This window comes from Dromiciops gliroides, chromosome 1, assembly GCF_019393635.1.
Source record: "Dromiciops gliroides isolate mDroGli1 chromosome 1, mDroGli1.pri, whole genome shotgun sequence".
Lineage (NCBI taxonomy): Eukaryota > Metazoa > Chordata > Mammalia > Microbiotheria > Microbiotheriidae > Dromiciops > Dromiciops gliroides.
Window position 1 is genome coordinate 713,849,228 of NC_057861.1, and position 72,089 is coordinate 713,921,316.

The window sequence follows — 72,089 nt, forward strand, 5'->3', positions numbered from 1 at the left end:
GAATTATTCCACTTAACTTCAGTTGCTGTCTATGGTCCACTTCATCATGATATTTATAGACTTTCCATTGAATGTTTATTCATTTGTGGAGCCAAAAAGTTAACATGATATAACTTAATTTTTCAAACCTAGAGATTACTTTTATCTTGGACAGAATGTTTTCTGAAAATTCCCCAAACCACTTTTATTTATGATATTTTATAAAACAAAGCTTATGAAAAATTTCTATTATTCCAAATATTTCTACCTGAACTTAATGACTCACCCTTTCATTGTTATTCGCTTTCCCTTGACACTCCACAATACCTGGCATAACAATCCTTAATTCATTCTAGATTATTACCAGCCCCATTGAAGCTACTGATTTTGACAGAAGAAAATGTGTTATAGTGGAACAAAAAGATTCAGACAGTGAATTTACTAGGGAGAGTGAAACTAGATATGGGAAGCGTGGTGAAATAATGGAATTTGGCAGATGCCCAGGGGTCTGACTTGATTGTCTTAGTAGTGTTTGAATTGGGTGTGAATGAGAAACTACTAAGTTCCCACTTAAAGGTTATTAGATTTTAGCCACACCTGGACTGTCCTATTAAGCTTAGTCTAACTTGGCCAACCCTGAGAAGGAGTGTCCTCACAGGCTGTGGACTGCATCATCAACAGGGAACAGATCTCAGCCACACTACTTGAAGGACCTCCCCTTTGGGGGAGGGAGAAAAAGGTAGAAGTGGTCCTCAACAGGAAGTAGGACTCCCACACTCTCACCTGCTCTCTGGCCTTGAAGGAGCCTTGGAGCAGACTGACTACCATAGAAATTACAGACCCCTGGTGGTGAGTTAAATCCAGCCCTTTGAATTAGCTGAGCTGTAAGTGAGTTTGGGGATTGTATAGGTTTTTGTTAGAGCCAGGGAGATTATCCATTTTCCTTTTTCCCTATTCCCTTGACATTGGATTAATTAATTTCTCCTTTGCTGTGTATTTTATTCCCATTAAATAAAACCTGATTTGTTTGTGGAGAAGAGGTTATTAAGCTCCTTTCTTATTGGCCTGGGAGAAATACCTTGAAAAGGCAGTTTGGAGCAGAGGAAATTTTGAACCTAGAGGTCCCTCATTATTTTCTGAACCCCAATATTATGGTGAGCCACCCAATTAACTCTCCCCATATTAAATTTGACCCCTACAGTTGGCTCTAGATTCACATAGTAATATGAACGGAATGACTTCAGAAGAGGCCTTTAGTGGAATACCTCAGGGAACAGTCTTTGGACTTTTGCCTTCATTATTTTCTTAAATGTTATAAATGAAAATGTGGTTAGAATGCTCATCAAAATTTCTAATTACATGAGATTTAATTGACTAACTAATCCATTGGATGAGTCATGATAAAGAAATATCTCAGCAGAATATAATGATGAGACATTGAGTATAACACTTAATAGAGATAAATGAAAAAGTTCTACCTATTGATGAAAAGAATTTCTTTACAAATATAGAATGGATGGTGTATGGCTAAGAAAAGAAAAAAAAACAGTTCTTTGGAAAAAAAATCTTGGGGGTTTTAGTGAAATAAAAGCTTCAAATAAGTCAGTAGAATGACATGACATTAAAAAATAACAATGCACTCCTAGGTTATATTAATAGAGATAAAATTTACAAAGTGGAGTAAAATATCTATGTCCTAGTCATAACACATCTGGATTATGGTCTTCAATTTTGTGTACCTTTTTAAAAATAAACATGTAATTTGAAACATATATAAGAGGAGACCAACAGGAAGATATCCATGGAGAAAATGCCATGAAAGGATCAGCTAAAGAAACCAAAGATGTCTAGCATGGAGAAGAGAAGAATGGGATATGATAGATATCAGCAAACATTTGATACACTGTTACATTGAAGGAAATTTTGATTTTTTTCTGCTTGTACCTAGAGAACAGAGTTGGAACAGTGGGTGGAAATCACAGAGCATTCATCATCTTTGTCAGGAGGAAAACAATGATAATAACTAGAACTATCTCAAAGTGGACCTGGGTTTCCTAGACACATAATAAGTTCTCCCTCACTGGAGTATCCTGTTGAGAGGCTGGGTGATAATCTGTTGCAGGATGTTGTAGAAGAGATAATTGGTCAGTTACAGGTTGGAACATATGGCTTCTGAGATATTTTGCAAATCTTAGATTCTGTATGATTTTGAGAAGGGAGGAAATGAAGAGGATGATGAAACTTGGCAGAAGAGACTCCCAATGAGAAGAAGAAAAAAACAAGATGATGCAGAGACTGGAATGGTCTGGATCAAGGGAATAAAGGCCAGACTGACCCTTTCCTCCATTTCTTTGATTATAGAGAACTGATAAAAGGTGTAAGTATTTAATAAATGCTTATTGTCTTGCCTTGCATTTGGAGGCCTGGTGCCATGGGAGGGAAAGCAGTGTATTAGAACAAAATGATGTAGAGAAAAACAAAGGTTATCCTATGATGCAACAAGGACTCTTCAAGGCACAGTAGGAAGGAGAAGAGGACACTGTGAGAAAATTGGAATGATGAAAATGGGATCAAACGATATTGAAATTGGCACTGTGAAGGGCATTGCAAAGGGAGAATTCTTTGTTTCTGGAAAGGTGTTTGCTATGAAATAGAATGAATAAAACAGTATTTTGGAAGGGAAGATTAGAAGCCTGTGTTAGTTTCAGAAAGAGAAATGTATCGATGAGGTCAGCTTTTGTTAACCAAAAAGCCTACTTCCACCAAGAGCTATCTATAAAATAAAGGAAACAGATACAATTTTTCTTAATTCCAAGATTGGTTCTAAGTGCTGGTAGTGAGGCAAGGACTTAGGGTAGCATCCTTTGAGATTTGGCTCTACTATTGCTAAAAATAAACTTGGAAATTAATAAATAGAATTACCTCATCAATTTTCTCAGTTAAAATGGAAAATACTAAATTTGCCTTACTTCATAATTCCTTTCAGGCTGTTCATTTATGGCCACTGTCATATAGCAGATTACAGTGGTGAGGTTGGAGCAAGGAAGACTTAGATTTTACCCACGTCACTTCTTGACTGTGTAGACAATCAAAGGGACTGACATTGAGTCCTCAAACTAGAAAACGTCATTATAGAGACTGTGGGACAACTGTCTCAAATTCTAGGCAAGTCTCCTAAATTCTCATCTTCACTTTTTTTATCTGTAAAATTGGGAGCAGAGGAAAATAGATTTCAACCTAGTAGTGACTTTAGAAGTCATAGAATCTACAACTTTCATTTTATGCTTGAGGAAACTGAGGCCAGTATAAGTTAAATGACTTGTCCAGGGTTACATGGTTAATAATTGTCTATAGAACCCAGGTCTTTCTCATTTCAAGTTCAAAACCCTTTCTTCCATTCTTTAAATTGAAGAAACACCTAAAAACGTACTATTTATAATGCACTGTTTAAATCGGCAAGCAAGATACAAAGACAAATTATGCAGAGTCCATATTGTGAAGAAACTACCAGTTTAGTAGGGGGGAGGATGTAATCTAACACATCTAGCTTCAAAATATGCAAGCAAATATGCCAACATAGAACATGATGATTGCATTAAATAGGGACAGGGGATACATTTTGGGAAGATGGCAGAGTAGGTCAGAAATTTCAAGGCTCTCCACAAATAGACAGAACATTGTATTAAATAGGGACAATGGTGTTGCTTTAATGAGGGTGAACACATGTGTTCTTCCTCCTGAGATACTTTGACAAGTTCTTCCTTTGGTGTTTTGGTCCTTGGGAGCCAAGGTCAAATAATATCAAGCAGGATGTGGTTTACTAACGTGATAAAAAAAAATCAGCCACAATATTTCAAGATGGGACAAAGAGCAATGATGTAGGAAAATGTTTCCCCCGATGTAATAAAGACATATATTGCTTGGCTTTCCTAGGTAGTCGGTACTGGTATAAAATATTATTATGGTATTCATTGATCATCCTTTATATAGAAAAACTTACTCTTTAAGTCCCCACAATTAAGCATGCTTTTAAAATTTTAAGGCTATGAGATTAAATTTCATTCCTAAATTTTCCTAAATGAAATTACCACCTTAATTCCATGAATCCCAATATAAAAAATACATAAGTATCATTATACCACAGCAAACATTTAACTTACTGAAAAAATACGAAAGCTTATATGTGTTCCTCAGAGTACACACATTTTTCCCAGGCTAATTCGGGTTTTTATGTCTTCACTCTTATTGATCACAAGTCAGCCATACATGTTGCCTGTTCACAGAGAACAATTAGAAAAATCTAAATTTATTAAAGAGATTACTTGCTGAGTAAATGGCAAAGGTTATAAAAGACAACTTCTTTCAATTAAGTCATTGTGTTACTCTAATTTATCCTAAACTAGATACTATGTAGATTTTTTAACACTACATTCACATAAAATGGTGCTATTGAACTATATTAACAACACAATTTTTAAAAAGCAAAACAATGTTTAGAAGTTATAAGTCTGGTGACTTAAAATACTTACAAGAACCAGGAAAATGATGTACACAACTATGACATAAATGGAAACAATGACATTGACTTACTTGAAACAGAATGTTGCAAAATTATACAGAACAAACTTGTTACCAAAGAATAGATATATGCAAGCACCTCTGCCCTGGGAGATTATAGATGTCTAACATTCATGTTATGTCAGGAAAATTTTGTGAATTTGGTTTTGTGGGATGAGTTTCATGATTCCACAGAGGTTGCTCTAAGTGCTATGGATATCTTCTTCTTTACATCTTTTTATTTTAAGGATATCAGTGGAGCACAGTGGCTATCCATTGGTTGTCTCTCATAATGATCAGCTTTTCATCTTCTAGGTCATATTTATATTTGATAATACAGATTATTCCATTTTACTTGAACATTTCTTCACTGGTAATGTAGAGTTTGCTTTTTGGTATATTCATACTTGCCATGAACTTCTCTCTTGTCAATTGGGTAGGAAACAAGATATCTGAAAGAATATGTGAAAATCAGAAAACATTTCTTAAATGAAATAAATGATGGAGGTAATCTTGTTTAAGGATCATCTTATAACTTGTACCAAATGAAGTATAAAACATGTAGACACATGCTCAAAAATGTATTTCAACTATCCTAAAGGATGGTAGATTAGGTAGAAGTAAATAATATAACATGCTGGATTCTATTCAATGAGGTGAGTATTCATACTGAACAAAAGAGTGTGGAAATAATTTGTTTTCCACTGACTTCCTTAACATACAAAGTTGCATGTTTCAAGCCAGGAAAGCAAGGTCAATATATAATAGAAAAATACTGGTTAATGTTGTTGGAGGGATGGATAAAGGCATTACACTCATATTTCCACCATCACTCATATCATAAATCATCTCAACTAACTTGTCAAGAGGTATTTGTAGGCAAAATGTTTGCTTTCCCCAACCCCATTTCCAGAAAGATATTGCTTTAGATGCAACTATTATAAAAAGACATTGTCTCATTTCATTAGCATCAATAAGTTTATTAAAAACATATTTGCATGAATGGGGGAAGACAGAAAACAGTTTAATAGGAATTGCATTGGATAAATGGAAAATGCCAGTAGACCAGACACATAGCTCCTTTCTAATGTCTATGGAAGGATAAAATTTGTTTTATAAGCCATTTAAGGCAATAGTGATGGATAGCTTATGAGAGTTTTGCAAGCCGATCCAAATCTATTTATTTGCACATCATTTTTAATTGTTCTTCTTCAATGCAAGTTTACATGTATTCTATCTGCACATATGGAGGAAATAAGGATAATAGGGGTGGGTATCTTAGAAGGCAATTCTCAAGTTTAAGTGGAATTTAATTTTATTAAATAACTCAACCTCTCAATTTCATAATGATATATACATTGGAGAAAGTGTGTTCATCTTCTTAGCTTGAAAGAGTTGCTTAGGGACTACATATTTTATCCTAATTATTTTTGACAGGAATTAGGTCAGATTAATTAGTTTAAAATTCAGCTGAACAACAACGTCTCTGCTAATTACTTTGGGGTGTATACATAATTCACTTACAACATCAAAAAGAAAAATGGTAGGGCCAAAGTAATGTAACTGAGTTCTGACCCTTGGGTAAGTCAACTCACCCAAAGTAGAGAACACCTTAATACCTGAATTGAAAAGAAGATAGAAAAAGGCTAATTTGAGTTAGTATAGTGGAAATTTAAGGACTTAAAACTAAAGGTAGCATAAGATGATGACATGTTTATTAATGCATATGCTGAGTAGTAGATTCTTGTGTTCTTGAAGAGCTTAAGAAAGTAAATACCAATTTGTCACAAATTTGTCACAAATTTGTCACAAATGGATAAATTTCTCTCTTCTTAAAAAATCCACATAATAAGCAAAATGCAATATTTTACATTTTGGTTTGGACTGAACCAGACCAAATGAGATCACCAATATTGAGGTGATTCTTCAACATGACATTCAGGGTCACATTGACATTAATACAAGATTTCATCCGTGAAGGTGAACTTCTCCACTAATACAAGATATGACTGCTCCAATCCTTAGCAGGTAGTCTTCTTGAGTTATCATAGCTAGATATAGCTAGCTAGTTAGATGATATATACATATGTATATACACACAAACATGTGTATACACATATGCACATATTTACATACACATATATGCTTATATAAACATACACATTGTATGTTTATGCACACAGTATCCTAATTTCTGTTGATGTGCTTCTTCAAATTTGTCTTGGTTGCTACCCAGGAGACAGGTGCATATTGGGCACTGGGTGTTCAGACATGAAAACATAATAGTTTGTTAGTCCCTTGCAGAGTCTTGTCTCTATTATCTTAGGTTTTTAAAAACAACTGTCATATCCACAACACAATCAAATTTCACAAGGACAGGAATTTTATGGAATAAATACAAACACACACATATATGTATATGCATGTATATACACACACACAAACACACACACATATATATAATTTTTCAAAATAACATAAAAATGATATTGGGAGGTAGTAGAGTTAGGTGTCCAGATATATTGACCTTCTAGATAGCTAAATTAATGGGTAAAGTTTGAGACTCTAATGGTTCCTCTATTGAAATAAACAAAGTATGAACATTCTAATCATCTTTCTGTTCTGGTCATAAAGGAACTAATTATGTATTGAAACAAAACATTCTGGAAAACTTATGCAAGTAATTTATAGCTTCAAGCTTAAGGGTCAGTTGGATTTTAAAAATCAAATATTTTGATATATTTACAAGTTTAAAATTAAAAGTAAATAAATCATTAAAATCTTTAACACTAAATGAAGTGAAATATTTTTTAGAGAGAATATTGAAGTTGAAAATCAAACTTGCAATAGTTTGGGCTGGGGTAATCTAAGTTGTATTGATTACACAAGTTAAATTTATTTTTTAATCACTTAATTTATATATCACAGTTTCATGATTAATTAAATAATGAAGACTACAGATAGTTTCCTGTTATTACTATAATTGAATTGTGTAGCTCTGGTAAATAGGAATTTTCACTATTTCCATGAAAGAAAAGTGATTTTGAAAGTAAGAGGGGACTGTCTAAACTGTTTTATTAGATCCTCTCTCTCTCTCTCTCTCTCTCTCTCTCTCTCTCTCTCTCTCTCTCTCTCTCTCTCTCTCTCTCTCCTCTCTCCTTTATACTCTGAAGGCTAATTTTCATATAAAACATGCTCTTTATTCTGTATAAAATTTATTTTTTTAAAGTTCAAAGATACTCCATGGAAACAAACTTAATAAATAATCAAATGGAAGAGACCTAAAATAAACATAATCTTAATGTTTATGCTGATATGTTTTGGTGTGAGAGAGAGAGAAGACAAAAATAAGGCAATAGAATTTTGGGAGTACAGATCTATATTCATTTCCTCCATTTCTTCACAATGCCCTACTTCTGATTGTGTGACAATATAACAATGAGTTTTGTAAACTTGGAATTAACCTAAATTCTTTCTCATCTCATTCCCATATTCAGTTGCTGAGTTCTTGATGCTATGTTTACAATAGCTCTCATACATGCTTTCTTCCTTCTTCATGACAATCACATGGTTATCATGCTCTTTGAAGTCCATATTACCTCCCAAGTGGACAGTCATGAAATTCTCCTAATACATAATCTTGATTCCATCATCTCATTTCTCCAATCTGTCCTCCTCCACATAGTTGATAAAATATTCATACTAAGAAGTGTATATTATCACACCAGGATCCAATTGAAAATCCTACCTTTATTCATTATTGCCTATAGCATACAATGTAAACACCTTAAAGGTTAAGCATCACTTTGATCCAACCAATCTTTCTAGCATTATTTCATGTTGTTTCTCCTTAGACACTCTCTGTTTATATCAATTTCTGTAATAGGAAACTCACTATTCTTCAAATTGCCATTTTTAAAACTTCTTTTCATTGTTTTCCATGCCTTGAATATGCTCACTTCTCATCTCTACCTTTCAATATATTTATCATACTATAACTCTCAACTCAGGTGTCCCTTTCTTTGTGAAGTCTTCCTCTATTGTTATTGTTAGTAATTTATTCTTCTTTCAATTACATTGTACTAATGTTTTATATTTAGATATTTTTTCCCACCATCTTCCCCATGGATGGAGTGTTAATAGCATTAGTATAGAGCTTGTTTCCCATTTATTGTTTTATATTCTTGGCCTATCATTGACTATGAACATAGTAGGATGTTAGCAGAAATTGGTTGAATTGGACTTCAGGTTTTATAAAGCAATTTTACAGATGTTATTTCATTTTATCCTCAAAACAACCATGGGAGATAAATGTTCATCATCATCATCATCATCATCATCATTAGTGAGTTAATTGGGGTTAAGTGACTTGCCTAGGGTCACACATCTAGTAAGTGTCAAGTGTCTGAGGCTGGATTTGAACTCAGGTCCTCCTGAATCCAGGGTCGGTGCTCTATCTGCTGTGCCACCTAGCTGCCCCATTATTATGATTATGATTATGATTATGATTATGATTATCCATATTTTACAGATGAACCTGAGGCAGATAGAAATCAAGGAACTTGCCAGAGCTTATTAGCATCTGAGACTTAATTTGATCTCAAAACTTCCTGAATTCATATCTACTGCACCCCCTGTCTTGTGTATTTCCTCATTTTGCTTTGAATAATTGTAGTTTATTTGTATTAAAATCCCTGCCCTTCATAGAACAGAACATGACCATGGATCCAGATGATTCTGAGTAAAAGGAACCTTATACCTAGCTTTATACTTTAAACTAAATTTAGTTTCTGGATATAAAACTCAAAAGATCATGGCCTCTATCATTAGACACAAGCCATGAGAACTATTGGATATAAATGTTGCCCCTTAGCAAGGAATTCAGGATCTATCATTTAAGATCTAAAAGGACCAACTATACGAATGGCACCTGCCAAATAAGACTTATGTGATAGGTTTTAAAAGAAATAGTTACCTTTACTCTTCTCTTTAAAGAAACTTTGGGTAACTTTCCGTGGTTCTAAGACCTCTTAAACCTTCCTTATTTTGATTAAGGAACCCTGGTTCTTGAGATCTGAATCTTGTCTATTTGAAAAAGACTCTCACAAGAGTTTAAACTATAACTTTTGGAAAGTCATGTTCCAACCCAAACCCTAGGTTATCACTGTAATTCATGAAGTTTTTACCCCTTAAACGATATTATGTATATGTAACCATGCAAGTGTATTATTTATCATTATGTGAATTACTAAATGAAGGAAATAAACTACTCAACCAATGTTATATGTAACATCTTCAGAAATGTTAATATGCAGAAGCAATTGACTATTAGGAATTTCTGAGTTAGGAAAATTGGTGAAAAAAAATTAAAAAAATAAAAAGTAAAGGTTTCCACAGATTAAATGTTGTTTATATTTTATTTGTCAATATCTCAATTTAAAAACCTGGCTTGGGTTTTTCAAACATTTTTTTTCACAGACACAAAATGGAAATGGCCAAAGGAATGCTGACATTTACAATGTCCTCATGCAAAAAAAAAAAAAAGTAAAATGCCAGGAATATGGATGGCAGGAGGACACTTAAAGGAAGATTTGTGGCTTCATACTATTGCTTTGAATTTTCCTTGAGAGAAATGAGAAGGAAGGAATTATAATTTTATCCTTTTGTACTTTGCATGGTCTCCTGACATAAAATTTTACCTAGCTTGTTTAGTACAATGTCATCTTCTACCAAATAGCCCATATGATTAAATTTCACTATAAAATATGTCCCCCCAAGTGGCCTGATAAACGTTATTTGCAAAAAGTCAATGTAGATTTTCCACTGAGACATAAAAAAACGTGTGACTACCAAGTCTGTACATAGAAGCATTATTTGAGTTTTGATCTGTTTCAAAATAGACGGTGTGCAGAAGTGTGGGCCACCACCAGGGAGCAGGCTGAAACTATTTCCTGTAATATACTCAACTGTTTTTAGCTTCACTAGCATCAAAAACAATAATTTAAGCAGCACATAAATATCCATAACACTGTGCAAAGAGAACTGTATAGTCCCAGCTCTTTATATAAAATGGAACAAATACATATATATATATACATATACATATATATGTGTGTATATATATATATAAAACTACATTGGTAAAAAGTAATTTAAATAGTAGAAGAAATTATTAAAACAATGATGGAGTGAGTAGTAATGCATTGTAATATTATAGTGCCCTTCAGGGGTAGGGGGCAAGATGACTGCAAGGTGTGATTCCATAAACTCTATGTGATAATCAGTCTCCTAGCTTTTGTTTTTATCATGCTTCATTTAAAAGTGAGGTTGAAATTGGATCTATTAAAGGAACAGATAAACTTGAAGTTTAAAAATCTGAAAATTCCACAAGTCTATCAATCTATTAAGTTGTTAGGGTGATTGAATAGAAAGTACATCTAAATTACAAGGGGAAGTTTGAAGTAATTTATTCAGATACAATCATGCTAGCAAAAAGCATCATAAATAGTGTTGGAAACACATTCGCATATTTAAAAACAAGGAATTCCACTTTAAAATTTAAAGTTTATCTTGAATAGTTCTTCATGAATTTCCTCAAATTTTAATTGGTGGGAATTAATTGAAAGAGACACAGTCTTTATAGAAAATGATTCTCCTTCTCTGGCCAAATGGCATTTAAATATATGAGTTTAAACTGAGATTTTCTTTATTTGGAAGCATATTTGCTTTGCCAGTCACTAGGGTTGTTTACTAGGTGATTTTTAGGGTAGTCTGTTCGTTTGCATTTTCAAACTAATTCTGTTCTTTTTGCATGAGCACATTGTAAATAAATCAGCATCCCTTTGGACATTTCTATTTGGTGTCCATGAAACAAACTGTTCTGGAAACCCAGCCCAGACTTTTAGATCGGGATATTGGCCTAGTCAAAATATGCATAACATTTAATCTGTGGAAGCTGTTAGCCTGGCCTTATTCTACGCCCAAGGTTTTCTAAGGCAATTTTAGCAATGGTCAATTCCCCATCAGGTTGGACAACATTGCACAGTACTCATTGTGACCTATGTTAAATGTATTTCAAGCTGATTTATTCCCTTCAACTTAAACTAAACAATGGAAAGGCAAATCTTCTAATAGTTTCAACTTATTCCTATACACAGTCTTACTACAAATATTTCACATATCTTTTACAAGATTCTATATTTGATTAAATTTAACTTTCATTCATTTATCAAACCAGAGTCAATTATGGCTGAATAAACAGACTTTTCCCCAGTTATACTTCAATAACTGATGGATTTATTTTGTAGGGCACAGTAATTTTTGTTTTTTTGTTTTGTTTTGTTTTGTTTTTGCAGGCAATGGGGGTTAAGTGACTTGCCCAGGGTCACACAGCTAGTAAGTGTCAAGTGTCTGAGGCCGGATTTGAACTCAGGTACTCCTGAATCCAGGGCCGGTGCTTTAACCACTGTGCCATGTAGCTGCCCCAGGGCACAGTAATTTTTGATAGCAATACTTTAAAATACAAAGAAAGAAAAAAATGATATATAGCAAATGTGATGAACAATATGTTAATAGCACAATTCTAAGTGTGTTCTTAGAACACTTTGGATTCCAATTTATTAAGTATTGACTTTTAAGACTGCACTCAACAAAGTCTCATATTATCTTTGAAGAGAAACAAATATGAAAATCAATGGATTACATGATAGTCTAGTTGAATAGATTTAACTATCTTAAAGATTGGACCCAAATAATAATCATTAATTAGTAAATGTTATCATAGAAAGGTCTCTAGTAGTGTATCACAAGGATCCATCCATGGTTCTGCCCAGTCCAACACTGTCATCAATGACTTGAACACAACTCTTCACAGATTAGAATGTTTATACCATTGGAAAATGGCACAAAGATAGGAGGGAAATAAACATATTGGATATTAGAATATTGGAACCATAAAAACTTTTAAAGCAAAAACAAATATCAGTGAATAGTAGGATAAATTGGGGTGGTATAACCTTTAAGTGGGTACAATGGTTAGGAATCTGCCACAATATTCTAGGAAAGAGGCATCTAAGGCCTAAAGTAGTCTGCAAGCAATGGGAATAAAAAGAAAGAGGTGATACAAGAGATATTCTGAAGACAGTAATGATAGGACCTGATAAATGATTGTATGTGGAGGATGACATAGACAGAACACTCAGTTAACTTATGTTATAGGTGACTTGGAAAATGTTTATGCCATTAACAGAAGTAAGACCATCTGGAAGAAGAACTTTTTTTTTAATGAGAATATTAATTTGGTGTGACTATATTTATTGTGAGTACCCAGTAGTTCATTAAAATGACATATAGTAAACAGATACATATGTGGGTCTGACATTAGGATAATGGTTGGGGCTGTTATTGTTGTTGTTGTTGTTGATCCTTCATTTTCAAAGGGGCCCAGTGATGCCACAGAGGGATGTCTTGACTTGTTCATGAATTAGATTTAAGTGAGGCAGAATTGCACAAAGTTGTCAGCCTCACTCTCTTTTCCAGAGTCATCATGGTTCAGCATCAAGGCCAAAGTCAATATGACCAGCAGTGACCTGGGATACAGTGGAAGCCCTTGGAATCTTTGATGTCTGAGTAAGTTCTGGGTACGTCACAGCATATGCTTCAGCTCACCTCATGGCCCTTGAAACAAATTCACCAACAGGTTTGAGGCCTGTCGGTTACCCTGAACCTGGCTTAATCCATCGCTAAGATGGTTCTCAGGGTGTGGCTGCTGTGTTTTTACAACTTATTGGAGCTATAGGTGATAGTTGGGTGAATTGTGTGGACACAAAATGTAAATGAGGAGCCTAGAAAAGGTAAATTAGCAAGCCCATATACCAGAGGTATTGGTCCTCTCTGGATACCCCATACACCATATAGATAAAATATCAATCAAATCTCAATCTCTCTCTCTCTCTCCTTCTCTTTCTCTCAAAATAAGCTAGAAATATAGGTGTATGAATTGTCTATATAGAGATAATCATTTAAGCCATAGGAGTAGGAGTGCATAAGAATACCAAAGGGGAGGGTATGGAGAATGAAAATAAAAGAGACCTGGGGATAGAGACTTGGCAAATTCTTACATTTAGGAGATGAAAGGAGGAAAATGACCCAAAAGATAGAAAATTATTAGTAGGAATGGGAGGAAAATGATCAGGAACTCAATTTTACAGATGAAGAAACTGAGACTTAGAGAGGTAGAAAAACTCATCCATGGCCACATTGCTAAGAAGTTTGATGGACAGTATTCAAATTCATGTCTTCCTATAACTCTAAGCAGAAAAGCCTATCAACTATACTTTCCTCCTTCTAAGAGTCTCCTAGAGCAAGGCAAATATCAAAGGGAAAGAGAAGCTATGAAATTGGGACTGGGCTAGGATTTCTGAAATTTTTAATTTTAGTCCTATTTCTGCTATTAACTAGCTTTGTGAACCTGGTGAAATCCCATAAGTTCCCCAGGCTCTTGTTTCTTCATCTACAAAATGAGGAGACAGCTGTCTATGAGTTCTATTATCCCTTTTCGCTGTCATTATTGAAGATATCATTTTTGCCTAAATATGGGAACACTCATAGCAGTAGTAGCAGCAGCAATAATTAAAATAGTAGTGGTAATGCTTGTAAGAATTTACATAGTACTATAGTACTTTTTCTTTTTTTTTTGGTGAGGCAATTGGGGTTAAGTGACTTTCCCAGAGTCACACAGCTAGTGAAGTGTCAAGTGTTTGAGGCTGGATTTGAAATCAGGTCCTCCTGAATCCAGGGCCAGTGCTTTATCCACTATGCCACCTAGCTGCTACATACCATAATAGTTTAAGGTTTGTAAAGTGCTTTACCTATGCTATCTCAATTGATCCTCAAAACAACCTTGTGAAGTAGATGCTATTATTATCTCCATTTTACAGTTGAGGAAACTTAGGCTGAGAGAGAATGATGACTTGTCTGGGGTCATATATCTGTAAGTATCTTCAGCACAAGTTGAGCTCAGGTTTCCTAACTCCAATTCTAGCATTTTATCAACAGTGCAAACTGCATGTCAATAATGAGTGATTTTTTGAGTAAGACTTTATGTATTTTATAAAACCTGTTATTTTGACCACATATACTACATATTAATTAAGAGAAAATTACAAATCTTCATTTTCGATGGCTGTCATATAACTCATATTACAATTATATTGCATGAGTTACAAATATGTAAAGGATCTACGATTTTATCACTGTTGAAAACTCCTGATGTGGAAAACTCAGTGCACTTAAAATACCAACCAAGTATGACTTTAATAATACATCATAGGAAATTAAATGAGGTATACCATGCATAAGAACTTGCTTAGGGTAACACAACCAGGATATTTCAGAGGTAGAGTGGGAACTTAACTCTTTTTTTGCATCTAAGGTCAGGACTCCATCCTTATGCCACATTCCTTCCATATGTGGAGGAGGAAGATAAAAGAAGAAAGATAGAGGAAGAAGTTAAAGATAAAAACGAGAATAATGGAGAAGAATGAGGAGGAGGAAAATATCAGGAAGAGGAGGAGGAGGAAGAGAAGGGGAAGGAGGAGGAGAATGATAATAATAAGAAGAACAACAACAACAAAGTAACAACAACAACAACAACAAAGTTAAAACAACAACAACAATTTTTGATTGGCTCCAATGGCTTCTGATGATAGTTTTACTATTGCCCCAAAAGGAAGAAATCACTCAGCATAATATAATGAAATCCTAAGAAGCAATACTGAACATTTATTTTAAAAAATAAAATTTGGGAAAATAATACTAAATAGTGGCAGATTTCTTAGAAAAAAAGCTGGACAAAATTGTCACTCTTGGGATAGAAAATTTTCTTCAATTTGAAAATTATGTGCTAAGCCATGGATCTTGATTTAATTACAAATTTATAAACTTTTTTTATATCTCCACATTGCACATCATAATAGTTTATTTGCTTATTATCCTGCCCATTGTTACACATTCCGTCTTTGACACTTCCTGAATTGTTTCTAGTTCTCTTTTGGGGGTAAGGTAAAAGGGAGGCACATTAATAAGCACTCTTTTTTCCCCTTCAAAAATTTAATTATGTTTTCCTTTTCTGATTTTTATGTGCTGTCCCTATAACTTTTCAATGAGGGATGCAGGTGCAAAATCAGCAAACTATTAATAAAATTTGTATTTAATAATTAATTTCATGAGAGTTAATGTGCTAGATATTCTGTTTGCACAGTAGACAAAATCAACATGTGATATCCCTCTCATGATTTTTACAAATTTTCAGTAATTATTTGAAATATATTTATTGTTTTTAGAAATAAGATGCCTGAACAGCTCAAATAAAGTGATTGCTTGGAGAATACTGGATTCTGGTTAGTTGACCTTTCTGGTTTTCGTTGACATGAGAAAATTGCTTTTCTGTTGTTGTTGCTGTTTTCACCTTGTTATTGAAAAAAATTCATTCATTGGTTGACTTTACTGTCTAAGTACATTATAGCAAACATAATGGAATCTTATTTTTTTTTCTTTTTTAATAATGTTTCAGTGAGTACTTTGTAGTCCTTATTCTAGACAACAATTCCTTTTTCACACTATTTGATAGAAATCTAGAACAGCAAAGAGGGAGTGGGCTTAATTGGTATAAAATATAGAATATTTACTGGAAACTGATTTTAGACTAATCTTTGATATTAACTTTTTAGACCATCATTTAGCCCTTTCTTTTAAATCCTAATGTGAAAATTATAATTTTTCTGCAAATTTTAATCTCATACCAAGATTTTCTTACTATTACAAACAATACTTGCTTTCACTAAAGTAACACTTCATACATTTTTGGTCCTATATTCATTCATTTTGCTGATAAATATGATAATAGCAATATTAAAGATAGAGTTTTCCCAAAAGACTGAAATTTTAGGAGGGGGAGTTCACCTCAAAATAATGCTCTGATTTTTATATGACTAAGACATTTTCCCAAGTCCCTGAAGAGATAGGCAGTGTAATGCTTCCATTATAAAATAAATACTAAGTATTTATTGAATGGAAGAATAACTCTTTATATGCCTGGCCTTAGATTGTCATATTAATTTCATTGTCACACTCAAACATCATGGAAATGGGGCAGCACAAACACCTCTGATAGAATTTTATTATAGAATACAGAGAGTGAAATAAATTAACTTCATGCACATCTTACATAAGGGGATATAAACTTGGAATTCCTTTCATATCTGGAGGGAAAATAAATCTCATACGCCAAAGAATTATCAACTCAAAGCGAATTATCTTGGGCATGTACCATAATTACCACCTAGTATTTTTCTTATTTTTAGATGTGTAAATTGAAGGTAGACGATAAGTGACTTGCCCAAGTAATATAAGGAATAGTGACAAAACTAGGACTAGAAGTAAGACCTATGGACAATCTAACAAACATTCACTGAGTACACTGTTTATATTGTTAAACATTTCCTGGAAAATTTAAAAAGTATCCACACTTTTCAAGCCACTATGATTGGTGCTGGAGATACAAAGATGAAAAATAAGTTTTTGTCCTCAAGGAGTTTACAATATGTTTGCAGGGGACATATTACTTGTAGCCAGATAACTATAGTACTAGGTAGAATGCAGTTGCAAAATTACAAAGGAGAAAAAAAAAACTCACTTCAGAAAACTTCCCTAACTGTTCCCCTGATATCTCTTTTTTTTCCCTGAGGCAATTTGGGTTAAGTGACTTGCTCGAGTTCACACAGCTAGTAAGTGTCAATTGTCTGAGGCCAGATTTGAACTCAGGTCCTCCTGATTTCAGGGCTGGTACTCTATCCACTGCACCACCTAGCTGCCCTGCCCCTGATATCTCAATAGATCAGTTTTTTTTGGCTGGGCAATGAGGGTTAAGTGACTTGCCCAAGGTCACACATCTATTAAGTATCAAGTGTTTGAAGCTGGATTTGAACTCAGGTTCTCCTGAATCCAGGGCCAGTGCTTTATCCACTGTGCCACCTAGCTACTCCCCTCCACAATAAGGTATTCTTAATCTCGGTATCCATAGACCCCCAAAGAATCTGGAGATATATTTCAGGGGAATCTATGAACTTGGATGGGAAAAATACATTTTCATTTTCACTAACCTTTAATTGATATGCAGAACTTACTTCAATTAAGATTTTTTAAAATAAATTGAATTTGATAAAGGTTTCATAAGATTTTTTGGGATGCCAAAAGGTTCTATAACCTCCAAATAGTAAAAAAAAAAAGTTCTGTACTATAGCCTCCATAAATAATGTGTTCCAGTGTAATAATTTGTTCTCATTGCTGTTTAGGAAGAATTTCCCTCTTCACTTCTTTCAAAAGTTTAGGTAAATACAAGATCCATAGTCATACATTTAAAATAATTGTGGAAAATGAAAAACAACCTTAAACATTCAGCATCATTAAAGATTACTCTGCTTTTTACATTAAAATCATTTATGGATACTTGACTAGATTAGCACTTGCAATTTTTTATCTGGGTGATTCAGATATCAAACTATTTTTGTACATATAAAATTAATTGTATTCTAGTGTGTCTTAGTCATGCCTAAATCCATGTTTCTTGACATCATTATTTATGATTTTAATTAAAATCTGTGACTTCAATGATATAGGGAACTTCCAACAAGAAATTCCTTTACTAATGCATGTTAGAAAGCTGTTTAACAACTTTTAGCCTTAGACCACTGTACTAGGGCACTGGGAATTTAATTGATGTGTCCATAGTCAGAGTCTTCAGTGTATGTCAGAAATGGGATTTGATCCTGGGGCATCTTAATCCTTTGGACACTTCCCTACAAGATGACTGGACTTTTTTTTACTTAACTATTATCAGCATCACCACCAACACTACCATCACACCATGGTGAACTCTGTCCCAGTTATACTGGAGGAAGTTGCAGAGGCTGCTTTCAACTTCCCCAGAACTTTTCAGAAGTCACAAGATTATTCCCTGGACATGTCAATTTACTGGTTAATGCTCAGTCATCCACTCAGAAAATAACACACAGATTAGGCAAAGGCAGTTGTGTGTTCATAGCCACATGTGTTCATAGCAGCCTTTTCATCATTCCACCCAACAAAGTTTAAATGAATCATAAGGGATTTATAACAAGAAAGGCTAGAAACATGTGGAGGGGTTAGTCAATGTCTCTTTTACATCTTCTGCCTTAGTTAAATAGCGGATTAGGGGACATACATGGCTAAAAGCCAGCCCCAAAGATTGCAGATCAGAAGAGGGAATTCTGAGCTCTACAGGTTGATGCTGAAACCCTAATTAGGAAACAAGTAACCAAGTTTTTAATCACTTAAAGTAATAGAAAAATGTTCCAAACTTCTAGAAAATATAAGATCCATTTCCTATTCATGAGTGTTCCAAATCAATAATAGATTTAATTGGTAATATTGACAGAAGCAAACTTTTCAACAAACTTGTGCCTTATGTGGACAGATCATAAATAAATCAAGTAATTATAAGATCGTGGACTCTAATTTCAAATCTGACAATTCAGTGATAGAATCATAGAATGTCTAGATATGGAAGGAAGTATGTCTTAGAGATCATCTAGTTTAATAACCTTATTTTACCAAAGAGGAAATGGGGAACTGGAGAAATAAATGCCTTGAGGATGAAGCTTATAAAGAGTGGTGGAAGAACCATGATGCCCCTTTTGTTGATACTTTGGGGAAGTGGTGAATCAACTCAACAGATGAATCTATGATATGTGGCAGTATTTAATCAAGATATGTGGCAGTAATTAATAGCTAGACTCATGAGCTAAAGAGTAAAAGGAGAGGTATTTGCAGTGATAAAGTATATTGAACAGAGAGCCAGATAGCTAGCATTCTAATAAGTTCTGGGTTGGCATAAGAATTATTTCATAGGCTTACTAGATGTGTGATCAAGAAAAGCCACTTGATTTCTATGAGCCTTAGTTTCCTCGTTGGTAAAAATGCGATAACAAACATTTCCCTCACAAGGGTTTTGTGAGAATGAAATGACAATCAATATACTTGGGAGGTAGGTACTGTTATTATTGCCATTTTATAGATGAGGAAACCGAGTCAGAGATTAAACTACCTAAGGTCATGTGGCTCATAGATGTGTGAGGCAAGATTTGAATTCATATGTTCTTAACTTCAGGTCAGGAACGGAGGAAAAAGTCTTGTAAAACATCTCAAAGGCTTGAGTGTAAATCATTCATCAGGTATTGAAGTGAGTAGGCAATGGGATAAAAGGGAGAAGGAAGAGGTAGGTGCCCAAATATGGAGTCTACTTTCTTTAAGAGTCAAACAAACTAAAGGACAACAGTGCCTTTATGATAGTTGTAAAGGAAATAGATAAGTTATGGGATAATAGCAAAGTATTGAGTTAGTTTTCTTTATAGTTCCTTCTGAGGGTTCCTATTTTATGCCTGGAGTGTGTAGTATGTTAACATTGACCCTCTGCTTAATTCCAAGACCCTCTAAACTACATTTAGCAAAGACACAAGATTTCTCTCTACATACATATTTGTGCATTCAAGAAACATATAAGTGTCTCTCTACATGTTCATGTTTACATGCAATTTAACATGTCGAATTCAATTCACCCAACATTATTAAGCACCTACTTAATAATGCAAGATGTTTGGTTATATGTTAGGAAATAATGAAATATCTGTGGTTTTGTCCACAAATGGTTAATTTGAATATTCTTGTTACCAATGTATATAACAACCAGCCTGTGACTTAGTATCTAGGTATCAGGAATTGGAACAAACAACACAGATTCATTAAATAACCATTTCAAATTTTGCAGAGCTGGTGTCAAGGGTGGAACTAGAACCCATGTCTTATAAGCTTTGAATTCAGCACTTTATTACACTTTTTCTCAATGATGAGAATAGTAGGACATTATTTTGAGAAGCTTATGTATGTATGTGCATATGTATTTATATGGGTATATGTGTCTGTATGTTTATTTGTGCAGATTCTATGCATCCCTGTCTTTGTTGCTCCTTTACAACCTCATTCTTTTCAATTGGGTGTAAAAAGCAGTGAAATGGATTTCTTTTGTATGTAATTTAATAGCAAAATCCAGTAGTGATTTGCTTTGTTCAGTATCCTTTTGGGGGCTAATGATTTGTTTTCATTCAAAGCTAGTATTTTTGAGGGAAGAAATATATTTGGTGACCAAACAGGCTGACAATATAAAAGCTGCTGATCACAAGATCTTTCATTCTGGAAGAGGACCATGACATTGGGTGATGTTATGACTTGCACTGATTTAGATGTAAGTGAGGGAGGGCTGGGCAAGGTCACCAACCTCATTCTCTCACCCAGAGTCATCTGGGTCCAATGGCAAGATATACACCAGGATGACTGGATATGGCCTCATATGTGTAGGGCAATTGGCAAGGGTCACACTGCTAGTAAATGTCTGAGCTGAGAGTTTAACTCTGTTCCTCCTCACTTCAGGACCAGTGCTTTATATGCTGTACCAACTAGTGGCCTCAATTGATAATCTAGATTAGTGCTGGTGGTGGTGGGATAAGGTAGAAGTTTTCTTCCTACAAGCTTCCTGTGCCAGTGACATCAAAGGTAAATACTTAAAATAGAAATACATTTTGAATACAAAAGAGCATATGATTCTAAGTATGACTAAGGAAGACTCATATACTTTAATATATGCCAAAACATTAACATGAACCATAGCACCTTTTTTTGTATATTGCAAAGTTGTAGGAATATACCCAGAGAAAATTGTTTTAAATAAGTGGCATACACACCTTCCAAAGATTATCTGCCATCTTGCAAAGTCATGCCATTGTTTAAGAAAATTAAAGAAATTTTAAAAATTAAAATTAAGAAAAATGTTTGAGAATGTGAATAGTTATCAAAACATAAGTTCTAGCCAAAGCAGGTCAACAGTATCATCTTGGTCCATGAATGACAGTATATCATTAATGAAAGTGAAAACCCATGAGTATTATTTTCAAGGCTAGATAGTTACAGTAGTAAGAGGCTAAATGAAGGAAGTTGATTCTTCCTTCTCTTCCAGAGGTTGCCTGAGGCATGTTATTCTACTGGTCCCCAAAGTCTTTATTAAATTTCAGAGATAATCACTTTGAATAGTTATTGGACCAATTCACTAAGTTGTCACTAAATATGATCCCAGGCATGGAAAGAAAATTTCTTCTCTAAAAGCTATCTGTATAGTTAATTTCAATATTCCCTTTAAAAAAATCAGAAATAAAAAATAAAATAGTTTCTGAATTTTAAAAACAAAATTATTTTATTAAAATAGCTTATATTTAATATGTTAAACATGGAAATGACATGGTTCTATTGGTCTCTGAATCTATGCAAATGATACATTGCTTCATCACCAGTTAAAATATTAATACTTAAATTTAATGTATAAGTGCATCTGAATATATTTGTTTCTAGAAGCACAAGTGTGCCCCCTTCTGAAGAAAATTGTTATTGACATCAATGTTTGCCCTTACATAAACAACTCCCCAATTTTATGTGACTTATTTGCAAAGGTCTATTGGTAAGCTTTAAAGGTTTCCTGTTTGGAGAAATAGCTATATGCAGGCACCTTTTTTTCTGTGGAATTTTTCAAATTCAAATGTATTTTTGGTTGTGTAACTTTTTAATAAATTAATCACTAAAGTATCTTTCAAAGACAGTGATATTTTTTTTCTTTTCTTTTCTTTCTTTTTGATTGGGTTTTTATCAGTTTGGCAAAAAAAGGGGGAAATGATTATTTCTACAAAGTACAAAACACAAAGGAGGAGAAACAACTTTCACCAGAAAACTATGCTGAAAATTTGGACAAAAATACAAGGACTTTTTTCTCTTTAATTTAAAATAGTAGTGAGAAGAGAAAATCCAGTGACATACTACTTAGGGAAGCTCAATTTTATTTTAAGAAATATCAGTAGCTGGTTAGAGTATTTGTGATACTTTAAAATATATTCATAATTGTAAGTATTGAAAAACCATATCCCTGAGCATTCACAATATAATTAGATGTCTGAGATATAAAATTATTGAGTCCTAGAATGTTACCCCCCCTGAAAGGGACTTCAGGGGCATCATGTCCTGCTCGTCATTTTAAATTTAATGAAACTGATGGCTAGAGAGTAAAATTACTTTCTCCAGGTCACATAGGGAGATATTACCAAAAAGGACAAATATCTAGTTTCCTTGTATACTCTTTTTTTTTTTAACAATACTATCATGCCTCAAGTTTTTTTTAACTTATTCTAGTATACTGTTAGCTATCCTTGTTTGTTCTTCATATTTGAAGAAGACCAAATGACATTATTACCATGGGATCAAGGTACAATGAACTTGACTTTGGTTAATCAGTCCAACATGGAAGGCTTCACAATAGGTCAGGAATAAATAGTCTATTTGAATATTTGGCATGGAGATATCTCTAGATTTGCACATCTCAGCTTTCTTCTGTGCTTCTGCAATTCTGTTTTGCTTACAGAGCACAATGCCTTCTCTGATGCAGACAGACCATTCTGGGTGGTCCTGTGCCAGCATCTCCCATATATCCAAATCTATACAAAAATTCTTCAAAGAGACCTTGAGAGTGTCATTGTACTACTTCTTCTGACCTCCAAGTGAACAACTGCATTGTATGAGTACCCCATGAAATAGTCATTTAAGCAAATGTACATTTGACATTTGGAATACATGGCCAGTCCATCTCAGTTGCACTTTCTGTAGTAGAGTTTGAATGCTTGGCAGTTCAGCTCTGGAGAGGATATGAATGTCCAATACATTTTTGCCAGGTGATCTTCAAACTCTACCTAAGATAATTCAAAGAGAAGCGGTTCAATTTTCTTTCATTACACTGGTAGACTGTACAGGTTTCATAAGCATACAACAAGGAAGCCAGAACAACAGCTCTGTAGACCTTCAGTTTGGTATGTAGCCTAATACCTTTTCCTTCCTACTCTTTCATTAGAAGTCTGACAAATACTAAGCTGACTTTAACAATGCATGAATCAACATCATCATGTATATGGACATGCCTAGAAAGTATATTAAGAGGTAAGTGAACTCTATTACATTCAGCTTTTTCCATTTGTTGTAACCAATAGGTTGATGCATGGATGATAAAGTGCTACCTGGTGGAGAACCTCTGTTTTCTTGGTATTAATTGTCAGGCCAAAATACTACAAGTGGCAGAGAATTGATACATACTCTTGAATCTCAGCCTCAGAAGCTACATTGAGTGCACAGTCACCTGTGAAGGAAAAAGTTGCTCACCAACTTTCCCTCCATTTCAGTCTCAGCTTGAGCCTTTTCAATTTAAATAGTTTACCATCAGTATGACAGCTGACCTTAATGCTGTTTTTGTCCTCATCGAAGGCATTTGAAAGCATTGCAGAAAACATCCTGCTAAAAATCATGTGCTTGCACACAACTTTGCTTTACTCCATTGGTGACAGGGAAAGCATAAGAGTATCATCCTTTATCCAGAACCTGTGCAAGCATGACATCATAAAACTGGGATACAATAATGCTGGACTTTTCTAGGCAACCAATTTATACCATGATCTTCCACCAGCCCTCATGACTGACAGTATCAAAGGCCTTGGACAAGTCAATGGATGTTGTGTACTGAGAGCCCTGTTCTACTCCTGGCATTTCTCCTGGAGTTGTGGGGCAGTAAACACTATGCAAAGCATTTCTTGGCCCTTTCTGAAGCCACACTGGCTCTCAGGTAAATGACTATCTATCAGGTGAAGTATCAATCAATTGAAGAGGACTCTGGCCAGAATCTTGTTAGCAATATCTAAAATATAAATATTAATGTGAAAAGGGGCATCTAGATGGCGCAGTGGATAGAGCACCGGCCCTGGAGTCAGAAGTACCTGAATTCAAATCCGGCTTCGGACACTTAACACTTACTAGCTGTGTGACCCTGGGCAAGTCACTTAACCCCAATTGCCTCACTAAAAAAAAATATTAATGTGATTGTAACAGGACTATATAATTCCTTTTCATTTCTACAAATGGACAATGGGAGCATCCTTGAAATCCTGGGGGTGGGGGTGGGGATAACCTCTTGCCATATAACCCAGAAGATTTCAGTCATCTTCTGTATGAGAAGTGGACCCCCTGCCTTGTAGATCTCTTCTGGAGGGAATCAGTTCAAGGTGCTTTGTCACACAAGAAAAGTTTAATGACTTCATTAATACCTCTTCCTCAGTTGGAAGTTTTGCTACAGAGGGAATGAATTCAACCAGAGGTATATGATCAGTAACCTTAGTCTTAGTTGATGATGCTCTGTTGAGAATACTATGGAAGTATTCAGCTCATCTCTCCAGGATCCTGTATTTATCACCAATAAGTGTGGCTCCATCAGTGCTGAGTAGCTAAGATGCATCAGAGGTCTTTGGACTAAAGAGTCTACAGGACATTGAATTGTCATAGTCTTCAGTACTTTGGATTGTTACTATCAGTATAAAACAGAATCTTACCTGCCTTCTCACTGAGGCAAGAATTCTGCAGTTTTCTAAGTTTCACTTTCACTTTCCTTTTGATGTAGTTAAATGCTGCCTTGTTATAGTCAGTTGAGCTGTCCTGCTGGTAACCCCTGTAGAACTCTCATTTTTAGTAAATAGCTTCTTAATTTACCCACCATTTTTACCATCCTGATGTTTGTGAGTCTTCTTTCCCAGATGAACAAATGTGGTACTACACACCAAATCTCTGAAAGCTACCCACTCCATTTCTACTGCACTGTTGCTGCCTGTATGCTGACTCAGCTTTCCTCACGGGACAGCAATAAACTGTTTATGCATAGAGAAACATGAGAGAGGAATCCATCATCACCTTAGAATAAAGATCTCCAACTTTTAAAGTTCTTAAAAATTTAATTTAAGAAGAAAGCTAATTTGCAAAACTTTTCAAGTGGAAAATTATGACAAGCACTGGAATAGTCGATAGGATGCCAGACTTAAAGTGAGGAAAGATCTGGATTAATCACATAGCCACTAGGAAATTCTACAAAACTTTAAGTTTCAGGTGAAATACTTGCCTGTATCAATAAAGAGTTTTCATATGGGGGGCAGCAATGTGGAGCAATGGATAAAGCATCAGCCCTGGATTCAGGAGGACCTGAGTTCGAATCTGTCCTCAGACACTTGACATTTACTATCTGTGTGACCCCGGATAAGTCACTTAACCCTCATTGTCCCACCCCCCCAAAAAAAAAAAACCAAAGAGTTTTCATATGGGGGATTTTCTATGTTGATAAAAATCTTAGGTCTGGCAGAAAATTTTTGAAAAGTAATGGATTGGAGGGGCAGCTTGGTAGCATAATGGATAAAGCACCAGCCCTGGATTCAGGAGGACCTGAGTTCAAATCCAGCCTCAAACACTTGACACTTACTAGCTGTGTGACCCTGGGCAAGTCACTTAACTCTCATTGCCCTGCCAAAAAAAAAGAAAGAAATGAAAGAAAGAATGAAAGAAAGGAAGAAAGAAAGAAAGGAAGAAAGAAAGAAAAAAAGAAGAAAAGTAATGGATCAGAATTGTCCAGGATGGCATGATCCAGAAGTGTTATGATCTGTATCTATTTAAATGGTAACCATATTGATTAGACCATAGAGTTACTTTAAATGCCAAAATCATAATTCCACATATAATTCAATAGTTATTTATCTTAGCTAAGTTAGAAATAGGGACTAAAATTCTTGTTTTATGACTCTCATTTAAGCATTCTTTGTACTATAATACATTGGTTCCAGATGAACTTATGCTTTTAAAGATGTGGAAAGGTCTATTTTCAAAATTGCTTACTTATTTCATTCACTCTACCATAGGCAACGAATCCATGTTTGATGGAAAAATTTAATTTGTGAGCTTCATGTGAACACCAGGACTCTAAAAAGTATAAAGAACTTATATAGAAAGAAGATGGTGATGACACTGACCATTGTGATGAGTTATGCTCTTAAATATGAAAGTCCAATACATTTAGAAGACATTTATTAAACACTTGCTACATGTAAGATACTGTCCTAGGCAATGGCTAAAGGAGGATATAATGAAAAAAAATCTGCTATCAAGGAAATTTTATTTTATTAGATTTCTAGTCCTAATCTTATTGTTTAGGAAGTAGGAATTATATTTCTTTTTTGAAAATTTAGCAAGCTGATAGAGCCTCCTTAAATAACCCAACCTAACCCTGAAGACCATAGTCAGAGGAAGAAGCAAAGAGTAGTAGAAGATCTTTAAAGAATGCTGCAATACTAAATCTCTAGAATTTAAAAGACAAAGACAGATGGTTATGGAAGGATTTTGGAGAAGCATGCAACATTTTCTCCTTAGACAACTTCATGTATATAGTTCTAAAAAAGATGGGTTTTCTATTTTTTGACAAATTTTCAAGGAACTTGAAAGTAAATTGTCAGAATTTTACGCTAAGGTGATAGATACGTAGCTCTTGATACATACTGGCATTCTTGTTGGCCTGAGATCCTTTGCAGCTCTATCACTCTGTAATTTGGTGTCTGCACAGTGTGATCTATCCACATAGTAGATAGCACAGAAGACAGTGGAGAAAGCTTGGGTTCAGGAAGTTATTAAGCAATGGGTCTTTAAATCTTTAAAACCTCACTAGAGAAAACTGACTGACAAAAGCACATTGTAGATGTTGATTGATATATGCCTCACACTTTCTCTGATGAATATAGTCAGGATTAAATCTATCTTTGAAGAAATGTTATTATTTAACTATGAAGTGTGCCCCCTTTAAGGCCCCGATGTCTCCCGGAGATATTATAATCAGTGTTGCAATAATTGTTTAGTTTGCCCTTGTTTTCCACTGCACATGGTACAAGTATATATCTTTCCTTGATGGGGACACCCTAATACTTTACCAACGCATTCATTCCTTTAAAACAGATCACATGTTCAACATATGTAGCTGTTAAAAGCTGAATTCATAGGTACTGCAGAGTCACAGTTATATTCACTGCCAAAATACAGAGTTGACAAAAATATGCACTAGGATCGCCCTCATATACGGTCATTGCTGATTATTTATAATTGTGCAATGAACAATCTTTTATAGTAAACGTTCATAACACTTACTTAGAGAGAGCTTAAAAAACTGCTCAGAATAATAATTATGTTGAATGATGGCATAATTTGGATCATAAAGGACCTCTAGTGGATTGTTTATTTCATTTCCATAGGGTGAGTATTTCATATTGCTATATTACTAAGTATATATAACATGCTTCAATATGAAATGTAAAGAAAATAACGTATTAAGAAAATTAATTTCTTTAAATTTTCATTACTGTACAATCACAGAATGATGGAAATCTACCCAGCTTGGTTTTTATGATTATCCTCCCCCAGGAGGATTTGATTCCTGAAATCCACCCCTCTTGTATGTCTGTCTTTCTGTCAGAGCACCAAAATACATTTTGATCACCCGAATAGTTCTTTAATAGATTTTGATTGCCTGAATAGTTCATCTCAAATTGCATTTTTAAGAAAGAAATTTCTCTGATGAGTCACAGGTATCTGTCACTGATTAATTTGTTCTCCAAGCATGCAATTACATATCTATGCTGTACAAAGCAATGTTCCTTTCTTAAAAAAAACTAGCAGAATTAGGAGTGACCTATAGTATAATGCCTGATAAGATTCATTCTTTCTTTTTTTTTAACTTTGATACATAATTGAATCTCTGATACCATTGATATGGAGACTTCTGCTAATGATGAAGTTTGCAATCTCTCCATGCTTTCTTATTTTTGTGATTCTTATCCATATCTTCTGACCCCATAAATCTACTGCAGAAAATTCAGCAAAATTGCTGAGGTCCCTTCCCTATATTCTTTTAAATTGTATATATGTTAGGGAAGCAAAAGGCTTTATTTTCTTACCTCTTTTCTAGCCTTATGTCTTTCTGATGACATTCTTTTTTTGTCAATATTGTCAAATAAATATTCATTGTTGCTATGTCCCAACTTACTCATGAATATCATGCATACCTCCGTTATGTTTTGTGTGTCCAACTTTTGCAATTCTTTAAAGATGGTATCTAAGGATTGGCAGTCCTTTGGTAATAGAAGAAGAATAATATAAACAAAAATTGGATGGACATTTCTGCTGAGAGCATTACTATTTCTTCTCTGACCTGGAGGCCTATAGCAATTTTTCTTTCCTTTAACTCAAAAGCTAAAGGGAAGTAAATTTGTCCATCTCATCCTTTTGTATACAAACTCCCCTCAGAAACCAATTAAAAGGCTTTTCATCCCTAACCTATATTCCCTTCAGGAAATAGTGAAAGAATATCAGTTCCTGTTCTGAAATGCAGAGAGAAAAGACTACTTGATCACAAGGTTTCAGAAGAAGGCTCAGGAAGGCTTCAAGTAGATTGGCAGCAGGTAGACTATATTGTGCATGTGAACAGGACTAGGATATAATTGGCCAGTTCTTTTGTTAGAGTAGCTTATAGGATCTATCTATATTGATAACATGAAAGGACAGTTGAGAATATCTAGCCCATTTTATAAATGAACAAACTAAGGTCTAGAAAAGTTAAGTGATTAATTTTATATGACACTGGAACCAATCAATGTGTCACAGTGACACAGCCCCAATTCAGTACTAGGCCCTTTGACTATAAATTCACTGCTTTTTTTCATTATACAACAATAAATCATATGTTAAAGGGAGAAATCATAGAAACAATTGATAATTGTGCTAAGGAGGATAACAATATATTAATATGCTAATATTTGTGGGATAAAAATAAAGTTGTCCTTAGAAGAAATGCTATTTCTCTAAATATATATCTATACAATCTCTATATAGATATAGATCCATGTATGTATATATTTGTGTATGTCTATAAAGAAATAGAGTACTGAAAAGTGAAGATATAGAATTAAAATAAATAATCATTTCTAAACAAGTGTGATTTTCTTTTGAAAATCAAAGGGCAAATGGAAAAAAAGGAAAAAGAGAGCTAGATTTTGAAAAATTCTAGCTAAAGCAATAATGTACCTGCAAACTTTATTTTCCCACTTTACATTTTTATTTTTCATATTTATTGATGTCCTTTGTTTTTTTATCACCTCCATTTCCCAGAGCAACTCAACTCTCCCACCAAATGATTCATTCCCTCTAACAAAGGATAGACTGGAGAAAATAATAGTTCATCAATAAAAACTAACTCAACAATCAAGTCTGATGAAGTACTCACACATACAAACACACATACACACATGTGTATGTACACGCATGCATTTACACATATTTATATGTGTATATAGATATGTATGTGTATGCATGTGTATATGTAAATGTGTATAGATAGAGATAGAGATAGTTTCACATTAATAGTCTTTCACTTTTTTAAATTATAAAAGTATTTTATTATTTTCTAATTACATGTAGAGAGATAGTTGTCAACATTTGATTTTATAAGATTTCTAGTTTCACATTTTTCTCCCTCCCTCCCCTCCCCAAGACAGCAAGTAATCTGATATAGTTTATATATGTACAATAACATTAAACATATTTCTGCATTAGTCATGTAATGAGAGAAGAATCAGAGCAAAAAGGAAAAACCTCAAAAAAGAAAAAAAGAGAAATAATATGATTCAATCTGCATCCATATGCCACAGTTATTTTTTTTTCTTTCTGGATTTGGAGAGCATTTTCCATCATGAGTCCTTTGGAACTATTTTGGACCATAGCATTGCTGAGAAGAATCAAGTCTATCACAATTGATCAACACATAATGTTGATGATACTGTGTACAATGTTCTCCTGGTTCTGCTCATCTCACTCATCATCAGTTCATGCAAGTCCTTCCAGGTTTCTCTGCAATCTGCCTGCTCACCGTTTCTTACAGCACAATAGAATTCAATTGATGGGCAGCCCTTCAATTTTCCATTCCTTGCCACCACAAAAATAGCAGCTACAAATATTTTTTTACATGTGGGTCCTTTTCCCTTTTTTATGATCTGTTTGGGGAAAAGACCCAATAGTGGTATTGCTGGGTCAAAGAGTATGCACAGCTTTATAGCCCTTTGGGTTAACATAGGCAAGAACATATTTTTTTCCTATCTCTACTTTTGGTTTTTATATTTTCAGAGCATTCAGTTTTTATTATTTCTTGCTGCTCTATACAGTATATCATTTCTTGTCACTGTATTTTCCATGAAATCACTGATACCTTCCTGTATTTCTCTGTATTCATCATATACTTAATTCCTTAGAGCACAATAATATTTCATTAGATTCATGTGCCACGATTTAACTATTTATGAAACAAAGGGCATCTGCTTTTTGTTTTTTTCTATTGCTTTTAAAGATCATTTCCTCTCTTTGGTTAATATTTTGCCCCTATAATTGGTTTTATTTAAACTGTTTGGTGATAATTTATCACCAAAACTCTCTTCCTCTCCCCTTATCATTTTCCTATACTTTCTATTGTGTTCAACTATTCTCTTTCTTTTGTCCTCTTCCTCCTCCTCCTCCTCCTCCTCCTCCTTCTCCTTCTTCTCCTTCTTCTCCTTCTTCTCCTTCTTCTCCTTCTTCTCCTTCTTCTCCTTCTTCTCCTTCTTCTTCTTCTTCTTCTTCTTCTTCTTCTTCTTCTTCTTCTTCTTCTTCTTCTTCCTCCTCCTCCTCCTCTTCATCTTCTTCACTGAATTAAGTGATTAGTGAAAAATTTTCCTCCTCTCTTTCCTTCTGAATTCTTAGTTTTAGAATTATATTTTGATTTTACCATACTTTGCCTCTAAGAAATTATTTACCTTCTCTTCTAAACATTTTGAACTATCTATAGCCATATGAAAAATGTTCTCAATCACTACTGATTAGAAAAATGCAAATTAAAACTATTCTGTACCACCTCACACATATCCAGTTGGCTAATATGACAAAAAAGGAAAATGATAAATGTTGGAGAAGATGTGAAATTTGGAACGCTAATGGCCTGTTGGTGTAGCTGTGAAATGATCCAACTATTCTGGAGATCAATTTGGAAAGATGCCCAAAAAGATTTAAAACTGTACATACCCTTTGACCCAGCAATACCAGTACTAGATCTATATCCCAAAGAGAACATAAAAAAGGGAACATGACTCACATGTACAAAAATATTCATAGCTGCTCTATTTGTGCTGGCAAAGAAGTGGAAATTGAGGGGTTGTCCATCAACTGTGAAATTACTGAAAAAAGTGGTGGTATATGAATATAATGGAATACTATTGTGCTGTAAGAAATGATATTCAGATATATTTCAGAAAAACCTGGAAACACTTACATGAATTGATGCTGAGTGAAATAAGCAGAACCAGGAGAACACTGTACACAGTATCAGCAACATTTTGTGATGTCAACTGTGATGGACTTAATTCTTCTCAGAAATTCAATTATCCAAGAAAAAGCCAAAAGACTTATGGTGGGAAATGCTCTCCACATTCAGAAAAAAAAGAATTATAGAGTCTAAATGCAAGCTAAAGCATACTATTTTCAGTTTTGTTGTTGCTTTTTTGTTATTGTTTTTTTTTATTCTTTCTTGTGTTTTTTCTCCCTTTTGTTCTGATTAATGTGGAAATAAAATCAACATGATAGTAATGTATAACCTATAACAAATTGTTTGCTGGCATGGGGAGGGCTGAGAGAAGGGAGGGTGGGAGAAAAATGTGGAACTCAAAAATTATCTTTACATATAATTGAGAAAAATTTAAAATTACAATTAAAAAAATAATTATTTTGAATTCTTATTTTGTGGGTCATCATTTATAGCCTATCATGGGTGAAACTTAACAAAAGGTAACCTGAGTAAATTCTTCATGCAAGATAACATTTATTAGCAGGGGTAAGTTTCCTGAAGGTAAAATGGTCAATGGCTTGCCACAATTTATACCAAAGACCTCAAGCAGATGGATAGTTCTCCTTTTTAGGTTTTGGTGAGTATAGAACAATAAATAAACTGAGTAGGTGATATCCTAAGACTGAGGGCAACATGATTTGTTGCAGAGCTGAGGAATAAGGAAGAACATGATTGGTTGGAAGTTTGTTAATAGGGGTTAGGTATGACTCCTTCTTTTCTGAGGCTAAGAAGTTCTCATTATTTGAGTCCAGGTACAAGATAGTGGCCCAGACCTTGGGACAGCAAGCCAGATATCCTTGAAGAACAGGTAGGTGGTGTAAATATATTAGATGGAACTCCCCTGTGTTCATGCTCATCCCCCAATATCAGCTAAATTCCTTGAAGCAAGAATAAACAATTTATTATTAGAAGAACTGGATTTTAAAATTTAACCCATTACAGGCCAGCTGAATTATGAACCAAGTTCAGAGATAGAGAACCATGACTTAAGGAGTTATAGGATAAAAAGAATTAATTGTAAATAGACTCAATAAGACAATTTGATATATATATATACACACACAAAACATATATGTGTATATGTTTATACACGTGTATTTATATATGTGTGTATATATGTATGTGTGCAAATGTGTGTTTATATATGAGTGTGTGTATATATGTGTATATATACACACACACAGAGAAATACACACATATATATGCAGAATCAATCTGAACGTTCTCACTACATTGATTTTTCTCTATATGCCTCTCAGGGATAAAGTTTCTGAAGCACAGAGTTTGAGCTCCCTCTTCTCTTTGTTGCATTTATTGAAATTGCCTCATTGACTAATTTTTCCCATGCATGCCAAATTCTTGGAAATAATTTGTGACGGAATCAATATGTGGTAGAAACAGTATCCTAAGGCCCCATCCATGCAAATTAGGTCGTTTTTTCCTTAAAAGGCATGGACATTCCTTTACACTTGAATGGATGAAGGAACTCAAGCTTCAGATTACTAATGTCTCTTCCTCACTGATTTTTTACAAATAATCTTTGAAAATTTCTAGGATCCCTCTGAGACCTGGCTAGTGGATCACAAAGAGTAGCCCAGTTAGAAGAACTTTCCTCAGTTGAATTAACTAGAGATGTCCCTAATGCTTCTCCTTATTAATTTTCCTCCTCCTGATAGGGTTAAGTTAACTGTGGTTTTTTAAATTCCTTTAGTGTTGAGTGATTACGATTGTCTCATTTTCTTCCATTATTGAACCTAAGCTACCAGAGAACTGGCTTGAGTCAGGTCCAGCAAAGAAAAATTGGGTAGCTTTGTAATATTAAAAGATAATGAGTTCTTTGAATAAGGTGATGGGTAAGGCAAGGTATGATGAGTCAACATTGGCTTTAATATTTCTGGTGGTGCCTTTGGTGATATCTTTAGAAATAATGGTTTCTTAAAGTACCCCTTCCACTCCTGGGAGACTAAAGAGCAAAATTTCCATGCCCATTCATCAAGAAGAAAGTAATATAATATACGTGTATATCTTAGAGAACTCTTGAAGAGTTGTCTCGAAGACAACCATGGTAAGCTTTGCTGGATCTTCCATCCCAGTAATTTTGGCTTCCTCTTCAGAATATAGTACAACTTCAAATGAGGATAGTTGGGATTAAATTTTAGTGGAAGGAAGATATTTTAACTCTTTAGAAAAGAACAAATTAAGTTAACCAAGCAGTGCTCACCCCCTGCTGGTTTGGATATCTTTTAAAAATATACAATAATATAGTGTTATAATCACCCAATTTTTTGATGTAGGCAGAATGACAAATAAAAGGGTTTGGGGGTCATATTAAAGAATGTTCAGAGTTAAGCTTGGAGAAAAAGTAAGGGAAAATGAAAGGAATTTGGCTGCTAAGTGCTGCAGTGAATAGATGACTGGTCCTGGAAGATGAGAAGACTCATCTTCTTGAGTCCAAATCTGGTCTCAGACACTTATTAGCTGTGTAATCCTGGGCAGGTGATAGCTCTCTTTGCTATCTCTTAGATTCATCATCTGTAAAATGAGGGGCAGAAGGAAATGGCAAACAATTCCAGTATCTTTGCGAAGAAATCCCCAAATAGGGTAATAGTTGCACATAATTGAAATGAGTGAACAACAATAAAAGGATTGCATTAAGAAATATAGAAAACTCTCAAAATATACTCTGACATATTATATTCCAGAAAAATACTAAAAGTTTAGTCCAAATTGAAGAATAGCTACCAATACTAAAAGCTCAATTTTTAAAAAATCTGGAAAAAAAATCAGCAAAATGAATTGGCAAATGGAGAAAAATATTTTGGAGTAGATTGAGTTACACTTTAATTCTATGAAATAGTTAATAAGCATAAGAACAACTCTACCAAATTCCATTTATTAGATAAATACATTGTATGAGTTAAAGGCCATCTAGCATGGTAGATATAGCACCAGACTTCAAGCCCAGAATAGTTGGCTTCAAATCCTACCTCTGGAAAATACTGTCTATATGACCTTGGACAAAATGTAACCAATTCATGCTTTGGGAAGATATCTGTGACTGTAATTACAAAAAATGGCTGAACTCCTTGGAAGTTTACTCACCCAGGAGTTCCCTATGTCAATGAAATCACAGGCCTAGAACTTGTCCCTGTTCCTACTTAATGAACAATTAACCCCTCAGTTACTACATATAAAATTTACTCCTCCTATAAAAATATTACTCTACTTGACTCCTTTTATGACACAAAATATGTTGAATGATACCATAACCAAAAAGGAATAAAGCAGAGAAATATTATACTGTATCGAGAAATAATATTAATGAACATTAATGCTAAAATTTTAATGAATCATCAGAGAATAAAGCAATATTATCTTAAAAAATATTCATAGAAAACAAATTGGATTTTGGGATGCTAGGATGGTTCAACATTCAGAACATTATAAGCATAATGGGTATTCATTCTGCAATAGATGCAGAAAAAGTATTTGACAAAATCTTACAAATTTTTGTTAAAATACTAAACATGATAATAATATAAAAGCTTTTCTTTAGTATTATAAAAAAACATTTGTATAAAACCAAAAGTTAATATTTGACATAGAGAAATATTGCAAATTTTATCACTAAAATTAAATGTTAAATAAGGTAATTCCTGTTCAAACTATTATTTCCACATAATCCTAGAAATGCTAGCTATAACAATAGTACCTCTCCCTATGATATTAGTATATTAACATTGTAAAAAAAAGAAGTTGAATTATTAATATTTACACATGATATGATGCTTTCTATAAACAATCCTCTGTGTGTGTAAAAATTGAATCAATTAGAACCTGCAGCAATATTGTGGGATAAAAATAAATTCAAAAATATAATTAGGATTTCTATGTATTAAGTACAATAGCTGAGAGCAAAAGAAAATATTTCAATTTCAATGCCTACAAAAGTGCTAAAATTTTAAACTAATTGCTCAAGATATTCTCAAAACTTCTATAACTATGATTTATAGAATATCAATTCTTTGAGTATAGTATGAACCTAGGATAGTGTCTTACACAAAATATAGTAGATGCTTTATAAATGTTACTGAACTAAATAAAAGACAAAATGAGTTCAAGATATTCACTATTCGTGACTGGAACCCACACATATCACAAAATCACTGCTACTACTTAAGTTAGCTTAGAGCTTTAGTGTCACACTAATCAAATTATTAAGGGGATACTTCATAGAATTAAATGAAACAATAAAAAGAATATGGATGAACAGTCAAGAATATTAAGGGGAATGTTGAAAAGGAGGAAGAACAAGGAGGGTTTGAGCATTGCCAGACATCATTATATTATAAAGTAGTATTTATTGTTTTAAAAATAATTATAAGTAACTAAACTGAAAGAATTAAAAGTCAATAATTCCAGTGAAAGGAGATTGGCCTATGGTTGGGGGCAATCCTTGGAGTATGTGTAAACATTGGTTCCATGGACAATCATTATGACAGACTTTTTACTGTTGTGATAACAAAGCATTCTCTAATTGGCTGCAGAGCTGGAAGAACTGATGATTCAAAGGCCACTGGGCTGAAATTGAATTGTCTCTTGAGAGCCAGGTAAGGAAAAGTTTGCTTTCCAGTCTTCCACCTAGCCATATGGCAGCCTCAAGTCAATGTGGGCAGCCACTCCCTGGAATATGTGTACTCACTATTCAAATCCAATCTAAGTGGCTATGATATAGTGCATAGTAAGATAGGCATAGAGCTATAGACCTCCTTTCTTTTATGTCTCTTTTGCTGGAATGACCTTGAAGTGGAAGTATCCAGGAAGTACCCTTTTGAGTTTGAAAATCATAAGGTCTTACTAGAAGTTTCATTAAACGTCTTATCAGCATGATTCCTGAGACAATTATCAGCAGTCTAGTGACCACTCGTTGTCTCTATGTAGAGACTGTGAAGACAGATAACAAAAAATATGCTTGACCAGAATAATTTATACTCACATTTTATTTGCATTTAGTGAGCACAAGAGGTTCTCTACCAAATTCCTTTTATGAAATGATGTATAACAGGGGTGGAGTCAAGATGGCGGAGGAAAGATATTAAGCTCACGGGGCTCCTGATACAATAACCCCCCAAATAGCAATAAAAGAACCCTTGGGGCAGAAAAACACACAAAAATACGGGCTGAGAGTTTTCTCCAGCTGTAGATAGATTTCAGAGGGCCGTGCTGTGCCATGAACAAAGCCTAACCTCACAATCTGGCTGACACACCAGACACCCGCCAGAGGAATTTACCCCAGTGTCTCTGAATCGGCTGCAGCACAGGCGTCTTCTGGAACTGAGCGTGCGGTCGGACTGAATGGCTGGCCTGGGGGTGGTAAGTGAAGGGGTCCCAGTGGATTGGGGGGAAGGATTCGACTGTCCCACCCCAGCGAGCAACCAGGAAGAAATCCTGAGTGGCAGGAGACACAGGTGGGGGAGGGGAGTAGGGGAGCAGTCTCATCGGGAGCTGAGAACCACACCACAGAAAGCTTTTCTGGTTGGTTTCTTAGTAAATAGGCCTGAGGTTATCTCCAGACCTGAGACCAGGCCTGGTTAGATTAAAGCCTCCCCCCCCTCAACCCAAAACACCTGGGACCCTCTGAAGCTGAGAACAGGAGTGGAGCCCAGAAGCAGCCCCTCCCCCACCCCACCCCCCACCCCGCAGTGGAGAGTTTAAAATCAAATGAAAGCGAGTCCAGGCAGACTGAGAAGAAGCCCAACCATCCCCCAGGCCATGCTGTAGCTTGAACAGTGTGTCCTGGAAGTAGCACCACACTTAAGGAAGGAGTTAAAAGCCAAGAAATAGTAAGCCAGGATGAGCAGGTAGAGAAAGCAGAAGACCTTCGAAAACTTCTTTGGGGGTAAGGTAGACCACAATACAACCTCAGAAGAAGAAAATAATAACAGGGTCAAAGCTCCAACATCCAAAGCTTCCAAGAAAAATATGAACTGGTCTCAGGCCATGGAAGCTCTCAAAAGGGACTTTGAAGAGAAAGTAGGAGATATAGAAAGAAGATGTAGAGAAAAGGAGGAAAGAATGGAAAGGGAAATGAGAGTGATGAAGGAGAGTCATGAGAAAAAAGTCAACAGTTTGAAAAGCCAAATGGAAAAGGAGATTAAAAAACTGTCTGATGAAAATAACTGCCTAAGAATTAGGATTGAACAAATGGAAGCTAGTGACTTTATGAGAAACCAAGACACAGTAAAGCAAATCCAATTGAATGAAAAAATAGAGGGCAGTGTGAAATATCTCCTTGGAAAAACAGCTGACCGAGAAAATAAATCTAGGAGAGATAATTTGAAAATCATTGGACTACCTGAAAACCATGACCAAAACAAAAGCTTAGACACCATCCTCCAAGAGATTGTGAGGGAAAATTGCCCTGATATTCTAGAAGCAGAAGGTAAAATAGAAATTGAAAGAATCTACCAATCACCTCCTGAAAGAGATCCCAAAAGGAAAACCTCCAGGAATATTATAGCCAAATTCCAGAACTCCCAGGTCAAGGAGAAAATACTGCAAGCAGCTAGAAAAAAAGGAATTCAAATACTGTGGAGCTCCAATAAGGATAAAGCAAGATCTAGCAGCTTCTACATTAAAGGATCGAAGGGCATGGAATATAATATTTCAGAGGGCAAAGGAACTGGGGCTTCAGCCAAAAATCACCTACCCAGCAAAATTGAGTATAATTTTTCAGAAGCAAAAATGGGATTTCAATGAGAAAGAGGTCTTTCAAGCATTTGTGATGAAAAGACCTGAACTGAATAGAAAATTTGACTTTCAAATACAAGATCCTGGAGAAGCATAAAAAGGTAAACAGGAAAAAGACTTCATGAGGGATATTAAAAGATCAAACTGTTTACATTTCTACATGGGAAGATAATACTTTGAAATCATAAGAACTATCTCAGTAAGAAATTCAGGGGCAGCTGGGTGGTGCAGTGGATGGAGTGCTGAACCTGGACTCAGGAGAACCTGAGTTCAGGTGTGACCTCAAACACTTAACAATTAATTGATAGCTGTATGACCCTGGACAGGTCGCTTGGCCCCGGTTGCCTCACCAAAAAACAAAACAAAACAAAACAAAACAAAACAAAACAAAAATTCTTCACAAGAAATTCACAGAAGACAGGGCTGAACTGAATATGAAGGGATGATATCTGTAAAGCATTTATGTTTTGTTCTTTGTGGGGCAGACGGGGAGGGGTGTCTTATGTTTGGGGCTGGATTTGAGCTTGGGGGGCCTCCTGGGTACAGGGCTGGTGCTTTGTCCACTGTGCCACCTAACTAATCCATGATGACATCATTAAAATAGGGTTGAGGTATAGGAGGAATAAACTGGGGGAGGGAGAAGGGGAGATATGGTCTGGGGAGAGGTAGTTCACATGAAGGAAACAAGAAGAAAGCTTATGGAGGAGAGTAGAATAGGGGGAAGCAGTTGGGGAGTGGGTGAACCTTAATATCATCAGAATTGGCACAAAGAAGGACTAACATACGTACTCAAATAGGTATAGTAATATACTTTTTCCCTGGAGGGAGGGAGAAAAGGGGTGGGGGGAGAAGGGAAGGAGGAAAGGGCAGACTGGGGGAGAGAGCAGTAAAAAGCAAAACACTTTCAAGGAAGATGAAGATGTTCTGCATTACTGCACCAGTATGACATATTGAATTGCTTGATCTCATAGGGAGGGTTGAGGAGGGAGGGAGGAAGAAAAATTTAGAACACAGAATTAGCTCAGGGACCTTTATCACTTTGGAGTGGGCTCATGGAGGGAATAGCTTTCATACCCAATTGGGAGGAGCAATCTGTTTGACCCTGCAGGAAAATAGGAGTGGAAGAGGACAAGGAAGGAAGGGTGAAAAAAAAGGGAGTGAAGAGCGAGGGAGAGGATAGTCAGAAGTAAGGCACCTCTGAGGAGGAATAGGTAAAAAGAAGATAGAGTAAATGTCATGGGAAGGGAATGGAATGGAGGGAAATAGTTATGATGATTGACTATAATGGCAAAATGTATGGTACCTACTTTGCTGGGCTTTTGTGAAGAAGATTCTCTGTCAAGCTTAAGGTTGATATAGAGGTTGTGATGAATAGGATGCTATGGGGAAAACCTGGAGAGACCTACATGAGCTGAAGCACACTGAAATGTACTGTATGCAAAATAACAGCAATAGTGGGGGATAATCTGCTGGGAAGTATGTGGTTACTTTCAGCAAGGCAATGATCCAATGTAACCCTGAGGGACTTATGAAGATTGCAGCCCATTTGCAGAGAAAGAACTGATAGTATCTGAAAACAGATGGAAACACATATTAAATTTTTTTTTTCATTTCCTCTTTGACAATTCCTTAATATGAAGTTCTGGGTTTCTTGACTGTTTTCTCTCACAACTAGCTAATATAGGAATGTTTCCATGACTACTCATGTATAACTTATTTTGAATTGATTGAGTTCTTGTGGGTAGGGGATGGAAATGGAGGGGGGAAGAGAAGTTGGAACACAAAGTTGTTTTTTTGGGTTTTTTTGTTTGTTTGTTTGTTTTTTTTTACATATAAGGTATTTTATTTTTTCCGTTACATGTAAAGATAGTTCTCAACTTTTGTTTATACAAGCTTTACAATTTCAGATTTTTCTCCCTCCCTCCCCTCCCTCACCCCTCCCCTAGACAGCAGGTAATCTGATATAGGTCATATCTATATATCTATATACAGATATATAGATATAGATATATACATATATCTATACGTAAATATATATACACATAATAACATTAATCCTATTTCTGTGTTAGTCCTCTTATAAGAGAAAAAATCAGAGCAATGATGAAAAACCTCAAAACAGAAAAAAAAAAAACAACAGCACCAAAAACAAAAGAAATAGTATGGTTCATTCAGCATCTATACTCCACAGTTTTTATTTTTTCTTGGATTTGGAGATCCTCTTCTATCATGAGTTCCCTGGAACTCTTCTGTACCATTGCATTGGTGAGAAGAATATAGTCCATCACAGTAGATCAACACTCAATGTTGATGATACTGTGTACAATGTTCTTCTGGTTCTGCTCATCTCACTCATCATCAGCTCACGCAAGACCCTCCAGGTTTCTCTGAACTCCTCCTGCTCATCATTTCTTACAGCACAATAGTATTCCATTGTATTCATATACCACAACTTGTCCAGCCATTCCCCAATTGATGGGCACCCCCACAACTTCCAATTCCTTGCTACCACATAAAGAGCAGCTATAAATATTTTTGTACATGTGGGTCCCTTTCCCCTTTCCATTATTTCTTTGGGAAAAAGACCTAAATGTGGTATTGCTGGGTCAAAGGGTATACACAACTTTATCACCCTTTGGGCATAATTCCAAATTGCTCTCCAGAATGATTGGATCAGTTCACAGCTCCACCAACAATGAATTAGTCTTCCAATTTTCCCACAGCTTCTCCAACATTTATTATTTTCCTTTCTTGTCATTTTAGCCAATCTGATAGGTGTCAGGTGGTAACTCAGAGCTGTTTTTATTTGCATCTCTCTAATCATTAGAGATTTAGAGCATTTTTTCATATGGGAATAAATAGCTTTTGTTTCTTCATCAGAAAACTGCCTGTTCATATCCTTTGACCATTTCTCAATTGGGGAATGATTGGATTCTTATAAATTTGATTTAGTTCCCTATATATTTTAGAGATGAGGCCTTTATCAGAAGTACTGGCCACAAAAATTGTTTCCCAGCTTTCTGCCTCCCTTCTAATTTTGGATGCATTGCTTCTGTTTGTACAATTTTTAAAAAATTTAATATAATCAAAATCATCCATTTTGCATTTTATAATATACTCTATCTCTTGTTTGGTCATAAACTGTTTTCCTTTCCAAATATCTGATAGGTAGACTATTCCTTTCTCTCCTAATTTACCTATGGTATCACCTCTTATGTCTAAATCATGTATCCATTTTGACCTTATTTTAGTATAAGGTGTAAGATGTTGGTCTATGCCTAATTTCTGCCATACTGTCTTCCAGTTTTCCCAGCAGTTTTTGTCAAATACTGAGTTCCTATCCCAGAAGCTAGAGTCTTTGGGTTTATCAAACACTACATTACTAGTGTCATTTACTACTGAATTTCCTGAGCCTAGCCTATTCCATTGATCTACCACTCTATTTTTTAGCCAGTACCAGATAGTTTTGATGACTGCCGCTTTATAGTAGAGCTCCAGGTTTGGTACCGCTAATCCACCTTCCTGTGAATTTTTTTTTTCATTATTTCCCTGGATATTCTTGATTTTTTGTTTTTCCAGATGAATTTTGTTATTATTTTTTCTATCTCTATAAAATAATTTTTAGGAGGTCTGATTGGTATGGCACTGAACAAGTAAATTAATTTAGGCAGTATTGTCATTTTTACTATATTAGCTCTTCCTATCCATGAGCAATTGATATCTATCCAATTATTTAGATCTGATTTGATTTGTGAGAAGAGTGTTTGGTAGTTGTGTTCATAGAGTTTCTGGGTTTGTCTTGGCAAGTAGACTCCCAAGTATTTTATATTATCTACCATTACCTTAAATGGAATTTCTCTTTCTATCTCTTGCTGCTGGACTTTGGTGGTCATGTATAGAAATGCTGATGATTTATGTGGATTTATTTTATATCCTGCTACTTTGCTAAAGTTGTTAATTGTTTCAAGTAATTTTTGAGTTGATTCTCTAGGATTCTTTAAGTGTACCATCATATCATCTGCAAAGAGTGATAGTTTTGTTTCCTCCTTGCCTATTCTAATTCCTTTAATTCCTTTCTCTTCTCTGATTGCTAAAGCTAACATTTCTAGGACAATATTAAATAATAGGGGTGATAATGGACATCCCTGTTTCACCCCTGATCTTATTGGGAAGGCCTCTAATTTATCTCCATTGCATATAATACTTGCTGATGGCTTTAGGTAGATACTGTTTATTATTTTAAGGAAAGCTCCCCCTATTCCTAAACTCTCTAGTGTTTTCATTAGGAATGGATGTTGTATTTTGTCAAAAGCTTTCTCTGCATCTATCGAGATAATCATATGATTTTGGTTGGTTTTCTTATTGATGTGGTTAATTATGTTAATAGTTTTCCTAATGTTGAACCAGCCCTGCATTCCTGGTATAAATCCTACCTGGTCATAGTGTATTATCCTGGTGATCACTTGCTTTATTCTCCTTGCTAATATCTTATTTAAGATTTTAGCATCAATATTCATTAGGGAAATTGGTCTATGATTTTCTTTCTCTGTTTTTGCTTTACCTGGTTTTGGTATCACCACCATATTTCTGTCATAAAACGAATTTGGTAGAACTCCTTCTTCAGGTATTTTTCCAAAGAATTTGTATAATATTGGAATTAATTGTTCTTTAAATGTTTGGTAAAATTCACCCGTAAACGCATCTGGCCCTGGGGATTTTTTCTTAGGGAGTTCATTAATGGCTTGTTCAATTTCTTTTTCTAATATAGGTTTATTTAAGGATTTTATTTCCTCTTCAGTTAACCAGGGCAGTTTGTGTTTTTGTAAATATTCATCCATTTCATTTAGATTATCAAACTTATTGGCATACAGTTGGGCAAAATAATTCCTAATTATAGATTTAATTTCCACTTCGTTGGTGGTAACATCACCTTTTTCATTTTTGATACTGGTAATTTGGTTTTCTTCTTTCTTTTTTTTAATCAAATTAACCAATATTTTATCTATTTTATTGTTTTTTTCATAAAACGAGCTCTTAGTTTTATTGATTAATTCTATAGTTTTTTTTTGCTTTCAATCTTATTAATTTCTCCTTTGATTTTCAGGAACTCTAATTTAGTATCTAATTGGGGATTTCTAATTTGTTCTTTTTCTAGGTTTTTAAGTTGCATGCCCAATTCATTAATCTCCTCTTTCTCTTTTTATTCATGTAAGCATTTAGAGCTATAAATTTTCCCCTAAGCACTGCTTTGGCTGCATCCCATAGATTTTAGTATGTTGTCTCATTATTGTCATTCTCTTCGATATAGTTATTGATTGTTTCTATGATTTCTTGTTTGGCCCATTCATTCTTTAGAATGAAATTATTTAGTTTCCAATTGATTTTCATTCTACTTTTACCTGGCTCTGTCTTACATGTAATTTTTATTGCTTCATGATCTGAAAAGGATACATTTACTACTTCTGCCTTTCTACATTTGACTATGATGTTTTGGTGCCCTAATACATGGTCAATTTTTGAAAATGTGCCATGTACTGCTGAGAAAAAGGTATATTCCTTTCAATGCCCATCCAGTTTTCTCCAGACATCTATCATGTCTAACTTTTCTAGTAATCTATTTACTTCTTTCACTTCTTTCTTATTTATTTTTTGGCTAGATTTATCTAATTCTGAGAGGGGGAGATTCAGATCCCCCAGTAGTATAGTATTACTGTCTAATTCCTCTTGTAACTCATTTAACTTCTCCTTTAAGAACTTGGATGCTATACCACTTGGTGCATACATATTTAATATTGATATGACTTCATTATCTATAGTACCTATAAGCAAGATGTAATTTCCTTCCTTATCTCTTTTAATGAGATCTATTTTTGCCTGCACTTTGTCTGAGATAAGGATTGCTACCCCTGCTTTTTTTACTTTAGCTGAAGCATAATATATTCTGCCCCAGCCTTTTACCTTTACTCTGTGTGTATCTCTCTGCTTCAAATGTGTTTCTTGTAAACAGCATATTGTAGGATTCTGGTTTTTAATCCACTCTGCAATTCACTTCTGTTTTATAGCAGAGTTCATCCCATTTACATTCACAGTTATTATTACTGTCTATTCCCCTCCATTCTATTTACCCCCTTTGTACTTTTCCCCCCTTCTTTCACCCTATTCCTCCTCACCGACGTTTTACTTCTTACCCCTGCCTCCCCCGATCTGCCCTCCCTTTTTATCACCCCCCTCTCTTTTCTTTACCCTTTTCTCCCTTGCTTTTGTCCTCCCTTCTATCAGTCCCCCCTTTTCCCTTCCCCTTTTGCTTCCCTAAAGAATGAGTTAAGTTTCTTTATCCCAATGAACGTATATGTTATTCCCTCTTTGAATCAAATCTAATGAGAATAGGGTTGAAACAATGTTCACCCCTCCTTTCTTTCCCTCTATTGTAATAGGTTTTTTTCTACCTCTTCACATGAAATAATTCATCCCATTCCACCTCACCTTTCCTCTCCTCCCCATAGACTCCCTTTTGAACCCCTTAATTCTTTTTTGTATCATCACTTCAAAGACAATTTATATTTATACCCTCTGTGTAAAGTCCTTCTCTCTGCCCAAATACATTTACAATTCTTAAGAGTTATGAGTATTATCTTCCTGTGTAGGGATATAAACAGTTTAACCTAATAGGGTAACCTTTTGTTTTTTTCCCCTCTGTTTACCTTTTTAAACTTCTCTTGAGTCTTGTATGTTGAGATCGAATTTTCTATTCAGTTCTGGTCTTTTCACCAGGAAAGACTGAAAGTCCCCAATGTCATTAAATGTCTATCTGTTCCCCTGAAAGAAAATGCACATTTTTGCTGGGTAATAGATTCTTGGCTGCCATCCAGGCTCCTTTGCCTTCCGGAATATCATATTCCAAGCCTTGCGGTCCTTTAATGTTGAAGCTGCCAGGTCCTGAGCAATCCTGACTGTGGCTCCATGATATTTGAATTGCTTCTTTCTGGCTGCTTGGAGTATTTTCTCCTTCACCTGATAATTCTGAAATTTGGCTACAATATTCCTTGGAGTTTTCCTTTTGGGGTCTCTTTCAGAAGGTGATCGGTGGATTCTTTCAATGATGATTTTATCCTCTGATTCTATGATATCAGGGCAGTTCTCCTTAATAATTTCCTGGAATATGGTGTCTAGATTCTTTTTCTGGTCATGGCTTTCAGGCAGTCCAATGATTCTCAAATTGTCTCTCCTCGATCTATTTTCCAGACCAGTTGTCTTTCCAATGAGGTATTTCACATTTTCTTCTGTTTTTTCATTCTTTTGATTTTGCTTGACTGATTCCTGGTGTCTCATGGATTCCTTATCTTCCAACTGTCCCATTTTAATTTTTAAGGCATTGTTTTCTTCAGTGAGATTATGCACCTTTTTTTTCCATTTGGCCAAGTGAATTTTTTAAGGCACTGTTTTCTTCAATGAGATTATACACCTTTTTTTCCATTTGGCCAGATGAATTTTTTAAGGCATTGTTTTCTTCAGTGAAATTATGTGCTTCCTTTTCCAAGCTGCTGATTCTTTTTTCATAGTTTTCTTGTTTTGCTTTCATTTCTCTCCCCATTTTTTCTTCTGCCTCTCTAAATTGATTTTTAAAATCCTTTTTGAGCTCTTCCAGGAAAGCTTTTTGTTGTTGACACCTATTTACCTTCCCTGGTGAGGCTTCAGATGTAGGCAATTTGAAGCTATTGTCCTCATCTGAGTTTGTGTTGGCTTCTTCCCGCTATTGATACAGAAGGTCTCAATGGAGAGGGCTCTTTTTTTACTTCTTACTCATTATTGCAGCTTATTTCTTTATTTTTTAAGTTGAGGTCTGCTCTGGGGGCACCAGGGTCCCTGTTTTGTGCTTCTTGTGCAGGAGTATAGGTGCTGTGTGACCGGCTTTTTAATCTGAGGCCTTTATGGCATGTGGAGATCCCCCGCCCTGCACTTCCTTTCTGAGTGTGCTTGGCCAGCCAGGCACCCGATCCCGGTGTCCGTTCCCGCCTGACCCGTTCGTGGCCCTCCCGGCCGGTGCAGGTAGGTTTTTCCACTGTCCTCCTTGGCCACCAGATTTTTGAACCAGGTTCCAGGGGCCTCAGTTGTTCGGCTGTAGCCCGTAGCTCCTGCTGACTTACCCCGACCCTCTCTTCGCTGGGTTGCTGCCCTGCACTGGGCCTCTCTTTTGCCTGAGTCAGACCGACCTTTTCCTGAAGTCTTCTAAATTATCTCTGGTGGGAGCACTGTGTCTCTCTGTCCCTTTGCAGGTTCTGTAGTTTCAGAATCTGTCCAGAGGCTTGATTTAATGTTCTTTTTGAGGGAACAGAAGGAGAGCTCAGGCAGCTTGCTGCTTCCTCTCTGCCATCTTGGCTCCGCCCCTTGGAACAAAAAGTTTTTTAAAAATTGATGTTAAAATTTTGTTTTTATATATAGTTTGGAAAATAAAATTCTATTCAGATCTAAAAAAAAATGATTTTGTAGGGAGGGAGGAAGGAAGAAAATTAGAACACAAAGTTTTAAAAAATCAGTGTGAAAAAAATTTGGTTTTTATTTTTTTTTACATGTAACTTGGGGAAAATTCTAAATAAAATGAAAATAAAGGGAAAAATAAAAATATATATAAACAAAAGAAATGATGTATAACAATAGTCACCTAAGAGAAGATACCTTCAGTGCGTATTGTAGCTCATGACCCATCAGGAATTGCTGCTATGGATCAATAGAGGAATCAACCAGAACCCAGCCGGTCTGTTTGCTCATCAGGGAACTACACTTAAGAGAAGTTTAATGAAGCTCCACTAAGGGAGTAGAGTACATCCCATTGCCAGTAGTGCCAATAGTTGTGAATTGCCTCAATAGACAATGAGATATCTACAAGTATGCTTCATCTTCATTACCTTGGGTTTGACTCAATTCTCCAGAGAGACAGAAGGAGAAAGACAAACACACAGACACCCAGAGAGAAAGAGAGAGAGAGAGAGAGAGAGAGAGAGAGAGAGAGAGAGAGAAACAGAGACAGATAGAGAGGGAATCCATGTGTGAAAGGGGAGAGTGTACCAGATCAGAGGAAACTCTTTGGTACCAACGTTCTTTCTGTGACTTCTTAGTAAGTCTCTTTTCTAAAATCTAACAGAGGTGACTGGTTTATTCTTTTTTTTTTCTTCTTTTTTAGTGAGGCAATTGGGGTTAAGTGACTTGCCCAGGGTCACACAGCTAGTAAGTGTGTGTTAAGTGTCTGAGGCCGGATTTGAACTCAGGTACTCCTGACTCCAGGGCCGGCGCTCTATCCACTGCACCACCTAGCTGCCCCGACTGGTTTATTCTTAATGGAGAGTACACCATAGGGTGAGTAGTACTTGTTGATGACAATATTAAACCCTCAGAGTTACTTCTAGAATACTGACAAAAGTCGTCGTTTAGATCTCTTGTGGCGCAACTCTTAAATGGGATTAAAAATAGGGGATATTCCCAAAAGGGTGCTTTACAAAGAAGGTCTAGAAGGAAATAAAGCCAAGAAATCCAATAGCATGGTGTTTGACAATAGCTGAAATGCAACTTTCTGTGTGATTATTTATATGACAAGAACTTGTGGACAACAGTCAGCAGAAACCTGGTTTATACTAGCACCTTATAACATATTTCATAAAATTTTAAAATATTAATAATTTAAATAGTAAAAAATAATATAATAAAAATAAAGAAGTAAATTATATAGTTTATATGAATAGAAGGAAGGAAAGATATGGGTTTGAGGAGACTATAAAAAACATAATAGACAATACCATTTAACTTAATTTATAGCTTATGAAGAAACATAATTCACAATAAGGAGAAGAGATATAAGTTAGTGATGGGGATGTGATTAAGAAAAATTTTGCATCAAATATCTCTGAAAAAAGTGGTATATACAAAGTATATAAGGAATTAGCCAAAATTTATAAAACTATTATAAATGCCTCAATAAGAAAGCAACGAAGGTACATGGATGAATAATTTTCAAAAGAGAAAATGAAAATTATCCATAATGCCATGAAAATTGTTCAATATCTTTAATGGCAATAAAAATGTTCATCAAGACAATTTTGTAATTTTACTGCATGTACTTTAAATTGACAAATATAGTAAACAATAAAAAAGGCAGTGATGGATGAATGATGGGTACACAGGACAACAATTTTTTCTGGAGGAATTATAAATTACTTTAACTATTATGCAAAACAATTTGGAATTAAAAAAAAATCACTAAACTATCCTAATTCCTTGGTTAAGAAATCTTTGTTTTTACTCATAGGATGAATGACAAAAGGAGAGGCTCCCTATTAACAAATTATCCATTTAATCACTATTTGTAATGACAAAAAGCTGGAGACAAATGATGTGCTAAGTGTACTAAGTGGTTGGGGAACAACTAAACAAGCTGATCAAAACAAACTTTATTGATAAAATCAGAATTTAAAAGGTCTGTTCTTCCCATGTAACCCAGAAACCATTTATTAAGCATGGTGTGTGTGTGTGTATAAAGATGTGAAGAATCACTGTAAATATGCTGTAGCTTTTTTTGACCCACTGCACTACTATTTCTCTTGCTATTCATAACTTTTAATTCTTCAGATATCTTGGCATTCCAAGATATGTTATCATATAGCAATACTAGCAAACCATTTATGTTAACAAAATGCAGATGATTTTCTTTATCTTGTTGAGCCATTTAAGATTTTTAAAGCCCTGTAGAACTTGTGAATTCAGTTCATCCTGTTCTCTTCGACCTATTCATTTCTAAGGCACTTTCATTGTCCAACTTTAATTTATGCCCCAGATATACATAATGATGTACTAATGCAATGGATCGGTCATACTCTTTCATATAATATCCCAGATAATAAATGTTTTATTTAATTTTGTGTTTTTTTCTTTTTTGTGCTATATTAGACAAAACTTTTGAATTACCCATTAATCAGGTCAGGTAATATTTTAGGGCTTATATTACAACAAAACGTAATTCGCAAAGAGGAATTCCTCAAAAACATCAGCAACCCTGTGGAATCCTTTCTTCCTTTCAAACTTCTACTGACACCTTTAATGACCTTATTATCCAGCTTTGGAGAACTTCCATCGTCCTGTTTATTTCAGAGACACAAAGAAATAGTGATTCAGAGAGAGAGAGAGAGGGAGAGAGAGAGAGAGAGAGAGAGAGAGAGAGAGAGAGAGAGAGAGAGAGAGAATGGATTCCAGCACTATAAGGTAGTTCCTCTCCAGGGCGATTATTGGGGGAAAATGCAGAAGAATCACAGAGGGTGTTTTTTGTAGGAAGAGCATCTATCCCACTTGTGACATGTATTGGACTGTAATCTGTAGCAATGTAGGGAGTCCTCACAGCAATTAGATCAATAATTTTTTGAAATATTGAAGTTTATTAACTCCTCATTTTGCTTTTCATTTTAAAATAAAATCACAGATTGATTCACTGGCATCTTGAGGATTCCTTCTTCCTCAAATAGCTGTATAATTAATAGGTGAATTTCATAATTTAGCCATCAGGATTGCTTGCTGTGAATGTAGTTTTCCATATTGTTGTGTGGGAAGCCATCGTGCCATTAGTTTCTGAACCTACCACAGATATAGCTTATCAAATCACACATAAGACACACACATACACAGACACACCTACACTTAACAAATTGTTATGTAGGGTTTTCTTCTTTACATATTTTTAAAAATGAACAGATGATTTGTGTTACTTGAGGGGGTGGAGTTAAAAATTTCTCCAACTATTTTTTGCACATCATAGTCATGGGAAAAAGTTAAAAAATATATCAAATTGAAGTGAATCACTTGGATTCTGACTTTATCTTGGGAGGGATTATACACACACACACACACACACACACACAGGATGTAGCCAAGAACACTGAGGAAAACCAAATGTCCCTCTTATAATTTCATAATTCAAAAAATGTTTCTAAGCTTAAAAATGTTTTAGTAATAAGAAGTTTATTTTCAAAAATGAGTGTACTTCCTGAAAAGCATTTTAAAAATAAATGCTGTAATAAGAATGAAAACATTCAATAAATAGACACTGTTTAATATAATTTTAGCTCAAAGTTTTAAAGTATTCTGTCTACGTTAAGACCCTATAGTGTTTTTCCATAATGGCTAAAAATATAAAATGTATATATATTTCCGATGATGTTTCTATTCTGAAAAATAGTCATATTTTAGGGTAGTAGGAGAAAGTCTTAAGTGATACCTTGTTCTTGCTGTAAAACTATATATGTATAAATAAACAAATAAAATTAATGGATAATTATATAAATTAGAAAAGAGAGATAAAAGGTCAACATAGATGTTACATATATATATATAATATATAAAATATATATAATAGTTTCATAATATTTCAGATATGTACAATATCAAATATACTTATTGGGCATCTGAAAATTTTTTATCACTGATTATTTGCTTCATGGCAAAGTAAACTCAATTATTTTCTGAACAATATAATTTTAAAGAGCTATCTTGTTAAAATTTTTAAAACTCTCCTTCCTTCTAAAGACAGCAGGGTTCATTTTCATTTTTACATTTGTATATTTGAGACTTCTCTATTAGGAAAGAATAGACCAGTCTTTCTCATTTTGTTCTAATCCTCTAAGATTGACAGGCATATATCGAAATGAGAAACTATGCACTTGGCTTCTGAAGTTGCACTTCCAAAAGTTCATTCTTAAAAAGTGACCAGAAAAATGGTCACTGTACTATATTTATGCATGTGTGTATAAATACACAATACATATGTACACATGCACACATATACATATCTGTATACATATTTGTGTAAGAATATCATGTATACATACATGTAAGTATCAATATGTGTACATGTGCATTTGTACCTGAACAAAGGAATAGATAAGCCTACATGGATCCTGCAAGATTTCATTCATTGCTTATATTTCCTACACATTTCATTTCGGTGGGGGGGGTAGGGGGGTTGTCTCTCAGACACTGACTCATAGTAAGTGTTTTTGATACTTACTCACTACAGCCCATTTCCCACTACATTTAAAGTTCCACAGAGTCTAAATTTCTAGTTCATTTGCTGAGAGCTTGACTTACATTCCATTTCTTTTTCAGTGGGATAAATTCTACAACTTACTTCACATATCCTCTTAACCCCTTTTCTGAAATCTCATACTTCTTTTAGCCTCTTCCTTTCCAGTCTAGAAATTATAACCGAGAAATAAAATTATAACAGATGTCAAACTTGTTTAGATCTAAGAAATATATTTTCTAAGGCTTCTTTTTAGGAATTTAATGTGTAACTTTCATTAAGTACCAGATCTGGAAAGGAAAGATGTCTGTAAAGAAATGAATAAAATCATGCCCATCACTGCTTCATATTGATTTTAGTAACTGGACTATAAGCTACCTTGGAAAGTCTGATTACATCTCTATGTTAACAGTAATGAAGGACCATGTACACTGAGAAATTTATATAAATGATTGTGACAAGAAATGATCAAATTTTAGTTTATTGTCCCATGACATAGAAATTCAGAAAGTCACTGGGGACATTAATATCTCTATGTGTGTGAGGGGTTGATTTCTTAAAACCTATTTCAAATAATCTTAATCAATAAAATGCATAAATAGATTATAAAGAAAGAAAGAAAGACAGATAGATAGATAGATATAGACAGATGGAAAATGCACTTACTAAGTGTCTATGTGAAAGACACTATATGAAGTGGTGGGAACACAAATGAAAGCAAAAAAGACAGATTCCATTCTCAAGGAGCTTAATTTTTTATATAATTTAATATTTTCACAATTATATATAAAAATTAACATTCTTTTTTCAAATTTTGAGTTTCAAATTATCTCCCTCCTCTTCCCCCTCATTGATAAGGTAAAGCAATTTATCATACGTTATATATGTATAGAGAAGCTTAAATTCTAACGCGGGGATATAATATATGAAGGGAGCCTAGAAAAGGGGCCACAAAATGGTGTGGATATGGTGGAACATGACTTGGAGGCCTGGTTCCAGAGAAAATAAAGTGAAATCATAGTGCCTGGCACATAGTGAATAACTAATAAATGAATACTTATCGACTTGATGAAAACTCCACTATAAGATCCTCATTTTCCAAAGGCAGAGTCCAAGGTTCTGGTGTGAAGAGAATAAGAACTACAACCAGGACTTGGGCAGCATAGTTTAGAGATGTTTGGGAAAAGGCTTGACAAGATCAGGCAAAAATTGACCTATTAGAGCTTGCACCTCCGAGTATGCAACCGTGAGCTTGGACAGAAAATTTAAAATAAAAAAATCCAGTTCCCTCTAATGGCATAGATAATGACCTTGGATTCATGAGGGCAATGCCAGTGGAGAACAAAGTGTTGCAGGTCATACTAAGTGAGGAAGACTTAGAGAACAGTTTTAGGGACAGAAAGCCTAATGGTCATTACTAGCAGGCATTCACTTATTAGGCCATGGCCATGATATTCCACAAATTGGTTATCAAGGTAATTCTGAGAAATAACTTGACTTTGCTCAGGTTTTTCTCTTGTGTTACCCATCTCCATACTTTGGTGCTGCACAATCATATACTCATAGAACCAAACGGAGTTAGCCAGAGGAGACATACAAACACTAAATCAAGCAATACATTAATCAATAAGCATTTAATTTTTAAATTAACTTCCTTCACAATAACACAGATCTATTTTATGTCCCTCCTGTCCCCACTTTTAAACAGAGCAAAACAAAACCCAGGTGACACATATGTAGAATTTGTCAAAACAAATTTCCACATGACAATGTCTAAAACTAATGTCTCATTTTCAACTCTAAGTTCATCACCTCTCTCTCAGGAGGTGGGTAGCATTGTGCAATCAGGTTCCTAAGTCCTTCAAAGTTATTTGTTTTTATTATGTTGTTATCATATAAAATGTTTTCCTTATTTTTCTCACTTCATTTTGTATCACCAACAAATATTTTATGAAACATCTATTAATGCTCCAGGTATACCTCTGCTAGGGGATCAATGGCTAGATACATAGAAACAAAGTGGAAATGCCCAGTTCTTTCAGACTCAATATTTTTTTTTATAAATTTCTTAATATATGATGGTGTTGATATTTTCTTATTGAAATTCTCAAACCTTGTCTTATGTGTACATACCTGTTTGTGGTAATACACTATCCTGATGTTTCTATTATTCTGACATCTCTGAAACATGTTCTGTCAAAATAACCTCATTTTTCTTTTGTACTAGAATTGTAAATCTGGGAAATGCTAAACATTGTTATAGTTGTTACATATATTATTTTATTGGCTCTGTTTCATTCTGCATCAGTTCATATATACCTTTTGATACTTCTCTGGATTCATCAAAAACATAATTTCTTAATGAAAAGTAATATTCCATTGCATTTATATGCCACAGTCTGTTTAGTTATTCCTCAACTACTGGGCATCTACTCTGTTTCTGTTTCTTTGTTACCACACACGCAAAAAAGTGCTCCTATAAGCATTTTGGGATATATATATATATATATATATATATATATATATATATATATATATATATATATATATATATATATATATATATATATATATACACACACACATATATACATACATACACACACACTTACTGTTGGGGTATATAAGGGAATATATATAAATATAAATATATATATATATATATATTTATTCCTTTTTACCAGTGGCTTCCTTGGGGTATAAATACAGTGATGGAGTATCTAATTCAAAGGATATGTAAATTTCAGTTACTTTATTTCATAGTTCCAAATTACTTTCCAAAATGGTTGTAATATTTCATAGTGCCACCATTTGTTAGTGTGTCTCTCATCCTACATACCTTCTGCCATTAATATTTCCTTTTTTTCATCTTTGCTAATTTTTAGTGTGAGGTGAAATCTTATAATTGATTTAAGTTGAATTTATCTCATTATTATTGATTTAGAATATTATTTTATATGATTGTTCATACTTTGCTATTCTTTTGAGAGATGTTTGTTCACATCCTTGATGAATGCCTATCATACATACATACATGCATGCATACATACATTCATATGTTAATATTAACTGTTTATACATTGTAAATATCAACATGTTATTAAATAATTTTCATACACTTTCCTCATTTAACCATTTCCCTTATTTTAGATGTATTAATTTTGCTTGTGCAGAAGCTTTTCAGTTTCATGTAACCAAAATTATTTTAATTTTGGGTAATTTCCTCTAACCTTGGCTTAAGAAAGCTTCTCCTACCCATAGATTTGAAGGGTACATGATCTGCTTGTCTGAATTTTTTAATACTATTATCTTTAATATATTAAGGTTATATGTCCATTTAGAATGTATTATAGAATAAAGTTTAAGATGCTGGTCTAGGCCTAATTTCATCCAGATTGCTCGCCTATTTTGCCAGAACCTTTTATAAAATAGTTCTTTCCTATGTAATTGATATTTTCACTGTATCAAACATTGGATTGTTGTATTACATTACTTGTTATTCTCCCTCATCTAGCTCATTGATCAATTCACTAATATTTACCTAGTACAGATGGTTTTGATGACCGCTGTTTTATAATCTAGTTTGGGGTTGAAAAGTGCTGTTCTCTTTTCATCTTTATGCATAATTTCTCTTGATATTCTAAATTTATTGTTTTTCCAAATTAATTTTGTCATTATTTTATCAAGTTATATAAAGCATCCCCTTTTTAATTTGAATGTTATACTATTAAAAGTTGAAAGTAACTTTGGTTATACAGTCTTTTTTAATATATTGCCATGGCCCATGCATGAATACTGAATATTCTTCCAGCTTAAGGTACTCTTTATTTCTTTAAGGTGAAACATGTAATTGAATCCATATAAGTCTTTTGTTTGCTTTTATCACATTTGAAAAATTATAGTCGTTTCTCATTGACACATTTTATGAAGCACATCTGTAAATTATAACATGTTATGAAGAGGGAGATGAATCAATTGCTAGATTAAATATTCACCAAGTATTTGGAGATAATAGATTGGTACAGAGATCAGAGTTGAAAGAATTAATGGATGGTGATACAGATTTAAGAGTCCAAGAATGAATGCTTAGAAATAAAAGAAAACTCAGAGGCAATCTAGTACAACCAGTACCAGAACAAAATTAAATTGATAATATATTTCTCTATAACACAACATAAACTATCAAGAGGTGTTAATTAAAAAAAAAAAAAAACATGAGTAGAATGCTGGCATTGGAGTCAAGAAGACCTGAGTTCAAATCTAGCCTCAAACAGTTACTAGCTGTATGACCCTAGGTGAATCACTTAATTTTTCTCAGTTTTGGTTTCTTCATGTGTAAAATAGAAATACTTATGACACTGAATTTCAAAGGTTGTTGGATCAACAGGGATTCATGATCATTTAATGATTCTGAAATCAATATTTTTACTCTTTTTAAAGAGGCAATTGGGGTTAAGTGACTTGCCCAGGGTCACACAGCTAGTAAGTGTTAAGTGTCTGAGGACAGATTTGAACTGCGGTCCTCCTGACTCCAGGGCCAGTGCTCTATCCACTGCACCACCTAGCGGCCTCTATATTTTTACTATTTTTGCCATGGAAACCACAAATGTAGTCATAAAAAGTTTGACATAAATAACTGACAAAACAACAACAACAAAATATAAAGGGAAATATTTTTTTTAATTAAATTTTATTTTGGTTTGTCTGTTTCCTTCTAGTATTACAAATCATTCAAAGAGTATTTCAAATAATAACCCCACACTTGGAAAGCTCTCCTCATCATCTCTTCTTTCCTGGTTTCCCTGATGTTCCAGCTAAAATCCCACCTTATATAGGAGGCTTTTGTCAATTTCCCTTAATTGTTGCACTTTCCCTATATTGATTATTTCAAATTTATCCTCCACAAAGCTTCATCATACATAGTTGTTCCCATGTTGTCTCCCCCATTAAACTGAGAGCTGATGTGTGAACAGGAACTATTGTTAACCTTTCATTGTATCCCCAGCACTTAACACATGTCTGGCATGTTGTAGGTACTTAATTGAAGTTTATTGATTGACTTCTTTAAATAGTTTTCACACCCTTTATTTCATTAGGTTTTAACAATACTTATAAGGTAAGACTTGGAGGTATTATTATTCCAACTTTACAGATGACAAAACATTTGGCAAAGGTATCATCATATGTCCAAATTCACATTGATAAGACAATCAATAAACATTTATTAAGCACTTTATGTATGATAGCCTCTTGGTTAATCGATGGTAATATAATAAAAGGCAAAAGATAGTCCCTGTCTTCATAGAGTTAACAATCAAATGAATTGGAATTATGCAACCCATTTCTTCTAATTCAAATTCCAGGCAGGTTGATAGGAGGGTCATTTTGTTTGTTAATTAGCAATCCTTTTTATATTGTTAGTAGATAATTCAATTCAACAAACATAAATTAAGTGCTTACCATATTCACAAAGATTTGCTATATATTGATGAATAGAAATTAAAGAAAAAATATATAGCTCTTATCTACAGGGAGCTAAATTCCAGGGGAAAGAATGAAATTGAAATAAGAATTATATAAATAATACAAAGCAGGTACAAGAGGAAGGGAAAAGGAATACCTGGGGGAGGGGGTGGATCAGAATGGCCTGTGTAGGAGCTACTAACTTGGTGTCCCTTTTAAGGATTCTAAAGATTTTGTCAGATGTAGAAGAAGAAGACAATGCATTCTAGCCGTTGACAGGAGAACTGACCACTTGTGCCAAGGCAAGGAGCTGGAAGATGGCATTTCAAGTTATCAAGTCAACACATATTTATTAGGCATCTACTATTTGCCAGGCACCATGCCAAGTACTGGGGGACAGTCATAAGACCAGTTTGCCTTGAATGGAGAATGTGTAAAGGGAAATAATAGGCAATAATACTGGAATGTTTGAAGGGACACATAGGATTAAGTAACCAAGGGACAAATTAAGAGTTTTGACAATCTAAAGGCAAGAAATAGGAGTTTATATAGAGAAAGAAATAATGTTATCTGACTAAAGTTAATGGAGCACATGAAGGGTACAGATTAGAAACCTGAATACTGCTCAAAGAGGTATGTGATTAAATGATGTAGCAACAGAGAAATGGACCTAATTTGTCAGAGTAGGCAAAGGAAAAATCTTCCTACCATAATTTTGCTGTATCTGAAAAAGCTCTTGAGCAAATGGCTGGTGGAGGACATAAAAACAGAAAATAAATTATATTCAATTGCGATAGTCACAATATAAAGATTTCACAGGACAATGGTTAGAGCACTGGACTTGGAGCCACCTGAGTTCAGTTTCAATTTCTGATATTTTCTACATTCATTAAACTGAACACATCATCATATCTCTTTGAGTGTTGATTATTTTATCTATAAAATTGGAATAATAATCACATTACTATTATAGTATATATATATATAAATGAATATTATTATATATTCATAGGTTTGGGGTAAGGATCACATAAGATAAATATAGGGAATGAACTTTTAATATAATTGGCATTAGAGATACCTAGTGAGGCACTTCTTCTACCAATGCAGGCCAGAACTCGGTTGTAAATTCATAGTCTCAGGGAACTTCCCAAAGTGCTTAGATTCCACATTATCTACCCAGGACCATAGAGCCATAACTTGAACTTACCATTCCCCACTTCCATGGCCATCTCTCTATCCATTATGCCACTTTACCATGTAAGATAATATGTGTAACATAAATATATCCTCATACCAACCCTTTGAGTATGTCCTATTATTTTCATTTTATAGATAAAGACATCATTCAGAGAGGTTCAATAATTTGTTCAGCTTCATGCAGTTACCATACATTTTTATACCATAAAGCATTGCCAATATAATCTGATTATTCTTTTTATTAATCAGCATGGGAAAGTATTTTGAAGAACATATAACCAAAGATTTCTACCTGTCATGTACAATATCAGTATTGGAAGACATTATGGGTTTTTTCTGGTTAAACTGAAGAGAATACTTCAAATCAACTTTTATTCCATTCCATAATTCAACTTTTAATTTTCTTAGCTCCATTTTTCAAGATCCCTATGTAAGTAGTTCATAACTAGAGATATCACTGTGTACCCAAAAAGTGAATTATTTGAATAACTAAAAAGATAGTGTTTTCCTAAATTACTTTGAAGGACTCCCACTCTGGCATGATGTAAGTAATTGTTCCACTGTTCCTATATTCCTATGAATTGCTGATTGGCGTTGTTGTACCTGTTCTCTCTGCTTGTTATTCTTTGAACTTTTCAATTGCTTTCTGATGTTGATGTTAGATTTCTAGCTTGATTTCATGTTAGTCTATTCAGTCATGTTGCTGTGAATACTTCTTTGCAGCAAATGGTATGGCTATTAATGCCACTCTTATGATACACCCCTGGCTCTTATTTCAGATGTGAGTACTCACTTTCTTTATACCTTCCTCCTTCCCATAGTTGTACTTTGCCAATGTGTCCTAAGATTATCATAGATGACTTTATTTTTTAAAATATAAAACCATATGACTCTATTTTCTTCCCAAAGCTTTAGTTGTTTACTTTAAGAATATGGTATGTTTTCACTTTATAACATCAAACACTCTCTGGGAAAGAATATTAACATTAATGTAGAAAAAAGTTGTCACTTGTATCCTTTGTATTTCAGAGTGACCTTGGATATTATATATATATACACATATATATGTGTGTGTGTGTACACACATATATGTGTATATGTATATATATACACATATACACATATATACACACACATATATAAAAAGAGATTTAGCCTAGTCTAGTGATAGATAGTTGAACTCAGAATAAACAAGTTCTGGATCCAAGGTTTGCTTTTGTGTGACCCTTAACAAGTCATTTAAATTGTTAGTAACCTCTATAAGACTACATAGTTGCAGAAAGTCATTGAGGCGAAATGGTAAAGAGTTGCCTCATGAATGGTTCTTGCACTGAGGAAATTAAAAATGTGATTAAAAAAAGTATTTGCCATACATTAAAAAAACAACAATATCATAATGAAATTTTGATGTAGGAAGGTGTGGCTAAAAAGCAGATTATCTGAAAATGATGTGCAGGCTAAAAAGGTTGTAGAATCAATATAAATCAACAGGGGGAGATAAGAACCAAAGAAGCTAATGTGAACTTGGACCATATTCAAAGATATGTAGTATTCAATACAAGGCAAATTGTAGCTCTGCTCCAGTCTAATGTCATCAACTATAGCAGTTAGGTGTCCCAGTAGGTAGAGCACTGGGACTGTAGTCAGGAAGACCTAAGTTCAAATTCAGATTTGGATATTTGCTAGTTTGACCCTGGGCAAATCCCTTTCCTCTATTTGTTTCAGTTTACTCATTTATAAATGAGCTTGAGAAGGAAATAGAAAACTACTCTAGTATTTTTTGTCAAGAAAGCCCCAAATGGGGTCACAAAGAGTCATACGTGACTGAAACAACTGAACAAAATTACTATGGTCATTTACTACTGTGTATCGTGTACTGAGTCTATTCCCCTGATCCACTGCTCTATTTCTTAGCCTACATCAGATTGTGCTCATGATCATCATGGTGAAATATAGTTTAATATATGGTACAGCATGGGTGCCTCCTTCACACTTTTAAAAAAGTGATTCCCTTCACAGTCTTGACATTTCTTCAAGATGATGATGATTGATGATGATTTTGTGAATCCATGTAATGATTCTTTGGTAATTTCATTGGTATGGCATTTAATAAGTAAATTAATTTAGGTAGAATTTTCATTTCTATTATATTGGTCATCCTTCCCATGAATCATTAATATTTCTCCAATTGTTTAGATCTGTCTTTATTTATGTGACAACTGTTTTGTAATTGTGTTCATATTGTGCCTGTGTTTGTTGTGGCCGGTAGACTCCCAAGGATTTTATATTGTTTGGGTTATTTAAAAAGGAATTTATCCTTCTTTCTCTCCCTGCTGTTTTTTATTAGTAAACCATAGAAATGATAATAATTAATATGGCTTTACTTTAAATCCAGTAAGTTTGCTAAAGTTAATTGTTTCAGTTAATTTTTTAGTTGTTTTTCTAGATTTCTCCATGTTTAACATCAAGTCACCTGTAAAGAGTGACAACTAATTCCTAATTACCTATTCTTATTCCTTCTTTTCAATTTTTCTTGTCTTATTTACATAGCTAACATTTCTAGTATAATATTGAATAATAGTTATTATGATAAACATCCTTCCTTCACCCCTTATCTTACTGGAAAGGCTTCTACTTTAATTCCATTACAGATAATGTTTACCGATAGTTTTAGATGGATATTACATATCATTTTAAGAAAGACTCTATTTATTCCTATGCTATCTGGTGTTTTTAATAGCATGAATCTTATATTTTTTTCAAAAGCTTTTTATTCACCTATTGAGATAATAGTATGATTTTTAAAAAGTTACTGATTTGATTAATAATGATATTTTCCTAATATTGAACCAGCCCTGGATTCCTTGTATATATCTTATGTGAGAAAATCATTTTTAATAATGGATTTCTTGAGGACACCCAGATATCGCTTCCTCAGTCCCTTTTCACTGCACACCCCCACCAACATACACATTCTGGGAAGACCAGTTCTCCTTAAGGAACTTCATCAAATCTCTTCTGAGACAAACCTAAGGAAACAAAAAGAATGGAGATAAATTCTTTTCTCTAGATCAGTGAAGGACTGATGGAATTAAACCACACCTAGATAATGGACTTTGCCTTAAACAACTTGAACAAAGGTCTTTTGTATTCTTTTCCCTGATGTCATCTATAGAATTCTTTGTAATATAGACCACCTTCAAGTCATGTCAACAAATGGAATTGAATGATGCTAAGCAATTAGCTATGATCAATGTATAATAACCCACATCTATCAAAAGAGGATAAAAATCTTTTTCACAGATGTCAAAGGAGTTTTTGGTGTCTTCTAAATCTTAGGGTTTTTCTGGGCCTTTGGGGGCATCTTGTGAGCTTCTCTTGGTTCTCTGAGACCACATGGTCTCTGTCTCTTTCACTAGATCTTTTGGGTCCCCATGAGACCACATGCTGTCTCTCTGGGAGATAGCATGGGTATTTGGGGGATTTTATCCTGCTCAAGCTAACTGGCATGCTAAAGCTCTCTCCCTGCTTTCTCTACCATGTTGTCTGAGATCATGAGGAGTTAGGGAGACACATGGTCAATCCTTTAATAGTATAATATTAATAAACAATAATATGCTTACCCAAAACTTGTGTATATAACAATAGCAATTAATTTTCAAAAACATACCTACTCTGTATAATGTTTGTGGTATAATGCTATATTATCCTAGTTAGTATTTTGTCTATTTGCATTCACTTTACTAGGGCATTTAGAGTATAGTTTTTTTTCTCTTTTTTTCTTTCTCATCTCTGGTTTGAATATCAAAAACATATTTTGTTATAAATGGAATTTGGTAGGACTACTTTACTGATTTTTAAAAAAATAGTTCATACAGTGTCAGAATTAGTTGTTCTTTAAATATTTGGATGAATGTACTTGAAAATCATGGTCATGGAGATTATTTTAAAAAATTGTTAGGGATTTCATTTATGGTTTTTTCAATTTCTTTTTCTAAAATAGGGTTATTTAATTTTTCTATTTCCCCTTATGTTAATCTGAGAATTCTTTTTATTTTTATAAATATTTATTCATTTCATTAAGAGTGTTCATTTTACTAGCAGGTAAAATAACTCCAGTAATTACTTTAATTTCATCTTCATACAGAGTTTCTTTGGGGCAGAGCCAAGATAATGGAGGAAAAGCTTTAAATGCTCAGAGTTCCTGACAAATTTATTCCAAAAATCTCCAAACACAGCCATAAGACAACCTCTGGAGCAGCAGAACCCACAAAAAAGATTGTCTGAGAATATTTTCCAGTCAAAGACAGCTTAGAAGCTCAACAGGAGGGGAATCCTGTGCTGGGCTGGAAGTAGAATCCATCCCCATGATCACAACAAAAACGAATCTAGCCTCAGGCAGGCTGCACCAGAGAAACTTAACCCTGAGCCTCTAAATCAGCTACAGCATCATCATCTTCTGAAACTAAGCTTATAGTCTGGTGAGAGGGCTGAATGGTTGACTGTGGGGAGGGAGTGGGATACATGGGTGTCTATGGGACCTAAGGAGGAATTTGGTGGTACTACCCCAGCAGGGAGCCAGGAAGAAATCTTGAGCAGCAGGAGGCCCAGGTGGGGGAGGGGCACAGGCTAATCAGAGCTAACAAATACAGCACACAAAGTTTTGCTGCCTAGTTAATTAGCATGAGATTTAAAATTGAATATACAAGCATTAAACTCCCCCTTTTAACTTTTCATGTATGTATGTATATATATATATATATATATATATATATTGCAGACTACTAAGAATAAGAAGCCTTGGAGCTTAAATCTGTGAGGGATTAGTTTTTATTACTTGGGAATTAAGTTGGCCTGACATTATCTATGGACTAGAGAGCAGGCCAGGCAAGTAAAAAACATGCCCTTCCTCAAACCAAAACAACTGGGATCCTCTGAGGCTTGGAACAGTGTAACTTGGAAGTAGGGTCCCACTGTAAGAAGGAGTTAAACATCAAGTAAAAGAAGGGCAAGATGAGCAAGCAGGGAAACTTGAAAACCATAGAAAGTTTCTTTAGCAACAAGGAAGATCAAGGTGCACCATCAAAAGAGGATAGCAATGTCAGGGTACCTACATCCAAAGTTTCCAAGAAAAATATGAATTGGTTTCAGGCCATAGAGGTGCTCAAAAATGACTTTGAAGAAAAAGTAAGAGAGATACAGGAAAAAATGGAAAGAGAAATGAGAGTAGTGCAGGAAAGGCATGAGAAAAGTCAACAGCTTGAAAAGTCAAAGGGAAAAGGAGATACAAAAGTTCTCTGATGAAAATAATCGCCTAAGAATTAGATTTGAACAAATGGAAACTAGTGACTTTATGAGAAACCAAGACACAACAAAGCAAATCCAAATGAATAATAATAATAAAAAAAACAGAGGGCAATATGAAATATCTCCTTGGAAAAACAGCTGACCTGGAAAATAGATCCAGGAGAGATAATTTGTAATTGTTGGACTACCTGAAAACCATGATCAAAATAAGAGTTTAGACATCATCTTCCAAAAGAATGTCAGGGATAATTGCCCTGATATTCTAGAAGCAGAAGGTAAAATAGAAATTAAAAGAATCCACTGATCACCTCCTGAAAGAGATCCCAAAAGGAAAACTCCCAGGAATATTATAGCCAAATTCTAGAGCTCCCAGGTCAAGGAGAAAATATTGCCAGCACCTAGAAAAAAGGAATTCATATACTATGGAGCCACACTAAGGATAGCAGAGGATCCAGCAGCTTCTACATCAAAGGATCAGAGGGTATGGAATATGATATTTCATAGGGCAAAGGAATTGGGATTGCATCCCAAAATCACCTACCCAGCAAAACTGATTATAATCTATTGGGGGAAAATGGGACTTCCATTAAAAAGAGGCCTTTCAGGCATTCTTGATGAAAAGACCTGAAGTGAATAGAAAATTTGACTTTCAAATACAAGACCCTAGAGAAGCATAAAAAGCTAAAGGAAAAAGAAATCATGAGACATATTAAAAGGTTAAGTCATTTATATTCCTACATGGGAAGATGATATGTCTAAATCATAAGAGTTTTCTGAATCTTAGGGCAGATGATAGGAATAAATTTAGACAGATGGCACAGGTAGTAATTGATTATGAAGTAATGATATCTGCAAAGCATTTATTTTTTATTTATCTTTTTTTGCGGAGATGGTCCAGCTGGGTTTGTTGAGTGTCTTGTGTCTGAGGCTGGATTTAGGCTCAGGTCTTCCTGGTCCAGGATGGATGCTTTGTCTACTGTTAACCTAGGTGCCCCATTATGAAATCTTTAGGGTAAAATTGACGGGGGAGTGGAATGTACTGGGGGAGGGGAAAGGGGAGAGGTAGAATGGAGTGAAATATCACACATAAGAAGCAGGAAAGGTTTTATGGAGTGGGGGGAGAGATGGGGGAGGAGTGAAGAAGTTAATAAGCCTTACACTCATCAGAATTAACTCAAAGACCTTAATCTCATCAGAATTGGCTCAAGGAGGGAATAACATACACACTCAATTAGGTAGAGTAATCTATCCAATCCTTAAGGACAGTAGGAGGGGGAAGGGGATAAGGGTGGGGGGGCGTGAAAGAAGGGAGGGCAGAGCCCAGGAGGAGGCAGTCAGAAACAAAACACTTTTGAGGAGGTTTAGGGTAAAGGAAGATAGGTAATAGAGTAAATATCATGGGAAGGGAATAGGATTGAAGGAAACAGTTAACAATACTGCTAATTTGATGGTTTTTCTTTCCTTTTAAGAATCAAATAAACCATTGTTTTATCTATTTTTATTGATTCATCTGATAAAACCAGCTGCTAGTTTTATTAGTATATATATATATATATATATATATATATATATATATATACTTTCAATTTCATAAATATCTCCTTTGATTTTCAGAATTTCTATTTAGGTATTCAACTAGAGATTTTCAATTTGATCTTTTTTCTATTATTTTTAGTTTCATGACTAATTCATTTAGTTGTTCTTTCTTATATCAATGTAAACATTTAGAACTCTAGATTTCCCTAAGTACTGCTTTGACAGCATTTGACAATTTTTGTGTTTTTTTCATTGCTGTCATTAACCTTAATAAATTGTACTGTTTCAATGATTTGTTCTTTTACCCATTAATTCTTTAGGATTATATTACTTAGTTTCCAATTAATTTTTAATCTATGCTTTCATAGATCTTTACTGAATATTGTTTTTGCATCATCATCTTAAAAGGTGTATTTGATATTTCTGCTATATTATGGCTAATATATGTTCATTTTTTTAAAGGTTTCAAGAACAGCTGAGAAAAAGGTATACTCCTTTCTATTCCCATTCAACTTTCTCCAGAGGTCTATCATATTTAACTTTTCTGTAATTCTATTGAAGTCATTTTAACTTCTCTCTTACTTATCTTATGGTTAGATTTATCTAGCTCTTAGAGAGGAAAGTTGAGATCCCAAATAATAGAATTTTACTATTCCCCCCTGTAACTCATTTAACTTTTTATTTAAGAATTTGGATGTTATACCATTTGATGTATACAGTTAGTATTAATATTTTATTATCAGTGGTGACTTTTAGCAATAGGTAGTTCCCCTGATTATCTTTTTAAATAAGGTTTGTGGTTTTTTTCTTTTACTTTGAGATTATGATTGCTATCCTTTTTAAAATTGTGTTGAGGGGAAAGCTAAGTGGCACACTAGCTGTGTGACCCTGGGCAAGTCACTTAACCCCAATTGCCTCACCCCCAAAAAAATTCAGTTGAAATATAATTAATTTTGCTCCAACCCCTTCTTTTAACTTAATGTGTGTCCCTCTGGTGTGAGTTCCATATAAACTATGTATTTTTGGATTCTGGTTTTTAATTCATTTTCTTATGTGTTTTTGTTTTATGAAAGAATTCATCCTATTCATATTCATAATTATTATTACTAATTTCACATTTCCCTCTCTTTTCTTCTGTTTATCCTTCTGTCTCTCTTTCTATGCTATCCTCCATCCATGCACATTAATCTCTACAGACAATATTCCTTTACTCTACTATGGGGGAAATAGTATAGTGGATGGGATGGTGGATATGAGAAGAAAAGATTCCCACCTCAGATGCTTAATAGCTATATGACAATGGATATGCTATTTAACTTTAATGGACTTAAGTGTTTTGTTTTTTATGTCACCTATAAAATGAGATATTTGGAATTGGTGAGCTCTATTATCCTTTCAAGCTTTACCTCTCTGATCTTCATCATATTCATTCTATCTTTCCTCTGACTCTTAATATTTGCTAGCCTCAAATCAAAGGTAGCTGTCACTCTTTGCTTTGAACAACTGTATCTCAAATTTGTGGGTGAAGTGGTAACTTACTACTAAAATTCCCATCATTTCCAGCCCATCTACCAGTGCCTCCTCACTGGTGATGATCAGATCCAGGATGGCTCCTCTGCTTTGAAACTTCAGTTTTTGAAAGATAAAATTATTATTTCCTGAATCCTAGTCCAACTCTCCTATATCCTCAACACACACGCACACACACACACACACACACACACACACACACACACACACACACTCTCACATATCTATAATGGAGCATTCCAAGTGGTCTACATAGATCTAGGCTTATTCTGGACAACCATAAATCCCATGGAATACATTTATTTCCAGATATACCTTCTGTCTTTCTGTTTTCTTTTCTGACTATATATCAGAGACTAACAATACAAAGGATGTATACTTTCTCCCTCTTAGATTCTCTAATATGTCATCAAATTTGAGAGTTCTTGAAGTCCAGAGTGGAGTTCTAGTTGTAATTAGGAAAACAATTTACTTAACAGAAGCCAAAAGACATGGATTTCCTTAATTGAATACCTCTCAGGAGAGAAAATCACTACCAAAATGATTACTCAGCATTTGGGAAAATGTATGCATACCATGGTTGGACAGGAGACATTATTTTGATTTGAGGACCCTACCTTTGGGCTGAGATTAGAAAGCCTTAGGCCCTCAGGGTCTCTTCTCTATGGGAGGTGCTGGTGCTCCTCCCCCATAGCTTCAGCTGAGCAAAAAAAGCCCATGCGCTATATGAGATGCCGGGTCAGACAGCTGGGGGGAAAATCCCCCAGCTTCCTCCGACCTGAGCGGATCTATCCCAGAGATCCCTGGCTCATCCAGGCTGGCCTCTGGCATAGCCTGCGCAGAGGTCCCTGGGTGCACAGCAGGGGCACGGGTCCCTGGACCCCTGTGTGTGGTATGCACGGGTGGCTTGAAGCACACCCTCCCAGCCGCAGCCCTGGCTGGCTGATTAGCTTGCTGTCTGTGGGGGTGAAAAAAGCCATGAGGTTTGAGTGGAGAAAAGAAAGATATATATAGACCTGGGAGTTAGACAGAGTAGAGAGGCCGGTGGACAAGATTAAGAGAGGCTGACAAGATTAGAAGAATGGACAAGATTAGAGGGGTGGCAAAGGAGGCAGAGGGCAGACTGATGGAGCAGACAGATAGACAGAACAGGAGGCAGCAGAGAGCTCAGAAGCAGTCAGCACAGGGTACATGTTGGAGAAAGAGAAGATTAAGAGAATAGAAGGACAGTGGACCAGTAAGAAAATGGAAGGAGAGGTCGGTGAGAGAGAAACACAGGGGTTCAGCAGTGGCAGTAAGGAGAGGAAAGTTAGACGCAGGGAAGGCTAAAGGACTAGGAGCAAGGGAGAGGCCGGAAGGTTAAGAGGTTGGAGAGGAACAGACAGAAAGGGCCTACAAGGAGGGAATGGAGACTAGTAGTAGGCCTCCACCAGTCATAGACGACCATGGATCAGCGCCTTGAAGAGCCACAGGCCACAGTGTGGCTATGCAGTCCTTTGTGGGAGCCGCAGCTCCTGAGTGACTTATAACCGGTAACTGCAGCATCCCATGGTTGTATCTACCCCATGAGGAGTAGCTGGAGTATCCTCTCCAGGGCTCTGGCCTGGGCAGATCCATATGGAAAACAAGTTGTTGCCCATGCAGCAGGTTTTCCCTCTCTGCGACATTGGTGGATCCAAAGGAGAGGCAGAGCCAATACAGTTTGGCACCAGTGCCACTGCAGGAGTTGCCAGAGGGATGTGATGTCCAACATCCAACTGCCTAAGGGATTCTGACTCCTGATTTTCCTCGGGGTTAACTCCCGAAGCCTTTCCCATATATGGGTATAGCCACAAGGTAGCAGAGGTTTAAAATCAGGGTTCCTTCCCCTAGGTGGGTTGCCTACCAAGGCTAACGAGCCCCACCTACCTGAAGGGATTGGTTTTAAGATGCCAGTGACTCACCTTCACCCCTTCTCTTGTAAGTAGAAACAGTTCCACCATGAGAAGGCCAGGAGTTGGGCTTCAGTTGTCAGAGGCCATTTGAGACACACACTATTTCAGCATTTTATAGAACAGAGACTAGAGACGCTGGAAGGAGGCCAGAAGATTAAGAGGAAAGTTAGAAGAAAGTAGCTGAGCAGGGAAAAAGTGGAACATACCCCAAGGCAAGACGCAGCTAAGGCCCTTATTGTATTAAAATAGTTCCAGGCCAGCAGGTAGAAAGAGACACCCAAACACAGTCAGGTTGTATATTTTATTTCCCTGTATTCTTAATTTTAAATAGTATCTCATAAATAAACTCTGCTTTGATTATTTAGTTAAGAGGCTTCTTAGTCTTTTGCTTATCAATTTTGGGAGTGGAGCAGTGTGATGGAACTTTATAAACGGCCCATACTAAGTTAATAGCAGTAAGATAGCCAGTCATTCAAAAGTCCCAAATTAGTCCTCCAGCCAAATTAGTCCCCTCAAATTAGGCTAGTAAATCAAAATATTTCTACAGTAGTTGATCAGACAGTGCAGTTCACAGAAGAAAGATAAATATCTGTTCAACAGTCCCATGAAAGAAATTTGTCTTCTAAGGTGAGTACAATGTACTATTTGAGGGGTATCTGTTTCTATATGTGTTTATAAGTACCTGTGAGTCATTTTCTTCTTACACATATTCTTTGAAGCTGTCCTACATTTGGCATCTTTGTGGGAGAGGAACCTCTTGCTCAGTTATGGGTAGAACCTAGACATGAATAATTTCTTAGCTATATTTTAGATATTTTCCTGGAGTTTGCTCTGGGTTAGTGATATTAACAAGCAATAAAAACTTGTCTCCAAAGGAGTCATAGGCCCTAGGGTGAATCTAGCTTCATATGACCTAAAAGCCCCTGTAGGTAGGCCCCCTAGGTGATACTACATAGTAATTAATAAAAGGAATTATTACCTATTATTTTTACATTAACAATAAAATAGCTAGCCTTTATATAACACCTGCTATGTGCCAGGTTAAGCATTTCACAATTATGTCATTTTATCCTCACAACAACCCTAGGAGATTGATACTCTCATGATTAAAAATATGAGAGACATAGTTGCTGGGTAATTTAATCTTTTTTTGTTAATAAGGCAGGCAGGTTCTTAATAAAAGGTTGTTCAATAGCCATCTCTCTCAAAGCAAAGACTAAAATGGTGGTTGACTTACAACTTATCTACCATATCCAGACACTAGGTAGGATTATATGAAAATGAGGTCTTGGGATATTTGCCTTAGTTCACTCAAATCTTGATCAAGAAACATCAGAGATAGAATGTAGACCCCACCCAAGCTGACATAATAGCTTCCACTTGAGTGTGGTCTAGTGCAGGACAGTTAGTCTAAATCTTATCAGTAAAGTCCTTCAGAAAAAAAAAAAAAAGACCTGAAGGACTTAGAAAGAATGGGGGAGTACAGAGCTTCACTAAGATATCAATTAATATTTATTTCTAACAGTACTATTATTATCCCCTTTTTTCATATGAGGAAACATGTTATCAGAGATTAAATTATTAAATTAAATTAAATTATTTGCCCAGGGTCACACAGCTAGTAAGTGTATATGGTTGGATTTGAATTCTTGATTTCAGGTCCAGTGCTCTACCCACTGTGTCGCCATTTGTCCAAACAATTGACAAATAATATAGTTTCATTGGGGAATGCAGCTCCTTTTCCCTCTTATGCATCTTTGCCAGATTTGTTATCTGTATCCTCAACTCTCCATCTATTTTCTTGTTTTATCCAGATGATCTATACTATAATGAAAATCTTGCTTATTTTTCTGCCTTCATCGATATTTGCCTAGATTTCTACTGTTCTGCTTCTTCCCTCAATTTTCTGAATTTTCAGACATAAGTATATCTTCTTAATATAACATACATTTTATTTGTTCTATTCCTTTGGGATAGGTTATGCCTATTCAGTGCCATAGTTGAGTCATGAGTCTCTATCAAGTTTTTGAGTTATCTCTACTATTCAGTTTATCTCTTTGTATTAATATCTTCAGTTTATCTTGTTTGCTAGTCATGCTTTGTGGTTCTTTACACTTACCTTATCTTTAACATTTTCTATCTTTCCATTAGAAGAAATAGTAGTATAGTGGGAAACAGAATTTGAGTAAGATATGATTTGGGACAAACTATAATAAAGACTGGAAATACTTGCCCACTAAGATCCTGCGTTTTATATATTTTTAAGTGCACAACTCTGAGAATAGGGCATCCTGGTTAAGTATAATGAAACAAAAAGCGAATACTTTTTGTTTCAACATTTGAGGAAGTAGTTCTAAAAGAGATGTTATAGTATCTCACTTTGCAAATCTGACACGGTGAGCGTAAATTCATGTTGTTTTGATGATTGGCAATCTTCCTAAGGGCCAAACTTTTAAAAATGAATTTTCATTATAAATGTAGATAGTATCTGAGATTAGAATGAATATATAATGAGCTCGTAATGTACACTAAGAATTTGAGTTTCTTTCCTTGTCATTTGCAGAAAATATCTGGTCATACAAATGTTCTTATTAATTATATTCTGTTGTATTAAATCTCAACATCATAAATCAGAAGATAGGGATACAAGGATAACTTTGTTCATCTCCTCTGGAAACAGGTACTGTGTTTTTTGAATTATTTATGACTAGGATGAGTTGCTACTTATAATATTAATGGATATTTATATATTAATGACTAATGTTCCCATTTGGCTAGTAATCATTTATTATTATTTTTAAATTAAATTAAATTTAATTTTTTTAATAAAGTATTTTATTTTTTTCCTGATAATGTGAGATTTTCCTCATCCTTTAGTTATAAGAAATTTACCATAGCTATAAGTGATTTAAGATAATAATCAATATATTAACTAAAAAATTGTGATTTATTCTATTTAATATAGATTACACAAGGTCAAAAGGTTAAGTCTTTTCTCATATTTCCTAATTTTCCAATGTCAAGCTTTAGGTAATATCACAAGATCTAGTAGTCAGCAATGCTATATTTTAATAATCACGAGTGACATACTTTTCTATAAAGAGTTCACGTTGCTGACCAGTGGCCTGACAATGACCCACCCTATTGTTATCATAATGCTGTCATTTATAGTCATTTAGGTAGTTCCTCATATTTCCTAAGAATATGTTTTAATTTTAGAAGTACAACTAATGATATAATACTGTACAAGTGTAACTTTGGAAGGGTATATAAACCTAGGAATTTTGTAATTCTGGGTCTTTCAGGCCCAATGCCTGGATGACCGGAT